At 42.0% G+C, this 63,754-nt stretch overlaps 3 protein-coding genes and 1 non-coding gene across 5 annotated transcripts; 1 reads left to right on the forward strand and 3 right to left on the reverse strand.

The window, feature by feature from the left end:
* Positions 1-28,691: 28,691 nt before the first annotated feature.
* LOC115598055 lies at positions 28,692-38,312 on the reverse strand. Its single transcript, XM_030447513.1, has 4 exons — positions 38,263-38,312; positions 36,850-37,425; positions 33,632-33,778; positions 28,692-28,788 (listed from the first exon to the last, which is right to left on the reverse strand). Exons 1-4 carry the CDS (start codon positions 38,310-38,312, stop codon positions 28,692-28,694), a joined length of 870 nt encoding a protein of 289 aa, XP_030303373.1.
* On the forward strand, positions 37,106-37,178 carry TRNAT-UGU. The gene has a single exon. It is a non-coding gene; the product is annotated as a tRNA-Thr (tRNA).
* Positions 38,313-38,611: 299 nt separating the features above from the next.
* HHIPL2 (HHIP like 2) lies at positions 38,612-47,064 on the reverse strand. Its single transcript, XM_030447515.1, is given in 9 exon segments — positions 38,612-38,973; positions 40,188-40,270; positions 42,227-42,308; positions 43,128-43,147; positions 43,149-43,265; positions 44,984-45,042; positions 45,906-45,927; positions 45,929-46,089; positions 47,017-47,064. Coding segments are annotated over 9 exon segments (954 nt in total).
* Positions 46,854-59,530, reverse strand: TAF1A (TATA-box binding protein associated factor, RNA polymerase I subunit A). Of its 2 annotated transcripts, none has more exons than XM_030448475.1 (10): positions 59,206-59,530; positions 57,910-58,079; positions 56,716-56,829; positions 55,277-55,475; positions 54,113-54,243; positions 52,285-52,443; positions 51,164-51,230; positions 49,813-49,933; positions 48,293-48,453; positions 46,854-47,420 (listed from the first exon to the last, which is right to left on the reverse strand). In XM_030448475.1, exons 1-10 carry the CDS (start codon positions 59,318-59,320, stop codon positions 47,278-47,280), a joined length of 1,380 nt encoding a protein of 459 aa, XP_030304335.1. In that variant the 5' UTR covers positions 59,321-59,530; the 3' UTR covers positions 46,854-47,277. The 2 variants fall into 2 exon arrangements, with proteins under 2 accessions (XP_030304335.1, XP_008495093.1); XM_008496871.2 differs by lacking the exon at positions 59,206-59,530 and adding an exon at positions 58,924-59,193 and having other exon boundaries at positions 47,226-47,420.
* Positions 59,531-63,754: the final 4,224 nt, after the last annotated feature.

Consider the following 63,754-nt stretch of genomic DNA (forward strand, 5'->3'; position numbering starts at 1 on the left):
TGACCCTTTAATTACACTACTAAGATGGCTTAGAGTTCTGACATCTACAAGTAGAGTTTCATCAGGCAATTTAATTAACACAGTCTGGTTTTTATGCAAAGGTTAGTAATAGAAGGGACAAACAAGATGAGAAATAAACTAGTAATTGATTAACTCCTCCAACAGACTACAGCTAAAGTGATGTTTCTCTTTGAAGTGCCAAATTTTGTGTCACATTCTTCACCCAAGTGCTTGCCCACTTCAGAGATTTTTCTATTTCTCTTTCCCTTATCCAGGTTCTCTATATCAGTTTGTAGAGAGGAATCAAATCAACTGCTCCCTTGAAAACCCTCTGGATTAGTGCTCCTTTATTTCTTTCACCTAGAAAGCAAATGATCAGGTTTACAGCAAAGAAACAGAAACATCTAAAATGTCTTTTAAAAGCTATTGTGAGTTTGGTCTTGACAGAAAAACCTACTTGCTGCAGAACAGGCTAGAGCCAGCAGGTTAGGACACCACTGAGAATCATAGAATCATCAGGGCTGGAAAGGACCTTCAAGATCATCAAGTCCAGCTGTCAGTCCTACACCACCTTAACCACTAAATCACCTCCTGAAGTGCTATATCTACCCATTTTTATAATACCTCCAGGGATGGCAACTCCACCTCCTTGGGCAACCTGTTTCAGTGCTTCACCACTCTTTCAGTGAATAAATTTTTTCTAATATCTAATCTGAACTTCCCCTGGCACAACGTGATCCTATTTGCTCTTGTCCTATCTCTAGTCACTAGGGAGAAGAGGAGACCAACACCCACCTCAGTGCAGCCTCCTTTCAGGTAGTTGTAGAAGCAATAAACATCCATTTCTCCAGGCTGAACAGCCACAGTTCCTTCAGCCTCTCCTCATAAGATCTGCTCTCCAGACCCCCAATCAGCTTTGTTTCCCTTCTCTGCACCCTTTCCAGCACCTCAAAGTTTTTCCTATACTGTGGTGCCCAAAACTGCACACAGTACTCGAGGTGCAGTCTCACCAAGGCTGAGTACAGGGGTAAGATCACTTCCCTGGTCCTGCTGGTCATACTGTTCCTGATGCAGGCCAGGAGGCCTTTTGGCTTCTTGGCCACCTGAGCACACTGCCAGCTCATGTTCATCCAGCTGTCAATCAGGACCCCCAGGTCCCTCTCTGCTGGGCAGATCTCCAACCACTCCTCCCTAAGCCTGTAGCATTGCTGGGGGGTTTTGTGGCCCAAGTGCAGGACCCAACACTTGGCTTGTGGAAACTCATACAATTGCCCTTGTCCCATCGATCAAGCCTGTCTGCATCCCTTTGCAGATGGACACTTCTACCCAGGTTAGTGTTGTCTGCAAACTTACAGAGAGTGCTCCCTATCCACTCATCCAAACCATCGGTAAAGATATTAAACAGGAGCAGCCCCAGCATGGAGCCCTGGGGGACACAAGAACATTTGTCCATTTCATCTACACTGCATAGCAGCTATTTGGGCAGAAAATAGGGGTGTTCCAGGCAAGACATGGGGCATAGAGGTAGCTGTATCACTGGCAGAATTACAGCACTGAGATTCAAGCACAGCCATATCTGAGCCAGCTGCAGATCCCAGAACGGCTCAGAGAGAAGCAGTAATTACAGAAGATGAGATCTGAGAGATGTCTGAAGAAGATCTCATCAAAAAGGGGATATAAAAATAAGGGTTTTGGTTTGAATGCAGAAATGTGGGCAACCCAGTGAACTTCTCCATCTCCCTTCTTCAGTTTGTAGTGTGGGGGGAAACATGTAGTATATCCACTTCAGTAAAGATTTTGAAATCTACAGATTAATGTGCTGCAAGGAATTTTTAAGCAATATTAATTTTCTGCAATAGCAACCTATTCCACTGTGACCTTCAACAAAGGCCAAAACCTCTGAGGGACTGTTGCCAGCAGTAAGTTACACTGCAGTATTCCATCTTGCACAGGATCCAAGAGGGGATTTCATCTGCATCTGAACGCAAATTAGCTGCTCACTTAAAGCTGCATTTGATAACTTTATTCCAACTTTAAATATCAGTCTTTAATACTTTCCCCAGTGTGTTACTGTCTAAAATACACAGCTATAGTTGAAGACTTTCTTGAAAAACACGATTCCATTAAAATCTACCACCTGCAAGAAACACTCCACTACAATACGGGCTATGACACATCAAACCTGGTTGAAGCCAAGCCAAGGGAGCAGTAAACTGCCAACACTATTCCCTGCTTCCCAGTGGTCCCACTGATTTGTGTACAGTGTACTTAATGAATACTGGTCTTCTGATCAGTTCCAGTACAGCTCAGCTGGGCCCTGGCTTCAGCCCTCAATAATGAGCTACTCCAACACCTTTCCAGGGATGGATGTGAGGCTCACTGGTCTGTAGTTGCCTGGGTCTTCCTTTTTCCCTTTCTGAAGATTGACAGATGAGCAATAATGAATGGTGCTCTGATAGATCTGATGGTCCCATGTTTGTCTCATTCTGAGAAGAAAGGCCTTCATTACAAGGAACACTGTGTCAGTTGAAATCTTGTAAGAGTCCTAACAGAAAGTAAACCCCATAAAGTTAAGAGTCCTAACAGAAAGTAAACTCCATAAAGTTTGTTAGGCTTTCACTGAGACATAACTACAATGATATCTACCTAAAAAACAGAGGCTGTTCCCCTTCAGACTGTCAATTATGTTGCCCAGATATTAAAAAACTGCATTCATTTATTTCTTAAAAAGATCACAATGACAAGAAAATATGCCAAGCCTGGATGGTGACTGTCCTTAGTTCTTACTCAGTGAGAGAGGATCCCTTTTTTTCCCCACTACAGATGTAGTATAGCAGACTGTCCCAGACAACACAGAGTAAATAAAAGCAGAAGAGGGGAATACTGGGGATTAATGAAGCAACAAAGACATCAGAGCTTTTACCCTGCCTGTTTATCTCAGATGCATTCACTTGCTCTCCTATAAGCTTTATGGATTGACTAAGTCATGACTGCCCTTCCCCAGAGGATGATCATTGCTAGCATGAGAAAGTTCTTACAGTTCTTGCTGTCCAGCTGTTTGCAGTCACCAGCCTCAGGTATGACTTGCCAAGGTCCCTACATATCCACAAGCATTTGTCTCCACGCAGTTCTCTGATCTCCAGGATCTAGCCCAACTTCCAAGATATGTATTTCACCAGGATCTTCACTACATTCTTTCCAGCTCTCCTGATTTTCCCAAGAATCATAACATATGATAACCCTCCTCATTGCTGGCTCTTTCTCAGGCCTGTTTATTAATTAGAGGGCTTGGGACACAAACTGGAGGATTTGCAATATGTGACTATTCTTTAGTCCACATGTTACCAAAATTTACAACTGGCCCAGACCAATTGCAGCTAGCAAGTAGCAGGCTTCTGCTTTAGTGTTCCAAAGTTCAGTTTCAGATACTCAGACACACATCCAATTATCTGCCAGCTGTGTGTGCGCACAGTTCAAGCTATTTTTTCACCTAAGACACAGATATGTTAGCTATAATGACACAAACTGAAATCTCCAGATCATTTCCACATAGGAGCCATCTCTCTCAAGAGACCAGCATGGTAACCAGATTAGGTAATGTGTCATCCCCTGGTATCAGTTAACTCCCTTCACTGGAATCAGTTCAAGAGAAAGCAAATTGCCTGCATCCAAAATAGGCTGAGGGCTGGGGATGTATTTCTCCTCTGAGAGCAACTGGATCTGACTCCAGTTTTGGGCTGTCATACTGCTTCTGCTTTTTTCCAGCCTTCTCAATGTGCAGCCACAGCAAAGTATTGGCAAGGCAGCACAAAACCATGAGCCCCAATTAATCTTGATTTTTCAGTAGGAAAGAAGCAATTTAAAATATCATAAGAACATTCCCAAGAGGAGATTTTAAAGTTTTGAGCCTGGCTAAATGTTCTCTTTCAAAGCTGACAATGGTTAATAGCTCAGGGTTGAAAGATTTAATGGCTTATGTAAGACCAAATGACACATTCAGAAAAACCAAAAAAGCTTTAGGCCCGCTACAGGATCTATTTTGTTCCAGCTAGATCAGCAAATCTAATAAAACTTTATCTGCCTCATATCCTTAGGCTATCAAAGCTACAAGAACACTATATTCTTAATAACTTAGTATCTGACCAGCACTGAGAATCTGACTTTATGAACATGCTTTCTTTTAGGAAAGAGACAAAAACAGGGAGAACCAAGGTCTGGAAGACTTAACATGCCACTTCTACTTCAGGAAAGGTATTATCTTTCCATGGGAACTCAGGGCTACCCCGTGGTATTTTTTATGAGACACATGTAATTTTAAAGTTCTCAAATACGACAATAAATAATATAGCTGGTTTAACTGTATTTTCCCAATAGATTAAAAGTGTCAATCTGTTGAGTTTATCAGTGGCAGAAACTTTTGTTAGCATACAAATAACAGTATATTGTGTGTACAGTCAGAGAAGAGGCTACTTTACCCTGCATCTACCATCTGTCAAGCTGCCATCCCAGCACTACAATAGCCAAGCAGCTCAGAAACTAGAATAGAATTATTATACAATAATATATAATTTACCTCCTTGAAACTGAGGCTATGTCATCATTCCTTGTTTTCAGGTAAGGTGTTTAGGCAGAGAGATAATTGATCAACATAAAGACACCTGAGGTTTATGTAACTGCTGTAATTTGCACTTCATTCAGCTGTGTTCCAAGCTGACAGTGCTCCATACTGAACAGTTTCTCCTGCAGGATGGGATTTTGGCAGGGCCTGTCACTACAGTGGTGACAGAGCTATTATCCACCACATTACCAGTCCTCTCTTCTTTATGAACTGAAGAAGCAGTCTTCAGAGCTAAAAATACACAAACATAGCTACAGACACCATGGACAGTCACAGCTAATGGCCTTAACTCCCAGACGAATAAAACACTATATTAACAACATGGAAACAAGCAAACAAAAAATATCCTCAGTTCAGCAATGCACTGCTGTCTCCTTTTTTAAATACCACAGCCCTGTCTCTTTAATTACAGCAGGCTGGATGTGGACAGATGCTTACTGCACCCAGCAGTCCAATGATTCAGGCAAACTTTTAGCTATTAGCAAATCCTTTAGGTAGGTGATTCAGGCAAACAAGCTGTGCAGATCCCCCCAAGTGATTAACCACTGGGTTGCACAAGCTTGGCTCGTAGACCACAGCTGTTGTAGATACAAATGCCCTCAGCTGACATCCCTGTTCTCAGTTTCATCATCATTCTGGGCTGGAAAAAAATGTCAGCATTCAGTGACATCTTGTCTGGAGTTGGGATAAAATAACACAGATAAGTTGGTGAGGAATTCCTGTGTGAAATGAATCACAAGTTGAAATTACTAAATAATGAAAAAGAAAAGCAGAGAACAAGATATAGGCTATAGTGATAACCAGCCTGCAGTTCTCTAGATAAATGCTGTGGATTAATATACTGTTTACAGACATCTCAGTTATGAGGCCTGGCTCTGTAACCACCTCCCAAGGAAACAAAACCCACCCAGATTTTCAATTATATACAGAGTGTGAAGTAAATCTTTTAATAATCAATCCTAAGACCTCAGCAGTTCCTGCTGTTGTGTCCATTTCTAGCTTCTACAGGCACTTTATTAGTCTTCACTGCCACAGCTGATGTCACACAGCACATCCACTGGCTATTGCTTTAAAAACACCTCCAGTTTCACAACTTCTAGAAAAAAGACCCTCCAGAAATCCTATGCTACAACATGCAGGTGCCTTGTGACAGCCTCAGGCACAGTTCTAGAAAACCAGATCTGATCTTGTAATGCTTCATCTCCCATCACATCTGTCTCTGTACCTGCCACATCTTTTACCCTGTCTTTTCCTTCTACAGGCTTTCTCTTATCTCTTATCCATAGGAAAAACCCACTCTTTGGTAAATACGAGGCTTTCATAATCTGCTTGATGATTGCCACCGTTTAAACAGGAGGAACTAAAGCAGGAGGGCTTTCAGACCCTGAGAGGGACTGAACGCAAAGGGAGGGATCTATTCTCTCCCAGTTCCTGCCATACTCTATAGAAGATCAGGAAGTCAGCAGCTTTTCCCTCTTTTTCCTTCCACTTCCTGATGCTTGTGCTGCTGTTCATTACCACCAGCTCGCCACGTGCTATCGGGTTGTATATATATATATATATTTGTATATATTTGTATTCTTTGTTACTTTATCCCTTATATTACCTTTCCCTTAAATCATTTTCAGTTTCCAACTTAAAGTCTCCTGTCTTTGTTCCCCTTTTATCTTCCCTTTGGGGGGGTGGGGGGGGGGAGGGGTTGGTAGGGTGAGGAGGGTAGGGGGAGGGAATAGAGAGGAATTCTGTCCTTAGCTCTGTCATCCACCCAAACTGCTAAGCCATGACAATGATGAAGTAAAACAAAACTGGAAGTAACCACATATGCCTTTTTCCTTACTTACTTACTTTTAACCAAACAAGCACTGATGTTTAGCGTGGAGATGGTGAAAGAAGTCGTATTAGCTATCAAAACTCACATTCTCCAGAGTTTTACAATTTTTTTAAGTATCACAGCTAATTATATCCAAGGCCCAGACTTCCACAGACAACCATAAAAATGTATTAACAGATGTCACAGTTTAACTATCTTGGTTCTTAAAATTTCATTCACTTTCAACTTCATGAGTCCAAATTGTAGATGAAGATTCCCCACCAAAAAGTAGCTACCAGTTCTTCATTAGTAGTAGTAGCCTGGAAGGTTCTGAGCATCTTTGAACACTTCAGTTATTTGGGAGCAGTCAGTACGAGATGGGGAACACAACCTGCAGGATAGGGCCCTGAAAACAAGAGCACAATGTAGAGTGCCAGACTGAAAGGTTATCCAACACAGAAAGTTTCTTCCAGTAAGTATAGTAAATAGGCTTTAGATCAGATTGAGGCAATAAGGAGTGTAGAAACCCTTTCTCTCAAAAAGTGTACTTGCCAGCCAACATTTTCCTTAAAATGTCATTCGAAATTCTGTTGCTGTGGAGTAAAAAGTTACATGGCCTTAAAGGCATTTTCGAGTCACTTAAGATAAAGAGTCCATGTAGCCCAGTTGCTTGGAGGACAAACATTTGCCCTTGATGAAAAGGAAGAAAAGGGCAGAAGGGGAAGTGGGAAGTAAACCTTTCTTATGGGACAGTCATTCTGGATTAGTGATGGGACCAAAACAGAAAACTGTATTGCTAGTCAGCCTCCCTCTGGAGAAAAGAAAAATCTATATTGTCATCTTGAATATGCAAATGCAGAGCCTGGCAGTGACTTTTCAGATGAGCAGATTGTAGCATCATTATACCCTGTTATCAATTAGCCTCCAAATTTCCCAGATCCAAGGAAACAAGAGAACAGAGTTATCACCAGTGCTCAGCACTATTACAACATTTCAGCACTCTGAATATTTAACAAGAGAAATTACATCTATTATCACAATAAGAATTCTACAGCTAGCCTTGCTAAAATAACCAGTACTATATGCTATCCTTTTACAATACAAAGACTTTGAATTTTGTGGTTTATTCTGATGCCATTTTCCCTCTTGGTCAGGTTGAAAGAGGGGAAAAGAATCATCTTTAAGATGCTAAATCTACAGGTGCTGAAGGTGCTTAGCATTCCACAGGGTGCAAATGAATTACAATATGGACCCAAGGAAAAAATTGAAGTAGCTATTCAGTCCTTATGCAGACAGTCTTACTGGTAGCCCTTGGATTTTCACCACAGAAAGGCTAAGCAAATGTGTAAAAGAATTTGCTCTTGAAAAGTCCCAGAGTATGACCAGTAGGTCGAGGAAGGTCATCTTCCCTCTCTATTCTGCCCTAGTGAGGCCACATCTGGAATTCCGTGGTCAATTCTGGGCTCCCCAGTTTGAGAGAGACAGGGAACTACAGAAGAAAGTCCAGAGGAAGGCAGTGAGGATGACTGGGGGACTGGAGGATCTCTCTTATGAGGAAAGGTTGAGAGAGCTGGGACTGCTTAGCCTGGAGAGGAGAAGACTGAGAGGAGACCTTGTTAATGTCTATAAATATCAGCTGGGTAAGTGTAAGGACAATGGACCCAGACAATAGGGCACAGCAACAAGACAAGGGGCAATTGGCAACATGTGGATTTCAGGCAGTTCAATTTAAACATGAGGAAAAACTTCTTTACTGAGAGAGTGACAAAGCACTGAAACAAGCTTCCAAGGGAAGTTGTGGAGTATCCTTCTCTGAAGACATTCAAAACCTGCCTGGATGCAGTCCTGTGTAATGTGCTTTAGGTGATCCTGCTTTAACAGGGGGGTTGGACTAGATGATCCCTAGAGATTCCCTCCAGCTCCAATGACTCTGTGATTCTGTGAAAATGTAAATGGAAAAAAGAAAGAAAAAAATTGCAAAAGTATGTAGTAACCAAGAAATGGGGAGCTGTGTGGCTGGGGAGGACTGTGCTGGAGTATGATCGTGAGCATGAGATGCTTGAAACTGCATTTATTCATTAACATTTAATTCAGTAAATGTCAAGACTTCTTTTTCTCCATGGCATATCAGCCCAAAACATCTGTACACAAGTTCAGATACAAATTCACTCCTCAAATTTAATTATCTTCTTTAGTTTCTTATACTCTTCCAAAGAACTAGCTATGGAGGTAACAGAATGCAACTCTGTAATTTTTTGGGGTCTTATGCTGTACTCGCACATATAATGTCACAGTACCATAGAGCAGTGCACTGAATACTAGTATGATGGTTATTACCATGTGTTGTATTTTCCCTCTTGCACTTCCTGGAGGAAAAGATCATGCAGAGCAAACTGCATGGCTTGGGGGAGATGTCTTCAAAGTGGGAGACACTTTTGTTTGCAAATTGACTGATGCAGAATAATGTGCATTTATTTAATAGCAGGTTCTTACACTAGTAATAGAATCACAAAAATGTGCTGTGGAGAAAGAGTTCAGATGACCATAAAATCCACTTCCTGCTCCAAGGAAGAATCAGCTGTCTAATAAGCCTTTATTGTCTTCCAATGGCCCTCACTGCCTCTTATATCTGTTTGCTTCATTTTCCTGGTTATCTACGACTTGTCCTAAATATTTCTTATTGCAGATTAAGACCACTGATTTAGAAAAGAGATTGTTCCCTTCTTCTTTTGAGAATGTCAGTATTTCCTCATTATATGGATGGTTCATATTCTGCCTTCATCCTTTTCACAGCAGATATCTGGATAGCTCCAATTCCCTCAAAATCCCCCACCACCAACCATGTGCTTCAGAGGATTTTCCTCATAGTTCAAAAACCCACACAAGTCTTCATCTCTCTGATCTGTCAATGGTGAACTGTAGGTCCTCATCACAAAGTTGTCCATATCCATGAGTCTGACTGTGTTCTTATTTTGCATATCAAAGCAAGCATACACAGCGTTGATAAAAGAGGAAAACCATCCTCTTTCATCACATCTCACTTCTCTGAGCAAGTGATGTCCCCTTTTATTCCAATTGAAATATAGTTCTCCCAAGAGGTCTCAAATAGGCAGGTAAATCATACTGTTTACCACACATCAAAACTTCCAGTTCCTTTTATTTATTCCCTCACTTCTGTATAGTCTTCACCTAGGACACCATTTGTCCTGGGCTTTATTCCTAGGATGCGTCATACAGATGGAAAATTTCTTCAAACTTCTATCTTTTAAAGAGCTTTAATTGTATGTGATTTGGTTCAGAGAAGGACAAAGGTTTAAAACTTCTGCTTTGGTAAAACATGCTTACCTCCAGTCCATCCTGCATAAGCAGTAAGTTATAAAAAGCCTAATTTACAATGTACACACACTATTTTTTTCTTTCTGTTCAATGTCATTATAACATTAACACTGCTGTTGGAAGGAAGGTGTTGCCAGAAATGGGCTAAGTGGAAACATTAATATGACAGTTTATTAATCAATTTCACCTCACAAACCCTAATGTAACAAAAAGAAGCATAAATAAATGTCTCATCTGTTAAGGTAATATATGGCCTTCACACTGAAACACAGATCTACTTTACATTTCTTGGCAGTTTTAGTTCAGGCTGTTAAAACTCTGGAGGATAATATACTTGCTAAATGCATTAATGGTCTAAGCTGGGTTTCTGTTTGCATTTAATTTCAGTGAAGGTCATTACTGTTGAAAGATGCTGGATCAATAGTGCTGGTTTTGACCATATTTATATTGAACTTTCCCCCATGGTCTTTCCAGCCCTCAGCTCTGAAACAGGATTCAGCTTATCTGGTATTTAGTTAGCACTTGCTGGTTTCTCAGCTTCTGAGAACCAAATTTTAATTAAAAAATAATGGGGAAGATACTAGGCATGGGATAGTCTATTGACTACAGCAAAAGCTCAGAAGTAATCTCTGAGCTTTAAGCTGGCAATATTTATAGCTCTGTGGCCCCTTCCCTTGCACTGACACAAGAGGCTGTGCCTGCACATGGAGAACCAGAGAGAACTGGGTTAAACAAACCCATTCGTTTTGCAGTGCTATGATGCAGGGGTCTGCATGGGAAGGAATGATGGGGAAGAGTCCCTCTGTTCCTTTCAGTAGCTGTGCCGGCTTCCTCCCTAGTGAAAACACTTGTGGAACCCCAACATGCATTTACTGCCTAAAATTAGACAAGATGAATCCACATCTCCCTCATTTTTTCTCTCGTGTACATACGCAGCCTGAAAAGGAACCATACCCTTCAGTTTGGCCATTTTTGTATGGGGTGAAAGAGAATGGAGCAAGATAAAGCCTGCCACATTCCTTGTCATAATTGTGTACAGATGTTCCACATTAAAAACTAATATTTACTGAAATACTTTCAAAGTTGCATCAGAGCTTCTCCGAGTGTGTTAAAAACAAGCACATGCAGAATATTACATTTTGCTAGGATCCAGATTCCTTCACCAAAACTGCAGACAACTGTTTCTTTGCTAATACGATGAGCCAAATCAATCCCTTTCATATGAACACCTGGACTGGCTTTATCTGAATCTGTATTTGCCCAAATTATTGTTACCCTCCAGTGACCACATGCAAGAAGTTTATTGCATGATCAGCTTATTATATGAAGAAATGCAGTAAGCTGTGATTTAAAATTTGTAGGCTCCCAACAAATTTGCCTGTTTGTTTGACAGAATGAACTCTCAACCTCCACTCATTTACAGAGATCCAAGATTCCTCCACTACACACGCCAAATGGCCTCTGGAATTAGTTAATAATTGTTTCCCCTAATAAAGATAAGTAACAATAATAGTAATAAAACAGCACATGTGGTTCTGATAAGAATGAGATAAATAGGATGATGGCCTTAAATTCCTATCTGATTAAGAGACCATCATATGACAAATCCAGCAAAACCAAGTATCTGCCTAAAAACCAGGGAAAGGGCTTGATTTACAGCTCTAAGTCGATGTCTGCCATGATTTTTGCACACTCAGCTATCTTGGCTGACCTCTCCCAGACTTATTTTCTGCACACCAACAGATTTCACATGTTTTTTAATACGGTGATAACCAGGAATTCGTAAATAATATAACTCCACTGAAATAAAACTGCCATGCCTGAGCAGCTTCAGACCCAAGCTTGATCAGCAGCAAAAGCCTCAGCAAAAGCTTCAGTTTATAAGCAGCTCTCCACATCCTGCAGCTACGCTGTGTATTGCACTTTGTACTCAGCTGCCCAGATGTAGACAGCTCAATCTAGCGGTACCTAAATAGAAGTATGAAACATTGAGTCTTGACAAATTTAGTTGGTAAAACTGCAGAAAAATGCCCATCAGATAAAGTGTGTACATTAACTGATTGTTTCAAAAGCCAAATACAAACTTGTAAAATTTGTGTTTGTTTTGTCAGTAATGTTGTCAGTGTCATTCATGCCCATCACAGAGGAATGTCAAATCACATTCATGGACTGAAATATCACTTCATTCCTGGAACCCAGGCCATGGCCCCCACACTCAGTACTTCAGAGAAAGCAAAGCACAGAGAATATCACCTTCAAAGGGGCTATTAAATTTCTGTTTTGGTGCAAAATATAAAAGTCTCTATTCTTTTTTGCCTCTGAAATTGTCTGAACTGCTGTCCTATGAAAAATAGCATTCAGTCTAGGGCCCAAACTTGCAATTTTAGCCTTCAGTACGAAAAAGAAGCAATAATGAACATATAGGGGAATTTACACAGAGTCAATAGATTGATAATTTATACTAATAGATATTTTAGTCTTTTCATCATCTAAAATAATTTACTTTTGTTTTTCTTCTATTTTTTTTCTGTGTTGAGCATCTACACTAAAGACACTGTGTGCTGCTTGGGGCACCTCAAAAGGTCTATCCTTATCTGTAGTAACCAGTCACAGACTGACTGATGCTAAAAAAACTCTTCCTCTGCCTCCCTCCTGTTTCTCCTCACCCCTGAAATCATCAGAAGCCACCAAGTTCTGCCTGATTGCACAACCCAGAATTGGGTCCAAATAGCCACTCAGACTGTTTTTATTTAAGTGATTTTTAATGATAAGAAGCAACTGCTAAAACGATGTAATACAAAAGCTGCTCATATTCACTAACGTTGTGTCACAGCCAAACTCAGCTCCAGCTTTGGACTCCAAACAAGCCAAAGTTTAGATATAGTCAATGTTGTTTTTTCTATTAATTCTAATTTAATGACATTATTTCTAACTTCTATTCAATTTCTGGCTTCTGATGGGAGCTGGAAGAAGAAATCCCCAAATAGGCATATGCTGTATCATCCATTTATACACTTCACCTGGAAGGGAAAATATTAATCTGCAAAGTGCAACAGGACTGAGTCAGAACTGCAACTCTAACCTGAATTTTGTACTTCTGGACCTTTAGGTATTTTAAAACCTTCAGGCTTAATATTGAGTTGGCAAGAGATTTTGCATTTCTAATATAAAACAAGTGCTCATTACTCAAACACAACTCTATTTTCAGGAGCTGTGCAAGGAAGCAAAAGCTTTCCTGTAGCCTTGCTACTACTGCCTGTCCAGATTTGTTCTGAGGGCAGCTAAGTAAGAGACATCTGACCAGTGGAGCATCCATGCATTGCAAAATGGAGAGAGCAGATGAGAGGCAAGAAAATGAGGCTTCAGGTTTTTCTTCTAATGCAATAAATCCATGAAAGTCTGTCTCTCCTGCCTTTCCTTTTCCCACTCCTCCACCTTTTCTTTGCTTTTGGACAGTGAACCAAAAGGCCCTCTTCTCCTCAGGAGGCCTGGATCAGCCTTCTCATGAAATAAAAGCCATCTTTTGCATAGGGGCACCACAGCCATGCCTATGCCTGTCCATGGACCCCAACAGTACCCTGCAGCCTTGATTTCCCAGGTTGACCTTGTACATGCCTTTCCACTGTAGACATGCCTGTCAATCACTGCATGGTGTCTGACTCCAGTTGCTGTCCTGACCTGATCCTGGCCCTGACTTTCTGACTGATTCATCTGATTCATCAGAGCTTAATCCACAGAGCTACCTCAACACTGTGCTCAGCCACCAGCCCGGTCTCTTGCCTGAGCTGGGCTGCCAGCAGTGGGCCTCTCAGACTGCATGGCCCCGGTGTTGGAGGGCTACACCCTTTCATGGTACAGACCCTTCACTGTACCAGCCTTGTTACTGCCTCCCCTGCCTCTGATGCTCCATGGCACCGTTGCTCATGTGCTTGCACAGCAGACCCATGGCTTTCCACCAGAGCTCTGACCCCAAGTAATTCCATACAGTGTGCAAGATCTACCATGATCTTGCTTTAACACCAGTGTGGCTTAAGGGTTGTCTCTTCATCCATTGCTGTTTTCCCAGGGATTCATTTTCTCTCCATATAATGAGAATGGAGAAAGAATGCAGCTATTGCAAGCAAGATTGTCAAATCCTGTATTCAGCTATATTATCAGTACACTGAGATCTAGAGCTGAAAATCTCCCCACTGCTGTCTAGAATAGTGCATCTTAACATCTCTTTTCTGCTGCTATTGCTTAATAGGTTCTCTTAATGAGCAAACAAACTATAAGCACAGATGATTAAAAACACATTCAGCAAGAACACCTCATTCCACTTCCCTCTCCCTGTTGGCACTAAGACAACCATATACTCTCCGTTTTGAGGGGGGGGAAATCAATAAACACAAGCAAATTAATTTTGCATTTCATTTGCATAACAGATTGTTTTTCAACAAGATCATGTTTGTAGCCCATTAGGATCCATATTAAGTGTCACAATTTAGGCCCCGCTGTTACCAGCCAGGCCTTCACTCACTCACACCCCACTCCCACTGTGTCACTGGGAGGAGAAAATCCACCTTAAGGCTCATGAATTGAGACCAGGATAGGGAGGTCTGCATTCCCCAATTACAAGTATGGGCAAAAACCAGAAAGGTTCAACTTGAAAAGGGAAAAAAACTAATTTAATCTACAAGGAAAAAGAGAAAACATGGCCAGATCTTATGATCTTTCCCCACCCCTCCCTTCTTCCCAGGACAAAATTGCCTCATTCCTGCCTTCTCAGCAGCACAGGGGACAGGCAGTGGGGCCTTAGGGTCAGTTCACCAAATGCTCTTTCTGCCACTCCCTTTTCAGAGGGAGGACTCCTCACAGTTTTCCCCTGCGGCAACGTGGGGTCCCTTTCATGGGAGAGAGTCCTTCATGAACCCCTCCAACATGGGTCCAGCTTCCCATATCTGCTCGGCCTTGGGCAGAGTTGGGGCCAGCATTGGAACCAGGGGAACTTCCAGTACCTTCCTTCTCACAGGAGCCACCCCTTTTGGCCCCAGCACTTCCAAAACACCACTGCACTGACCCAAGACATTAAGACACAGGGAGGACACGCTACAAAACAAAAGAGGAAACACTCTCACTTTTGAAAGATCTGTCTCTCACTAGATCCCAGCCTACACTACACAACGGTAAAAGAGGCATGAGCAAAGAGTCAGAAGGCCAAGGCAAACAAGTCTCTCATGACATGAGCAGACACTCATCTCCCTTTGCTGAGATCCTTCACATCCACCAAAATTGTGTTTAGGTGACAGGGACTGGCAAGAGGCAAGAATGGCCTAAAGACCAAGGATTGGTGCAAAACTCCAGACTTTACATGTAGGACCTGCCTTTTGAGGTATCTGATGGCATGCTGAAACACAGCTTAGTTGTAAGGACCTGGCAGTGTTCATGGTGCTACACAAGTTGTAGAAAGATATTAACAAACTGATACACATCAGCATGAAAGTGCTGCTGACTCATATTGGCTGAAAATTGGTCTCAAAGGTTACCTAGACAACCAGAGGAAGCTAATTCTTCTACAGCCATAGCAACCAGCAAGATTGAGCTCTTTTCAAAGTCTCTTCTGGATCAACATTTTCAGTGTTTGGTATATGAATTATTTGTGCCTCTCCACAATAAGCTGAATTACGTCTGCTTTAATCCTTCTTTTCTGACAAATCCTCCAGGCTTGCTAAGCAAAACAAGTCATTTGCTGCTATAAGCAGGTACAAACACCCCCATGGCTAAAGTGCTATCAACATCAGTCTATATCAGACTTCTCAGTGTTTTTTCAGACATAGCTGATGAGACATCTGCCTAAGCCCAGTCTGCAGTTGGGACTTGTAAAGATTTGACTCTAGAGTTCTGAATTGCTCTGTTCTGCTGCAACGGAGAAAGCGGGAACTGGATTCCTCTAACTGGCTATACTCACGGATGTTATATCAATACTGCTCAGGGATGCCTACCCCACAGATTGGGCTGCCAGAACTAAAAGATGAGTCTGTAGCTGTTATTTCTCTGTTCTGTAATACTAACCAATTCAGGAGGCAATTTTGAGCATACAACAGCACTAAAATTTAACTACATAAACAGGATACTTTTCAACGTCTGCATTGCATGAGAGAGGAGCAAAAGGCAGGGGGAGGCAGAACAGGCCAAATCTTGGCTTTGTAAGATACACATGGGATTCTTGAAGTTCATAACACTCCTCGTTCAAAGACTCACCACTCATTCTTCCACAAAGTCAATTGTTCAACTGACTTTCCAGGATTTATGCTTTCAGAAACTAGAATGGCCTCCCCTGAACTTCTGTGTGTTCACAGAAAACACATATCTGCAGACAGCAATAGAAAAGACTGGGTAGATTCATCCCTTATCATTATCTGACTTAAATGCACGTCATTGTAAGGCACCACCACTGGCTTAGGCAGGACCTGAGCAGAACAGCTCAGCAATGGGTCCAAAACTCACATTATCCTCATGATGGGTACAAGACACCTGAGGGTCCTGTGGTATCCACATGAAAGTTTTGAAAAGAAATTCCCCATTTCAGCTAGGAGCGACATACTCCTGCTATCTTAGACAAAGAATAGGGGAAAAAATATTGCTAAATGATTGCTTGCTCAGTCCCTTGCATGATCATTTCTGTGGCAGAGACTTAGGTCAGCAAGCCATGTCCTTCCACTTTCACATGAGACAATGTGAAGTATTATAAGTATTACAACAATTTCCTCATGAGCTTAAAAACTACAAAATTCATTATTTGGAAGAAAAATGTAGGAAAATACTAGAAAAAAATGTGGAAAATTAGAAGTTTTTATCCTTCTAGTATGGCAAAATATCTGCTTACTGTACTTATACAAAAAATGTATAAAAAATCATAGAATCATAGAATCATTTAGGCTGGAAAAAGCTTTCAAGATCATCAAGTCCAATTGTAATCCATCTACCACAACCACTAAACCATATCCTGAAGCACTACATCTAAACACTTCTTGAGCACCTCCGGGAATGGCAACTCCACCACTTCTCTGGGCAGTCCATTCCAATGACTCAGCAATCTTTCAGTAAAGAAACTTTTCTTAATATCTAACCTAAACCTCCCCTGGTACAACTTAAACCCATTTCCTCTCATCCTACTGCTAGTTACTTGGGAGAAGAGACCAACACCAGCCTCCCTTCAGGTGGCTGTAGAGAGCAGTAAGATCTCCCCTGAGCCTTCTCTTCTTCAGAAAAAATAACCCCAGTTCCCTAAGTAACTCCTTGTTTGGCGTGCTGTCCAAACCCCACACCAGCCTTGTAGCTGTTCTCTGTACACACTCCAGGACCTCAACACCTTTCTTACACTGTGGTGCCCAGAACCCAACACAATACTCAAGCTGTGGCCTCACTAGGGCTGAGTACAAGGGCACGATCACTTCTGTACTCCTGCTGGATGCTGGTTTTGATACAGGCCAGGATCCACTGGCCTTCTTGGCCACCTGGGCACACTGCTGCTTCCTATTCAGACAGCTGTTCACCAGTACTCCCAGATCCTTCTCCACTGGGCTGCTTTCCAGCCCTTCTTCCCCAAGCCTGCAGCATTGCACGGGACTATTGCAACTGAAGTGCAGGACCTGGCACTTGGTCTTGTTAAACCTCATACTGCTGATACAGCCTGTCCAGATCTCTCCTTCCTACCTTTGGAAGTGCCTTCCTACCTTTGAGCAGATCAACGCTCCCTCTTAATTTAGTGTCGCCTGCAAACTTGCTGAGAGTGCACTCGATCCCCTCATCTAAATTGTTGATAAAAAAAATGAAACAGAACTGACCCCAATACCAAGCCCTGGTGAACATCACTTACAAAAGGGAGGCTATCAGCATAGCACAGTAGCTGCTGGAAAACTGTTTCAAGCAGTGGATATCCTTTGCTATAGTGTTTACACCTTGGAAACTAGGGAGAAGGATGTGGCTTGCAGGCCACAGAAGGGAGACCTCAGTCTTTAGCCTGCTGAGGAAGGTCTGTGCTATCACGTCGGGCAAAGGGAGGCATTGCTATCAACCTTCATTGAAAAAGAAAAATGCCTACTCAGGTATGGCAAATACATGCCTCACTGAAGCAGTGAGGCTATTAAAAAAACAAACATCTAGAACATCAGCTCCTCTTGTGGGCTGCCCTTGTAGTCCACCAGAAAGCCTGGAGTAACCTTGATGTGTCTTTACATGATACCCCTCAGCAACGGGATTGCAACAGATTGCTGTAAACTCCCTTAAATCTGTGACCCACAGCAGACAATTAGGCCTATATAATGAGATAGGGTTCAACACACCACTTTGGCATAGGCTAGTGCTGATACTTTCTGTTCAGACAGGATTTTGTCCTCGGAGACCCACACCACATGTCATCAAATGCAGAACCCTGTTACATGCCTCTGTAATGGAAAATTCCTTTTATCATGCACAACTATATGGGCTTGAGTGAAGTAAAACCCAGCTATAAATAATTCACCCAAACAATGAAATAATCTTAAGACCCAAGTAGAATGCTTCATGAGTAGTCCTTTCATGAGAAGTGGTCTCTTTTTATTTTCTTTGAAACTCAGAGACTTTTTTTTTAATGCAATACCATATTTTTTGTCAAAATGCCACCAAAAATTATTGGCAGCCAGGTTCTTTTCTTAACCAAAAAAAAAAAAGATACATTTTTTGAAGGAAATGGTCCACATAAACAGAATCTTTGGCTGACCTTCCTGAAAACCTTTGAAGAACCTCTTTATTCTCTAGCTCGTCCATTTGAGGAATGGGTGGCCAGCTCAGCAATTTATCCTTTGCTTCCTCTCTCCAGCTTCCCACCACTGGTGTTGCTGTACTGGGACACACAGGGAAGCCTTGGTTATATGCTGTACTGGACAAAATCACAGGAAATACAAGTGTAGCTGAAAAGCTTCCACCCTGCTTTTTGCCACGACTGAACAGACAGCAAAACTTGCCCCCGAGACATTTGACTTCTATAACACTGAAGTTCCTAGTCTCCAACTCTTGCAATGCACCAATGAAATAACAGAAGTATTTTAGAGAACTGAGACCCACTTCATCCTTCACACACTGCTCCAGCAACGCAGCATCAGCTACAGAGGAGCACAGGTCCTTTGTAGTCACCATCTGTCCTTGGCAGAGGGGAAATGTCAGGGATGGGAGAGTGATGAGGCATTCTGTGCTCCTGAAACAGAAGCAGCTGGGAAAAACATCTGCAAGAGCACCCACAGGGTGCTCTAATTTAAACTGACCCCTGAGAAGCTGAGGAATAGAAGAAGAGATGGCCTCAAGCCACTGTTGTATTCTCTTCCTGAAACAGCACCTTCTGAACCACAGCAGAAAATAATGGCAGAGTGTAAGAAAGACAGAAATTAAGCTGGCAGAGCAAAGTCTCCTTCTTCACTCAGCAAAGTCTCTTTTACCCAGAGACCAAAAACGCCTCAAAATTGCAGCCCTAGCATTGACTGATGTATCACCTAAATAAGGATGAGAAAGAGGGAAATGGCTCAGCTTTTTATCATGTTTATCCCCTAGCATTGACTGATGTATCACCTAAATAAGGATGAGAAAGAGGGAAATGGCTCAGCTTTTTATCATGTTTATCCTAGATGTAGTAGTGCATAATGTCATCTCACTTCCACAGCATTGCTTTTGAATGTCTCTTAGGAAACCAGGAGTTTTGTTCTTGGGATCACCTGGGACAGTCAGAGCAGTCACTCTGGGACTCTTCCTAATCAGAGGAAGAGAGTTAAAGGGGTAACAAGTGAAGAACTCTGCGGTGCCTTACAATTAAAAAATCTTACTCAAGAACAGTGCACTGACAGCAGGATCACCCATGAGTGATAGATTAGATTGATCACACAGATGAAACTCTCATCCCTAATACTATATGCTCTCAGTGGGAAGAATTAAGAAACAGGTGAGAGGGGAAGCAAATGGGAAGGAAAAAAGCAAATAATCTGTCCCATAACATAGTGAACGTACAGAAGCTGAAGCAGGAAGCTGGAAAGTCTCCCATGTCCCACAGAAGCTAGAAGACACTCTCCTGGACACTCAGCCCTGCCAGTGAAAGACTTTGGCAAAGCAGCAAGGAGAAAAGCATTCCTTTCTGTCACAGCTGACAGTGGGGCACAAGTTCTAAGAGTTCATTTCTCATTTGGATTAAATTATTTCACATCTTAGAATGGGATGGCCTCCAGGTAGATCTGCAGATACCATTCAGATTTGAGGACATGGAGAGTTCAGGACATTATTTCAAACCAAATCAAATTTAGGCTTCTTCAGTAAACTTGAGTGATTCTCTGGAGATTCAGGTCTGTAGAGCTTTCTGTGATCCACGGCATTTCTGGGATATAACATGTATTCTTGGAACAGATTACTGACAGCTTCAGGCACACAAATAGATCTCTAGTCTCCAAATATTTTAAATAGAAATGCTTGGTTTATTGGCCCAAAATAATCTTGTAAACTGAGTCTGCCATGGCTGCAGTGTGTCACTGAAGGCATTTCTCCAACTGCATCTCTTCCCCTTCTCTGTTGGTCACCCTGCCTCTCTCTGCTCTGCACAGCACAGGGCACAGCAACCACATGATGAGAGGGCATTAATTAAGCTCCCCATTGAAAGAGGAGCTTTCCTGAGCCCACCACATGCCACGTGTGCACACTTGTCCTGGAAACAAGAGGAGCCTCACGGCACCTGATCTCCCCCCAGGAATCTCTTAGGTAGCTATTTACAGAGTTTCTCTGCATCAGGAAAAAGATTGAGCACACATGAACCAACAAGCATGAAGCCAGTAGTAAAGTGTCTTTAATGCTGCTGGTGTAGTCCTCAGTGAGAGTCACCTTCTTTTACATGAGGTTATTTCTCTATACATCCTCCTGTTGCTACCATGAGGGAAACCATACTCCTAACCTCAAATGGGTGCTAAAAGAAGATGTGCATCAAAGCTTGTAAGTGCTGTGTTAATCAAGTAAATAAGTCTTAGCTACCTAAAAGACAACAAGAATTTTTTTTAAAGCAGAGTGGGCTTTGTAGATTTATAATAACAAATAAAAAGCTATTAAAATAACAATGCCAATTTTATGCTTTGGACTTTGGGAGGGGTAACTAGTCATTTTGTAAAGACAAGAAAGGCAAAGGAGCTGTATTTTTAGCCTGATTAATCAAAACTAATGAGCCCCTAAAGCCGTACGTTTGTCTCACTCAGCATACTATCAGCAGTGACATTATACTAGCCTTTCTCCATCAAAGAGCAGCCAAGGGGTCATCTAATGACACTCCAGTGTGAGTGACTCAGAGCTTCTCTATAAAGTAAAGATTGCCTAAATTTTCAGACCAGATGGCTGAACTGTGAGAAAATCAGTCAGATGGCTCTGAAGTATTTAATGTAGTTAAGAATATGCAATCTGGAAATGCCCTGGGCTCAGACACAGATTTTTGTAAAGCTCTCAGAAACAAATCTGCACAGTCGTCTTCTGAACAAGCTTAATGATTTCTTAGCCAACAGCAAGGGAATCAGCCATTAAGGGAAGCAAACTGAACCCCCTACTAATGTCTTCTCATCCCTGTAATGGGCAAGATAGCAAAGGAAGAACAGAACATCAAGTGTTGACAAACACCAAGAAATAGGATCAATTTCTCAAGAGCATACACTTTGTGTACATAGTGCTTTTCATCTAAGCAACAGAAGCATTTAATTCTCTCCACGCTCCTCAAAGAGCAGCAATCACACCTACTGTGCAGGTAGGAAAAATCATGCACAATGCTACATAGCTTGTCTCCATCCAGGAGATGGAGGGGGACAGCCTATATTGGGTCTTCCTGCCTATTCATCACTCACCCTCATCTGCCTTTGCTTTCCATCTGCATCACTATCAGATTAAGAAAGCAGCTCCCAAACTTTTAACAATTTCCCAAGCTCAGGAAGACAGCTTGCCTTTGACATCAGGAGAGACAGAGGACTCCCACTGGAGAGGACAAACTCAGGCTTCTTGCTTCAAAACAGCAGAGCTGAGTGACTGAGCAGAACCACACCAAAATGCATTCCTAACTACTCTTTGTCAACTATCACCCCAACAAGTGATACACCTCCCAAGTCGTGTCACCTCTCTCATTTTGCCTACTCTGGAGTGAAGGGAGGGACTCACTGACCATAATATATGCCCACAGAAACAAGAGGAAAGGAAGTGGATGGAGAGCATCTAAAAAGATCCTCCTCCTTTAGGGAGGAACGGACAAGATAGACGCCAGAATTGACCAAACAGAGTATTTTGTGTTCCTCTCCTCACTCTCAATGGAATGACTGGGGAGATTAAAACAAACAAATAAATCCAAAAAACCACCACAAAAATAAACCAAGTACAACAAGAAATGAGGCTTTCTTTAGAGAGCAAGATGTTACATCTCTCAAATGAAGACATACTAGAAGGCAAAGAAAAGGACTGTGGACTGGTACAAGCCACATATTTCAGCAGTCTTCTGAATACCATTGGATGTTATGTTATCGGTGAAATATTTTGTTGATCTGAAACCTAAAAAGGCTCAGACTCATATATGCCAACTCCTAGTGGAATCATAGAATAATCTGGCTTGTAAGGGACCTTTGAAGGTCATCTAGACCAATCCTCACGCTGCAATAAGCCAGGACATCTTCAGATTGGTCGGGTTGCCTTCTTCCAGTCCCACTGGATGTGCAAATTCTGTATTTACCAATATAGCATATTGTCTGATTTGATAATTTATTTCATAGAATCGTAGAATCACTGAATATGCCAAGTTGGAAGGGACCAGCAAGTGCAACTCCTGACCCTGTGTAGGGCACCCCCAGAATCACAGCATGTGCCTGACAGTGTCATCCAAATGCTTCTTGAACTCAGGCAGGCTTGGTGCTGTGATCACTGCCCTGGGGAGCTTGTTCCATTGCTCAGCTACCCTCTGGATGAAAAACCTTTTCCCAGTATCTAACCTAAACCTCCCCTGATTTAGCTTCCTACCATTTCCCCAATTCCTGTCTTTGGTCACGGGAGTGAAGCAATCAGCACCAGTTCCACCTCTTCCCTCGTGAGGAAGCCCTATACTGTGATGAGGTCACTCCTCAGCCTCCTCTTCTCCAAACTGAACAATCCAAGTGACCTCAGACACTCCTCATAATTCATCCCCTCCTGACCCTTCACCATCCTTGTTGCTCTCCTTTGGATGCTCTCCAACAGCTCAATGTCTTTTCTATCCTGTGGTGCCCAAAACTGCACACAGGACTCAAGGTGAGGCCATACCAGTGCAGAGCAGAGTGGGACAATCACCTCCCTTGCCCAGCTGTCACAGATGGCCCTCCTGGCAGCCAGGGCACACTGCTGGCTCTTACTCAGTTTGCCATCAACCAGGACCCCCTGTTTGGCAGAAGTGCCTCTGCATCCTGACCCTGATGGTTTTCTGCTTCTGACTAGACAGAAATACTGACCCAGTATTTCCACAGGTGTTGAATCAGTTCCACTTCACATTGCAAAAATAGTGGGACTGATAAGTCCACTGTCCTTCAACCCGTCCTGGCTGGAGGTTACAAATAAATCACATAGATCAATAGCAAAGTAAGTTGCAATGAGCATTTCTCAATACACTAAAAGCATGTTACCTAAGTGAATTAAGGTGCTTAAGATATCTCCTCTACCCTATGGCAGGTTGAAGCATACTTCAATTAAATTTTGATTAGCAGAAGAATTAGTAGGCATGTATAAGCTTTGAAAGAGATCTGTCTTGTATGAAGAGCAGCTGCTGCTATTTATCCCTACACAGAGGCTCACTTGGACTTTGATTACAATAGTCTAGCGTTCTGATTTGTGAATTACACTCAAGAGTAATTTATCCCCTCATGCAGATGCAATCTACCCTCATTGGTCCCGTTTGACATTCTCAATGCTGCTTTTAAAGCTTTTGGGCACATTTGATCATGGAGTCAGCTTGACTGTTCTGCTTGAGGGGATTTGTGAAAGCCATTAGAGTGCAGATTGAATGCCAGTATCTGAAGGATGTACAATGACCTGCATTAGACTTTATCAGCTGACAGGACCTTAGAGGTACTATTATAGTTATATAATAGTCACTAATATATAGTGACGTATTTTAAAAGAGACAAGTCTCAAACCAAAAGCTTTACACAAAGCTTAATCCAAATCCTCAAGACTCAAAACATTTTAAGTCATTCTCTTCCCATTCATGTGATTCTGTGATTCTTTGATTTTCAGCTCTACATGATGTGGTAAATTTGGGAAAGCCAAGCTTACTCAAAAGAAGGGAGGTTCAATGGTCTGCAGACAGTTTAGTCCTTCAGAAGCAAAAGAACGATTTTGAAACATCCAATTACTCACCATTTTGAAAACCTGACAATACTTTGTCAGCAAAAGCATACTCTGAAACAGTAACACCAGCCTAAAAACTGAAGCAGTCAAGATTTTTCCATGCTCAGGGGACAGGGTAATGGAAAAGGTGTCACAAGAGGATCTGAAGGACCTGACCACTCAAAAGCTGGCCTTCAAACCTTTCTAGATGTGGTTCAGGAATGCTTTACAGGAGCAGCTTTGGGAGGTGGTACTCCTACCTTTTAGTAGAGTAAGACTGGAAACAGAATGACTGCTTCCCAGCATTCAGGACCATCAGTGACTTCTGAGGTTGTTTTCTGGCTCATTTCTAATGGAAAACAGATCTGAGGAAAGGATATTTGGCCGGTTTACTATTCTAAAACAAAGCCATTGTTAGATATTATGCAGTGGGGCTGAAGAATACTAGTTGCTATTTTCATTCACCTCATAAACTGTAGACACTAATAACTTTCCAGACTGTTCCTCAGCAGCTTGATAGCTGCAGACAACAAAATCAGAGTACAGGGAACTGCAGCCACATGCACAACCTGTGTTCAAACCCCTGACCAGCAATGACAACCAAGGGACTGGACTGCAGAGGAGGAATTCAATACAGCACAATAATTCCCAAGTGGAAAAGTATACTCAAACCTTTCATCCAATGTTTTTTTTCATTTGAGCTTGTTCTGTGGCATATGTTGGCCCAGTCCAATCACTTTTGTGCTGGTTTTGGCTGGGATAGAGTTAATTTTCTTCATAGTAGCTAGTAGGAGGCTGTTTTGGATGTAGTATAACAAACTTGGTAACACACTGAAGGTTTAGTTGTTGCTAAGTAGTGCATACACTAGTCAAGGGATATGCTATACCATATCATGTCATGCTCAACATATAAAGCTGGAGAAAGAAGGAGGAGGGGCCACACATTAAGAGTTATGGCTTTTTGTCTTCCCAAGTAACTATTACATGTGACTGAACCCTCTTGTTCTGGAGACGGCTGGACACCTGCCTGCCAATGGGAAGGAGAGAATTTACTCCCTGTTTTTTCTTGCTTGTACGCATGGCTGTTGCTTGGCCTATTAAACTGTATTTATCTCAGCCCTTGAGTTTTCTCACATTTACTCTTCCTATTCACTCCCCCCATCCCGATGGGGGACAGTGAGCAAGTGGCTGTGTGGGGCTTAGTTGCCAGCTGGGGTTAAACCATGACAAGCTGGGATGTATTGTCCTGGGAGAGAAGAGCAGAGCTTCTGAGCAACACATTTCATCCACAGAACAACTGATGTATATAGACAGCACTACACTAGTCCATCCAGCCTAATTCCAAATACGCACAAGGGAATCTGTAAATTCCCATTCCCATTTGGTTCCCAGGGGTCACCAACCCTACCCAAGGGCTGTGGCACCTTGTCCCAGTTAAAGCATGTTTCTGGTTTACCAGAAATGTCCTGGACTGTCCATCCCAGTAAAGTGGTGACAGGTCTTCAAATACCTGGAGCATGACTCTCCCCAGACACACGAGGGACACACAAAGGGATAGGATACTCTGAACTAATTGCACAGAAAAAAACCACACTGCCAGTTTTGTGACTCTAACACACAGACTGTTGTCTCTAGCAGCAATCAGCTACTATATACAGCAAAATCAGAAGCAGAGCTAAGAACAAAACTGTATTTTAATTTCATTTTGTTCTCCCAGGAGGACAAAATACAAATTACCTAGTTCTAGTTATCATGTCCAGCACTTAAGAAGCAGTTAGCTTTTCACAACCTATGTACTGCTTATTATACATGCATCTTTCCTCCACCTACCTCAAGAGCTCCAGAGCAAATAACAGTTTGATCCTTGTTAGCATAGAGACTGTCTTTGAGACTCAGATGTCTTTCACAGGAAAGGGAATGTGAGCACTTGAGGAAGGTGCCTGATAGTTGTGATAGGTTTTATTGTTTTGCCTATCCTAGTAACTGAAACCCAGAGTGGTCCCACACATTTGTGTCTCACTTGGGTAGCTGCATCCTTGGTTGAGCCAGATATTCAAACCTCTGCAAACAGGCCATGGCTGGGACAACAGCCTCTAATCTACAGCAGTGCAAGCCACACTGGGACACATTTGCGTTTCCCTACCTCCCAGTGAGTTGCAACAGGAACTATACCTTAGGAACAGGTACTTATAGCCTTACGGCTCCTTGGAAGAAACCATCACAAAAAGTTTATTTAAAACAAATATTCTGATACTTATTAAGAAGCTTTGCCACCTGTGCCTAAAAACAACAGAAAAATGAACCTGCTTATATTTTTTTTCAGAGACAGGGAGTTTTGGGCAATCCTGTTACATTTTTTATTCAATTACAGCCCACTTGAAATATTCTGACTCTATTTCTACACCAATAATAATAATATCTTGCATTTACAGAATATGCAACAAATAAATGCATCCACAATCCCTTTGGAAGGTTGGGAGTGAAGTCCTGGCTAGCTATGTAAACAGGGCACACAGTTAAGTATCGAAGTCCATATCAGAGTAAAGATGGGGACTCCGAGATCTTCTGGGTCCTCTGCCTCACACCCATTCCAGAACTGTCTGTTTTCTAAAGAATTTTAAAGGCTTGTTTGGAAAAATGTGACCAGTGCAGCTTTAGGTTTTTTTTTCCTTGGAAAAAAGTTTCATATAACCATACTGGTTGCCAACCTCACTCCTAAGGAACTTTCAAGTTTGCTAACAGATTTCAGCCAAATTGAGAGGACTAAAGGCTTCAAAGAAAGTCCTATATTCCTTTACTTTTTGGAAAACAACAATTTAGCAGAGGCCTTCAGGCTTTCTCCCTCTTCAGACATGAAGAACACAGCTGCTCTACACTCTGCTTGGCATCACATACATAATAGACATAAACATATGTGTTTATATAGGCATGTTATATATATGTAGATATACAGTTTAGTGACAGATCAATCAGCACATGCACAGCTATGGGTCAGCTTGTCATGGTCCATAACTATTATTTTTTTATATTTTGTTTAGGAGGAAATATTAGCTGCTGCACATACTCATCCCACAAATTGTAAAAGTAACCAATTTTAAGATTTAAATTAACTAAAAGGTTCATTTAAGGGAAAAGAACACCATGCTGGTAATGGGTCTCTGGAAGGGGTTAATAGTGGGAGAAAAATACAGGAACAGAGATTTTTTAAACACATGAATCACCCAAGAAAGAGATAGCTTTTAAGAAAAGGAAAAAAAGTGAAAGAGAACAGATTTTTCATTTTTCACCCTCCAGGTGAACCCTCCCCAGAGAATTGCCAAGCAGTCGCTGTCTCATTGAAGCCAATGATGTTGAAGGAAGTGGGAGGGAGTAGTTCAAGCAAGTTCCTCACTTGCTAAAGCAGTGAGGAAAAAATTAGAGAGGAGAAAAAAGTTTGAGGCCAGGCTAGACATATACTTGGTGGTAATATGTTTGACTTTATTCATCAGCAGTGTTCTTGATAGTGCAGAATAAACATGGTGTTACGGTATCACAATAAGGCAGATTGTTTTAAAAGCAAGATACAATAAACAAAGACCATGGTCTTGCTAGCTACAGACGTTGCTTACAGCACTTTCCCACAATAGAACATCCTGGGTAAAGCCAAGAGTTGATAGAATACATAGTCCCTTTGTTCAGAGCAATGTCCTCCAAATTCCTTACTATCTTTTCTGGCAGCAGGCTGTGCCTCGATGCTATCTTCAGCCTTGCTTTGCAGCGTGAGATCCTGCCTCTTCACAGGCTCTCAGGTCTCTCAAATTATGCAGGCAGCCCTCCACATTTAACTGGAAGCAGAACCCCACCAGTGCCACTGAATTTTCTCCTTTTTCCTCTGATTTTACGGCTAAAAATTTCTGCCTTTCATCAGTCATTGCCAGAGACTGCAAACTGCTGGCCTTCTATTTGGTATTCAGGCATTCCAAAATTCCTTAATATTCGGCACCAATTTGCTATACCTGTCTGGCAACTTTGTATCAGGAGCATTTTATCTTGTCAGTCCTGTTAGCTCAAGGTGGCTGTTATCATATCAAAGGAGGAGTCTGTAGTTAAAAATAACAGTATCTTCTGAAGGGTGTAAACAGAGCAAATGGCGCCATCTCACGCCAGTTTGGATGTAATTTAGCTGATTCAAGAGACAATTTTTTTCGATTTACTGCCGTGTCCACGACACAGCTTTTTTCTGCTTTGTGGACCTCCTCAGGGGACACGCAAGGACAAAAAGCTGGGTGACAGCAGCACAAAATACTGTCTCTTTTGGGCAGCTGGCATAGCTGACAGGCAGTCCGTCTGCAGTGAGTGCTGGATGGGCTCAACACCGTTCAGGGGGTGAAAAGAACACCTGGCCAGAGGACAGAGCACACAGCTTCACTGCTCCAGAGCACTGTGAGATGTGGATGTTAAGCACTTTCTTCACCCATCTGCCCAAAGACAGCCAGTCCTTCTGGGAGCTCTAGGAGGGAAAGCTCTCCTGCTGCCCCAGAGAGATGAAGCACTGTGCGATTTCACTCTGTCCCTCCCCACCTGGACTCATGGAATATCTCTGTCTTCAAGGCAAAAGCCAGGCGTGGGCAAGTCCTTTTCTGTACTTTGAGGAACACTGTACTTCATCTTAGAATCAGGCCTCCTAAATGTTTTTGACAAGAAGATAATTTTGATAGTAACATAAATAGACACAATTTATCTTTAATCCAGGGCAGGAAAGAAGAAATATTCTACCTCTTTCTCAAACTACACAATTGTCATGAAAACATCTTTCACTTGCTGCCACTTCACCCTGGTTTTTCAAAGATCCCAAGGACCACAAGCTACCCTGTAAACCACAGTCATAAACACTTTTATAATAAATAGCTTCTAGATTTGGTCTGGATGAGAAATAACTGATATGATCTTCAAATAAATAACTCTGAAGCAAATAAAATCCTATTACTCCTTTCTTGTTTCAGGAAGATAAAATCATAAAGCATGGGAAGACAAAATCTCTTCTGCTTGGATCCCTCACATTAAGGAAAATACATCAGATGCATGTTATCTTAAAAAAACAAACAAAACAAAACCTGTAGCGTGTTCCACAACAGGAGAGCACAATGAGGCAGAAATAGAACCTTTATTCTGGAGTATGACTTGACAATAATGATGGCTTCTCCACAGAAGCTCAAAACTAAAAAACTAATGCTCAAACCTTGGTCATGGTCAACACAAACACCCATTACATGAGCTGGCTTATGAGCAAATAAAGATGTGTGTATTAAGACAAATTTTACATTTCCCTTGTGTGCTATGTCACCTTTCTGAAGAAAAAAGGGAACTGAATTTTCATAGGCATGTCCATCCCTAGCTCATCTTCAGAGCTGCACAAAATGTTGTTAAAAAGGCAAGAAGTTTTTTTGCACGTGATAATGAATGTTTGTCCAAAACCAAAGTACCAAAGTAAATTTGAAAGGTCATTTTATCTGCTGTATGTCTTTTCTAGGCAAAGCAGAGTTTCAGCCAAGGGGAAAGGTACACACCAGGATGCCAGCGTTCCATGCCAGGATGGAGTAGGAGTGCAAGCACTGCACAAGCTCAAACCTAGGAACAGCCTCCACAGCACTTTATCCAGCCACAGTCACAAATGGTAATTTATAAGTATAATTTATAAGAGGAAAACCATAGCAAGATATTTTTGTTGATTTTTTATCTAGATCTTGCTCATATTTTGCAATGTTTCAGGGACAAGATGATCATTCATGTATTATTTGAAGAACAATGTATTTTTAAAGGATTGACTAGGTCAAAACTGCAGAACAACAGGATATTTCCTCAGGTGTAATCAAGCAGGAGCTATTTTAAAGCTTTACATGCAGAAGAGAAGCCAGGCCTCAACCACATAATGGGATCTTTCAATTTCTAATGTGCCAAGAATCAGGCCAAAAGCCACCCAACCTCAGCAGTAAGTGTTCCCCTCATTTTAATAACATTTTACTCAAAACCCCCTTGTATTTGTACAAGACAAAGTAATCCACTTGCCAATTAAAATTAATACATTAAACTCAGGGTTTACTACATTTGGGTTACTACAGAGTTTCTTTAAGAAACATAACCAACAGTATGGAACCTGCCAAGCAGTTAAACCCTACAGAACACCCCATTTCATAAAAAGATGGGAGCTGGGATGCAAGTCCTTTGTCACAGGGGTTCACAAAGAAAGACAAGCAAGCCAGTTTTGCTGGTCAGTATTTCTGCTGAGACAATCACAGGTACACTAGGCTGTCCCCAGGACACAGAAAATCAGATGAGAGGACAGTAAAGGTAGGTAAGCCACCACAGCCTGTTAGGAGACACAACACATCTCTAGAGAAAAGGGTTGCTGCTATTTATTTCATGCTGCTGCAGCCCAAGGACAGGAGCTAGTTTGTGCAACAAAGAACTGAATCCTGCAAAAAAACAGTGAAACTGAACTCGGCAAGGAATTGGATGGCAATCTGGGAAAAAGGGCCTAGGAAAACAAATACTGTAGTATAAGAGAATTTCTAGGGATAATTCAGGAACCAGTTGTCTGAAGAGTCATTCCTTTGGTTCGCTTCTGTTAGCATTTGAATGTAAGATCATATGGAACACATGAGATTGTACTTGTATTGTACCAGCAAGTGAAAAGATTGCCCAACTCATATACTTTAGGGCTTGCCTGCCGAGAACTACCTTTGAAAGCTGGGGAGAAGGCAGTTTTGGGTCCACTGGAATGCCTCAGATATCCTGGACGCAACAATTATACCACCGGAGGCCGCTGTTGTAATGTAAATTGCACCACTGCCTAAAGACACGGCTTCTCTCACGGGGTATTCTCGATAGCGCTGCGGACATCACTGTAATTGCCTCAGCTCAGTGGGCTCCTTCCTGGCCACTGATCCAGCCTGACGCGGTGCTTGAGGGGGTGTGTGGCACTATGTTCCTTAGCCCTTCCTTAGCTCCGCGTTTGGTTCTTATCCTCAAGCGTGCCAAAGTTAACGACTGGGGCCAGGACAGGTTAGCTTCTTGGCCTAATTTTACAATTTGCAATTTGATCAGATTATTCCTCAACTTGGCAGCTTGATCGTGGGTTATACGGATTATGGAGTTGCCAATATATTCCCAGGATTTTGATGATTTGTTGAACAATTTTTGCATCATCCTGTCTGATGATATTACCACAGGGACCCCAAATCTGGTTATCAGTCCTTAGAGCTTACCTTTAATATTTGGTGAAGGGACACCAGCACAAGTCCTATGAGGAAGGGCTGAGGGAGCTGGGGGTGTTTAGTCTGGAGAAGAGAAGGCTCAGGGGAGACCTCATCACTCTCTACAACTCCCTGAAAGGAGGGTGTAGCCAGGGCGGCTTGGTCTCTTCTCCCAGGCAGCTACCAGTAAGACAAGAGGACATGGATTTAAGCTCTACCAGGGGGATATTAGGAAGAAATTCTTTACAGAGAGGGTGATCAGGCATTGAAATGGGCTGCCCAGGGAGGTGGTGGATTCTGTATCCCTGGAGGTTCTTAAGAAGAGATTAATGTGGCACTCAGTGCCATGGTCTGGTAACCACAGTGGTAGTGAATTAAGGGTTGGACTTGATGATCTCAGAGGTCTTTTGCAACCTGGCTGATTCTGTGATTTTTAGTTTCAGTGGCTACTGGTAGATCAACTACATACTGCAATACCACCCCACTTCCAGATGGGCATTCCCACTATTCCAGATCCTTGGCCAGTTTACTTCCAAAGAGTGGGGCTATCCTTAAATCCTTGGGGAAGCACAGTCTGTATGAGCTGTGTCTTCCTTCCAGACTCTGAGTTTTCCCATTCAAAGGCAAACAGTAATTGTCTATCCAGGCTTAGAGGTAAGAAAAAGAGCATGTCCTTTAGGTCCAGTATGGTAAACCAAGCAATTCAGGACTTATTTACTTAAGAGAGTATAAGGGTTGGCAACCAGTATAGATCCTCAGTAATTTTGTTAATACCTCTCAGATGCTATATTATCCTATAACTCCCATCTGGCTTTTAACTGGGAAAATAGGAGAGTTGTACTCTGACTCACATTCAGTAAGTAAAAATCTGTATATTCCTAATAATTTGCCCAATTAGAATTCAAGAGGTTTTAAAATACACCTTATCACTTTGACCAGTTTCCCATTGATGTTAGTGCTCGATTTAAAACAGAAAATGTAGCTTCTCTATCTATAGAAAATTCTACTTCTTTTTCTTGGTCTCCTAGCTTTCAGATTCACTAGGGCAGACCCCCCCATAGGTCCCCATCAATCCCCCTTCATGTGGGCCTGTAGCTTTCCTTTCCTCTTCTTTCTGGACACTCACTCTTCCAGTGCCCTCTCTGTTTACACCAAGCACATTGACTCCTTCCCAGGGCCTTCATAGGTCCCTGCTTTATCTCACAAATTTACAGCTCCAAAGCTGCATTTTCTAACCATGATAATACCATCTTATGCATACTTCTGTTCCCCTTCTTAAACTTTCTGATGCTGTAAAAGGGACATGCACATAAACAAGCTGTCTCTCCACTTTGAGTGCTTGTCTCCTCAAATCCATTTCCTCTGGTTGGCCACTCCCCTCGCAGCGGGGAGGGGGAGCTGAGGATACCCACAACTGCATAACTGTTGCTGAAGAAAGCAACAGATGATGGTCCACACCAAATTTGCATTTAGGTACTCCAAACAGAGTTGGTCCTACTTTTCTAGAACAAAATAACCACAATCCCAGTGACAACAGTTGTCATCAGTAAATTCTACAACCATGCAGTTTCTCTTTTTTGCACTGCCTCCAAAGGATCTCATAAAGTAGGTCACAACTATAATCCCCATGTAACACACACTCACTTTATTCACCTCCAAAACCACAAAAAAAATTTACAACTTTGGGCTTTGACCACTGATGGTCCCAATTACACCAAAGTTTACTTAGGGCAAGTGAAACCCAGTTGCCAGTGAAACATTTTCACGGTTTCTATTCTTCAGATCATGGATCAGACAACATTCATTCCTGGGATGGAAGGGGTAACATACATAGATTTTCACTAATTTCACACACTTTACAGTCCCTTCACCGTCTGACTGTCCTGGGGAGGGATGGAACCACAGTTAGAAGGACCCCCCCTGCAACTCGCTTTGCAACCTTACGTCTCTTTCACTCATCCTTAGTCACATAACATGAGCTCCACAGATCCACACATAAAACAAACCTTATCAGGTATCTGTTATCTAACATAAACCTTACACAATAAAACAGTACTGGACTTCTGCAACAGATGACAAAATCATAGTAATGTCACATATCACTCCTGCTGTTTCAGCTAGGAGCACCCAAAAACCAAAATCACTCTGACACCCACCGTCAGAGCTTCCCCAGGTTCTCAAGAACCACCCAGAAGGGCGAGCACCAGGGCTCTTTACCACACATGGGACATCTCCTTACAATTTATAGGTATTCCCATTCCAAATTAAAGATACCTGGTCCGCTGCTGCTGGTCCTTGTCTGTCCCTGAGGTGATCTGAATGAGCAGAGGAGTCTTCCCGAGAACTCTCAGGGGTGCCCAGAGATCCGACAGACGGGGGCTCTCCTCAGCAGGTCCCACAGCCAGACAAAGAGGGTCCCATCTGAGGTGTCAAATTGATTGAATCAGTTTGGAAAAACTACTGAGTCCGTGAATTGATACACCACACATAGTTAAAAACATATTTGCTCAGTGGGGCTGTCAAGGACAGTCAGGGAGCTAATCAGGAACAATTAAGTAACTTTTTAAAAACAGCCATGATCCAGACTGAATGCAAGATTATATCTACTCTTACACTAGCCACCCGCTTTTCTAACTTGGTATCTATCCTTGGTGTAGAGAAGGTCTAGGATGTATCTTTCAGATCTTGCTTCTTAATAGCTTTCCTCGGGAAGGACAAACTTTTCTGCATGCTGCTCCCAATAACCTTCAGCATTCCTCCCTACCGTAAGAGCTACAGAATTTTTCTATGTGAAAGAAAAAGCCAAATGTGTTATACCAGGAAGGCATTCTGCAAAGAGACAGCCTGCCTGCTTGCTTTCACTTACTGTACTAGGCAGCTATTAGCCCCCCAGATTTTATCAGCATTAATTCACTGAATCAGATTAAAAGAATGCATGCTTGGGAAAGCCCTGATGTAATAAGGGGGACACACAACACAAATTCAATCTTATTGCAAATCATCAGGAATTTTACAGTGCACAAATAAACATAGATCTTTACATGTCCAGCACATCTTCAAAGGTAGCTTGTAAAAAACAAAACAAAATACAGCGCAAGACCCTGTGTGGTAAAAATTCACTCCTTACAGCATTTTAAGTCTGTTAAAACAGTTTCTTCATTTTTTCAACACAGTACTTAAGTTCCACCTAGTGGCTTTCAGCAGCAATAAGCAGAAGCATTTTATTGCCTAAATGCTTAAGTTTCAAAATCTGTGCGTTTAGGTGCAGAAATATTCTGAACCTTCTTTAAACATACAACTTATCTTATCAGGTCCCTAAAAATTTTCTTGTTCCTCTAACAGGAATTTTGCAGCTACAATTATTCTACTTTAAACATCTAAAGCAAAAGGGCATTGTGTTAAATTAAACTAAAGTTTATTCCCGTGCAAACAACACTGAGAGGATGAGCTGGCAATGAGCATTAGCAGCTTGCAGACAGGAGCTATGCAGTGCTTCTGTGCTTGTTAAATAAAACAGCTGCTGTGACCCTTTCCAGCCGGGTCTCAGCTGTAGAATATCCTCAGTACAAAACTGCCACACCCAGCAAGATGTGTCTCAGCTGCTGACATTTTCAGAATCTACTCCCTTCACAGTCAACTGAGAAACAAACACTTATAGGCCATTCAGATGACTTATTTTAGAGGTAAACTTTCAGGTGAGATGAACTGCACCTATTAAGTGTCTCATTCCCTTATTTCCAGTACAAAGAAAAGCTACAGCTTCACAGCTCCATCACACATCTTGAATCTCACATGCACAGAATCTACCTAAGCTGTCTGCTACACAGCATTTGAAGTGTAGCCTACCCTGCAGTGAGCTCTAAGCAGGTAGCAGTAGCAGTCTGGAAGCAGGGCAACCACAGCAGTTACCAACTTTGCCTCTAAGTTAAAAAAACAATAGTGCCAGGTAGCCATAATACCACAAAAAAAAATATTTCAGCACTGTTCTATTCTCAGAATACATCTCATCCTGCTACTCAGCTCTGTTAGGCTGATGAAAGTAGGTTTGTCTTACAATAGGAAAAGTGTAAGTTCTGCTTCTATCTAGTTTAAAGGTATAAAACAAGTTATAATATCTCAGTAGCCCAAGGCATTAGTAGAACAATCACCGTAGACATTTTAGCTCTCTTTAGAAGAGCTTCACCAACTCTGAAGATTCATTATCTTCAAAGGGAAATGAAAAAAAAAAATACATCAAAGAAATGTGAAGCTTCATGAATTTATCAGCTGTCACATTAGAGGTCAAAAGCAGATATTTTAAAGTGATTCTAGTGTCTTACATAAACAAGAAGACAGAGTTCACCAGAACTGGTCTAAATTGTCTAAAGAGATCACATCTATTTAAAGAGAAGGTGAAACAAAAAAAAAAAAGGGGAGGGGGGAGGTTGACCTAGTTTGTGATTTATTGAGTGTGGGATGGATAAAAGGTCTTTAACTCCTTAATACCACTTTTTATGTCTTTTCTCATTTCAAGGAGCTTTACTTTTTTCTAGAATGTGACTAGTGTGCAGCAGAACTGGTCATTTACTACCCTATAGCAGTGTCTCTCAAGTTTCTCTCCACAGTTTACCTTTTCACATTCACCTAAACTTTCATGGAAGAGAGCTGCATGTGACAGTCCAGCTCTTTTATGCAAAGAGAAGAAAAAATTCCTTGTTTGGTAAAAATTAAAAGAAAACCTAAGGCTATACAATGCCTCTCTTGCTATTTGCATCCTTATCAACCTAGACCTGTGGTTTATTTGCAAGATAATTAAACCTGGTTTTCTCTGATGGCTATTTCACAAAACTTGAAATTCACAACACCAAGCTGATTATACTCTCTCCATTCAAACTCACTTTGCCAAGAACCGTATGTTGTATGGCCTTCCCTCCCAAAATCTTGTATCTGCTCCCACCATGGGATGCAATGGCTCCCTCCTTCACAGCATGAAGGACACACTGCCAGATGAACAGGGTACAGCAGTGGGCCCTGAAGCACCCCTCTCACAAGCCTCTATTTGGCACTGAAGTACTTCTCACTGCAATGGCAGCTTTACTCTGAATTTGCAGCAGGTGCAACCAGAGTTTGATAAAAGGCAGGAGAGCCCCTTTGTTACCCTCAGGCACTGACATACACGTGAGTGAGCTGCACCTGGAATTTTTGGATTTTCACCTGCTTCCCACCATGGGTAGCTTTTCCCATGGTACTAACGTGTGTGTGTGTGTGTTTGTTTGTTTGTGAAATGGCCGGGCCCTGGCTGTGAGCAGGAGGTGTTGCAGATGAAACGCCGTCCGACCCACAGCCTCAGGCCCAGGGCCTACCTGGCCCTCTGCTGCAGGGGGGTGAAGAAACACAGGTAAGGCTCCCACAGTTTCACCTCTGTTTGATCTAAAGCTGAGGGTAAGGCAGAGTGGCGACCAGCAGGAGGCTGGTGCCCACCACGTCGGTGCAGGGAGATGGGTTATTTTTACCTCCGAGGCCGGAAAAACAGCCCGAGGCCCAGCGGGCAGCAGGCAAACCTGTGGCTGCCGCGCGGTGCCCGACGGCGCTCGCCGGGAGCTTCCCGCTGCCTCACGCTTATACAGAGCGGCAAGAGGGCCGCTGAGCCCCGCGTCCAGGGGAGGGAGCGGCGGTCGCGATCCCCCCGCTCGCTGAAGCAGAGGCGGCGAGAGGGAAGGCGGCCCGAAGGGGAAGAGGAGCTGTCGGTAGCGGAAAATCTTCGTAGGTGGCTCCATAGCTCAGTGGTTAGAGCACTGGTCTTGTAAACCAGGGGTCGCGAGTTCGATCCTCGCTGGGGCCTGCGCGTTGACTTTTGCCTCGCGGTTTTCTTTCCCCGGGCTTCAACCGAGAGCTGAACTCCGCAGCCGCGGAGGGGCGGGGCCGGGGGCGTAAGGAGCGCGGAGTGGATCGTTCCCCGCCGACCGAGAACCCCGCTCCCGGGGTTCTCCTGCTGGCCTCCCGAAACGGCTCGTCCGGAGGGTGGCGGTAGGAGATAGCTCTGACCCCGCAGCTGCTGAATGGCGCCGTTCGCCTTGGATACCTCCTTGCTAAGGGCAGGAATCTAAGCCAGGCACTGGATCAGCCGTGCGCTTCCCTGGAAAAGAACATCAGGGGTTTTTTCCTACCCGGCTTCCACCGTGGATAACGCGGCCCCGCTGTGTCCTGCTCTTTGCAGCTCCTCGATGAAATAAATTTCACAAGCAAGACAAGAGGGCACGGTCTTAAGTTGTGCCGGGAGAGGTTTAGGTTGGACATTAGAAAGAATTTCTTTACGGAGAGGGTGATCAAGCATTGGAATGGGCTGCCCAGGGAAGTAGTGGATTCTCCATCCCTGGAGATATTTAAAAAGAGACTGGATGTGGCACTCAGTGCCATGGTCTAGTAACTGCAGCGATAGTGGACCAGGGGTTGGGCTTGATCTCTGAGGTCCCTTCCAACCCAGCTAATTCTATGATTCACAGCGCGCTCTGCCTCGGAAGGAGCTCTGCTGCCACCATTGCCCCCCTCGAGTGTGGCTCCAACCCTTCCCTGCTCCCAGGGATAAGTCCCGGCCAGGAGGAGCTGCAGCCCGTCCCTCACCCCTAGCCTACACCTGCCAGCCAAGAGGTGCACTCCGGAATGTCAGAATCTCACCCACACTGGAACTTGCAAGTGACCCATGCTTTGAAAAAAATGCTTCTTTTTCAGAATATGACATTGGGATTTTTTTTAGAGAACTACTCTGGAAATACATTTTCCACTGCATTTCAGCTAAGGGACAAAAAGAAAAAAAAACGGGTGAAATCATTGACATGTCTATTTCATACTATTGCATTAAAAAGTGCAAGCCCTGAAAGCTGGAGGCACTTGGATTTATTAAACAGTCATACCCAGGCATATCTTACCAGTTAATGTCAGTCAGCCTTTCATAACAACTTAGATCAGAAAAGGACATGATAGCAAGATTTGCAAGGAAAGTTCCTATCAGGAGGCTGGTGCTGCTTGGGTTTAATAGAACTTACATAAACAGCTAACACTGACATTAATGGAGGCACATGGCTGGGAGCAATGGCCTCATATGTCAGCTGATTCTCTTATTTCATCAATGTTCAAAACATGTGTTTCACCATCTTAGAATCATAGAATAGTTTGGGTTGGAAGGGACCTTTAAAGGCCACCTAGCGCAACTCATTTGCCACAGACAGGGACATCTTACGAGTGACTTACTTTTTCTGCACTTCAAAAGCTGCTTATTCATCTCTTCTTCCTCTTATCAATTTTTTTTTTCTTAGCTACTACTGCTTTCTATGGAAGAAGCTGCTTGGTTCTGGCTCAGTGGAAGGTCCTCTATTTCGGTAAAGGTTGCACTGGTGTAATTCTGGAAATGTGTGGAACCTTCTGTTCCTGTTTTGGCTTGTGAGGTTCAGCTTCAAATTTGTTTCACTGTTTCCTCCTACCAGATGGAGCTGGCTTCACTGTTGATGTTTTCATTTTTGTAAATGGGGTCTGGTTAGCTTTCTTAGAAAAAAACGTTGGGATGGCTGCAGTGGGGGTAGAAGAGGCTATTTTTTGAGGCTTGGTTGTTGAAGGTGCATTAAGCAGATCAAGGACAGTCTCTGAGGAAAGTAATTAACATGATTCAGCGTCCTTGCTTTTAAGGCAGAAGACTACTCAGAGATGACTGATATAAACTGTTATTAAGAGCTGCAGTTAAGAAGAATTGCTGACATTCTGAAAGCTAAAGAAGCAATAAAAGAAGCAATACACTATATAAACCTCTTCCATCAATAGAGCCTTGGATTTCTTGGAAATATTTTAACTTGTCCCAGCTTAGCAGTTTGGGCAGACCACAAACCTAAGGACAGAATTCCTCTCTATTCTCCCTCTCTCCCCCCAAAAGGAAGATAAATGGGGAATAAATACTGGAGACATTATTTGGAAACTGAAAATAACTGGATACAGATTTACTAACACAAGGGACGGGTAATAACATAAGGGATAAAGTAACAAAGATCACAAATATGTACAAATATGGGGTTTTTTTTAGCAATAGATTGCACATAACAGAGGGCAGCACAGTCAGCAGCAACTGGGAAGAGGGGGGACCTGCTGACTTTCTCTATCTTTATAAAGTATGGGAGGAAGAGGGAGGGAATACATCCCTCCCTTTGTGTTCCGCCCCTCTCAGAGTCCAAAAGCCCTCCTGCTGTAGTTTCTCCTATTCAAACAATGACATAACTTTGAAAATGGTGAATATATATTTAAGGAATACAAATTCAGACTGAAAGGAAGTTTACACACTTCATTGATAGACTTCAGGATATGATTTTTTTGTGTTACACTAATATCTGCAAATCCCAGACAAAATAATCAGAACTTGTTCAACACTGTTTCTGCTCAATACTAAGATGTAATCTCTGCCCTAGTCACATGAGACGCAGGGCAGAAAAAGTCCAAGAGAAAGGAAGAACAACTCCCATAGATTTACAGAAAGGGTGTTATTTGATTTGAGGAGCTTGTCATGGAGCCTGGGATGGACACTCAGAACTTGCCAGACCAAATCCAAAGCCTGAATCAATGACATCAGTTCCCTTGTGATGCCTTTTTGCGCTATTACTTGGCAAAGCTTAGGAAAACAATCAGAGACTGGGTTTAAGAAAAGGTATGGCATCTATCAGAAGACAGATTATCACATTTAATGTGTGCTTCTAACTTCAAGATTGCTCCTGCTCAGTGCTTTAGTTTTTAAGATTGCTAAAGATTTCAATCACATGCCCATGAGGTGATTATATGTTTTGCTTCTCAGTACAATTAAAGCCTAACAACTTCCTTGCCCATGGAACAAACAGTATCTATTTACTCTTTGTTTTCACTGGAACAGGCTTGTATTTGCATTTCCTTGGTGGAGCTCTCCTTGAAAAAGCAGAAAGCCATATGTAGCTATCTGAGAGACTGGTAAGGGTATTCAGCCCAGAGGCACACATCAATTCCCTGTTGTCATTTGCCTCTGCTGGAAGAGGCATGAAAGGACTTTAGGTACCTGAAGTGCAACATAGGTGGAAATCAAGAGTTTAACTCGGGCTGCAAGCCATAAAATCCTTGTCTGAATAGCACTAATATCTTGAAGGCTGCAGCTGCTCTACCACCCTTCTGGTCAACTTTCTGCCATCAGGTGGCATCGAATGTCTTTATCTAACATGGATATTTCAGTTGTTTGGGAGGGGATGCTGGCTAGGCCTTCATGGGCTTTTAGCCTACCACTGAATTCAAGCAAAGAAAGCAAACGAGGTGCAGCAGCAGAGGGGTGAGAAAGGAAAGGGCTAGGCAAGAAAGGAGGAAGCAACAAGTGCAAAGAAAATGTATCTGTTTTCCTCTCCTGCTGTTCTCTGACAGCTTCCCACAGTATAAAAGCACTCCCAAGAAAGCACATTTCCCCTGAGGTAAAGCTGTCACATGTTGAGTGACAGGAAGGGAGTACAAAGAAGAGCAACAGACCTGTGTTTTCTGTTCCACACCAAATGAACTGCTGTAGGGCAAAACAGAACAGTCTCTTTCAGTCTGGCATGCACAGAGCAAAGTATGACCTAAGGCATTGCATTTTTTTGTGATTAGCATTCTCTCAGACAGAAGCCAAGTGCTTCCTCCACACAGCCTGAAGCAGGGCTGTTGGCATTGCTTGTGGGGAGGGCTGGTCAATTCTGCCCCTTCCCCTCCTCTAAATTTTAAAGCACTTTCTAACACTTCCTCCCTCTGCTCCTCCTGAGGGGATTTGTTGCCAATCCAGGCAGAGGGCACCCCAGCCACCCCAAGAGTGCTGCCAGAGAGGAAAACTTAAGTGGGGACATGGAGCACTGCTGCCATCCATTTTCAGTAAGGAGGGACACAGAGACTGCAGGGTGATTGTGAAACAGAGCATGATCAAGCTCTCAATGTTTATGTTGGCTCACAAGTATTTAATTTATATTTTTTTTTAAGTTGTAAATATCACCTTTGTTGAAGCAAATGTTAATGCAGTTGAAAAGCTTCCTGGCAGACAATAAGCTCCTAAAGGCAGGAGTCTCTGCAAGTAGTCAGAGCAAGTAAAAGACTCAGGTTCCCATTTGCATTGTCTCGACACAGAGCTTGAGTTAACTATCTAGCTTTGTATTTATATTCCTATGAAAACATAACTTGTGGGTTTTTTTTCAGTTTGCTAGTGTCTGAAATCTCAGCAAAAGCACAGACACATTAGCACAGTATCTGCTTTACAGGGTGATTTGAAACTCATGTAATACTTTTTACCAAGATCCAGAAGCTTGAAAGGGAAAAAATTATATAGGCATACTTATTGTAAAAACAGACTTAAGCAGGGCTAACTGCTTAATGGGAAAAAAACACTTTGATTGGAAAAACTCAGGTTCAGGCTCCAACTGTTACTTAAACACTGCATGAACCACTGTGTTTCACTCTACTTTGTGAAGAAAACTAAATTGTCGTTTATTTATTGTTAACATGTTTATTTATATGAAGGTGCATTGTGAATATTTGATGCCATGACCCTGGAGGATATGGACTGTCATTTTTAAAACACCACTATGCTGTACTTTGGATGTGCAACTAAGGAGACATTATTTTGAACCTCACTGTTCCAGACCTTTAACCTCTATCTGTTTCTGGGTGCACAGATATGACATGTGAAGAATAAATTCACTAAAACTGACTCAAGTTGTACCAGGTGTATGGTGAGTGAACAAAAAACAAGGACTGGATGCAGAGGTCAGTGAGATTATATATCAGTATATAGTTCTTTTTACTGTGATAGCTGGAGATTGTAGTATGTATGGTGATTGTAGAAGAATTTGGCATGAAAAAACATCTTTAATTATGAACCTTGCAGGGTCAACAAACTTGTAGAGCAATCCATGTGGTGCATAGGTACTGGGATAAGAAGTAGACATAAAATAAAGCTCACCTAAATGCAAATGAAAAAAGAAAGCCATTTTCAGAATCAAGTGCTCAAGCGGAGTCCCAGTCCTCCATTTCCCTCTTTCCTGGCTCTTCACTAATTCATATAGTCAGAAAAGTCACTTCCTCACTCATGTCCTACTTCTGAGAAGTGAGCTTTGGTCTTACCCTGTCCTGTAAGGTGGGCTCCCAGGGACAGTCAGGAGACTGTACAAAAGGGAACAAAGTATGCATTGGTGCTTTCACCTTGGTGAGATACCTGGTCTTCATGACCACAATAACAGTCCTATGCACTGAGACACTTCCACTCAACTTCCTAATTAGTGGCTTTCCTTATCCCCAAATCAAAGCCTTGGTGTATCATCCACTGTGTGTAGTGCTGCTGTTGTGTAAAAAAACCTGAGGAATTTATGCTAATTAAGAGGGGGAAATTCAAATAATCTGTAAGAACTCAAGTGAGGATGAGCTAATAAATTGAAAGAACAATCTGTGTTGATATGGTCTTTTCCTTAATGAAACAGCAGAAACAAAGAACAAAGGAACAGGGAAAGGCTGAAACAAACAGCCAGTCAAACTCCTTAGAGAACCTGGATCATTCAGACGGCAAGTTCACAAAAGGATCTATCTCCCAAGCCAATCTGCACTAGCCTCACAGGGCAGATAATTCTGAACCACATATCTGTCCTGCTGAGAGAGCCACAAGCCTGTTTTGCAGTGACTGTTCTCTAGTAGCATGTGAGGGAGTAAAATAATTTTAGACATTTGCCCTACAAGACAGAACTGACAGTTCTCATTCCAGTAAACATATGGCTATTATGATACCTACCTGCTTCATCCTCAGTAAATAATAAATTTTCTATAAAAACTTATCATTCCAGGGAAAGCACAAGCTTTCATGCTACCAATGCGGATATCTTGCTTCTATTTACTAGTCTTCTCCTCTTCCTTTAATGCCATAAGCCGACTGTATGAAAATTAAAATCCTGTTTTTTATGTTTCCATTTTAAAGATTAGTTCTTATTAAAATCATGTATTACTGGAAAAATATATCAGTGAGGGCCCAGACTACTGACTGTCCAGTGAGAGGACAAGGGGCAGTTGTCCCAAACTGGAACACAGGAGGTTCAACTGAAACACAAGAAGAACTTCTTTACTGTAAGGGTAGCAGATGATGCCAGAGGTTTAAACTTTCTAACACGTCAGAACAAGAGTAAATGGCCTCAAGTTGTGGCAGGGGAGGCTTAGACTGGATACTAGTGATGGCTGTAAAACATTCTTTATTAAATTTAATGCACTATGTTATTTTATTATAGAAAGATATTGAAGTAAAACTCTGCTTTGTCCTCTTGGATGAATGACTAACCACGAAATTATCAGCCAGCATCGTGTAGACTGAGATAACAGTGGCCCAGCTCTGCTTGCCCTGGAGACTCTTTTCTGACACAAAACAATGGGATGTTGCTCGGAAGAACATGGCCAGGCAGGATACCTCTGGTTTATTGCAAGGACTAACAGGAGGTGTTGCTGGTGAGCTTAGAGAAAACCCTTAGGAGCCTAAAGAAAACCCAGACTCACAGTTCTGATTCAAATATTCAAGGCCTGAGGTTAAAAGTACTCTGTGAAGAAGACTGCTAGCCTTCCTCCACGAGACCCCTGGAGACCCCTGCCAGGGGACAAGGCGAATGTGGAGATGGGTGGAGACTTATGTTAATAGTTATTTTAGTAGCCTTGATTCTTTTATCTATATGCATGTTTCTGTACTGCTTATGTATAACTTTGGGTAATAAATAGTTGCTTGCATTTAGCTTCTGTGTGTGAGCTTGGAAAGGAGCAATCCCCCAGCAAAATGGGTCAAATTAAGTACTAAGAGAATATCCTATAAATACAAAGGGCTTAAAAAACACAACAGCCTGTTTGTTGGGCAAAACAAAAGTCTAGACATTAGAGGCCTTCTGGGCACAGGTTGCCTGAAAAGCTGCTTCTGAAATCAGAGGCCAGGTCTGTCAGTGTTGGTGAGGACACATCAATCCCCAGGCATGCTGGCTCAGCTTTTAAGACCCTGGCTGCATTCTGGGTAGTTTGTAGTCACTACCCCTGATCATCACAGAGGTATCATCTTCTTCCATCCCTTCCACATGACACCGTAAGTAAAAATTGATCCAGCAAAGCCACATCACTAAAGCAAAACCATTTAGTAGATCTTGACTGCGTGATCTTAAGAGGTCTTTTCCAACCATGATGGTTCTGTGATTGTGAGATTCTGTGATCTCTCCACCAGTAATTCAGCAGCCAAGTAATATTTGCCAGAGAACCCAATCATATTTCCATGGCTGTTGCCAACTTGAACAGGAAGAGCAATAACACAATCACAGTTTCCACCCCAAAGATTTAAACACCAGTCTTAGTCTAAAAGATTGGAAAAGAGTAAAAGTTTACTACTTTGAAAATCTGTAAGAAAATACATGGGGTGGATTAGTTTTATTTAGCTACAACATATAACAAATGCAAAATTAAATTATGCCCTGCAGAATGAAGCAATAGATGTTTTATACTGTTTTTTCTACCAGCCATGTGCAGAAAAATGTTCGTAACATCAACACTGGTGGTTCTGTGAGGACCTGAAACACAGCCCTTTCTGGTTTTCTAGTTTACCAACTGTAATATGATAAACACTGATGCTACCTTTTTTTCAGCACCAGTGCTGAAAGGGCGTATCCCCCTCCCAAGGAGGTGCCAGAATTCTGCCAGCAACCAACTAAAGTTGAAACATTTTGGTACACAGATGATATTTTAGGGCTAAGAAAATACTAAGCAGAAGAACTTAGTAGAAGACTCTCAGTAAGACTGAGTGTGTCTTTTGGCTGCTTTGTGTTTTGGCAGGCAGTAAGTGCAGCTTTGCATGACTAACAGTTGTTACAAAGGCAGATCAGCTCAGCCCTGCCCTCTAACTCCAGGGCAGGGAGAAGCTCAAGAAAGTGTCTTTGGTCTTTTCTCATTGCACAATGCCTCTTTCCATGAGCCAGATGGACAGTGGGAAGACAGCACTGATGAAAACACAGTGACTGAAGCCTCAGGACCTTGCAGCAGCTGTGTGAAACCACTGCCTATTAAATTTTGTTCTACTTTTACTTTACCAAGTACTTTGGTGTACTTTTACAGCCACACCCTTTGGAGCATCCTCAGCAGGATGACAATCAAAACACATCCTTCATGGGGTCCAGGGGCCCCAATGCTAGATCCTAGAATTTTACTAGGTCCAGCATCTAGTAGCTGCAAACAGAAAATACTGATCTGGAATTGCTCCCTTTGTTATGAGAAATTCAGCAGAGCAGCAGGGCTCCTGTCATCATCTGAATTGAGCAATGTTCTCAGAAATCATTACTGCTAGCAGAGATATTTCCAAATACAAAGTGATGCACCTTATACAAAGCACTTTGCAAAATTCATGCTGAGGTTTAGGCACCATTACTCCATCAGCCCACTTTTCCCCTGCTTCCACACCTCTTTTTACAGGAGCACAGCTGGCCATAAGAGGCTATCAGAACCACACGTGACCCCCAAGTTGGGCAGAGTAAAGGATACAGATACCATTTTTCTGCCCTACCTGACATAGGATATCTTTACATTCCACATAGTTTATGGCCCAGAGGATCAATATAACCCATAACATCCCCGTATTTTGCTGCAATGCTGTTGTGTCTCTTCTGGTCACAGCAGCCAAAATTTTCATAGGCAGAGAAGAATTTCAAGTGAAAGAGGGGCTGGAAAGGCAGCCCATAACCCAGACACTGGTGGTGAGACACTGGCACAGGCTGCCCAAGGAAGTTGTGGCTTCCCCCTCCCTGGAAGTGTTCAAGGCCAGGTTGGATGGGGCCTGGAGCAGCCTGGTCTAGTGGGAGGTGTCGCTGCCCATGAAAGGGGGTTGGAACTGGATGATCTTTAAGGTCCTTCCAACCCTAAGCATTCTATGATTCCATGATTTCAACTCAAGATTGCAAGAGCTTAGAAAAACTTCCACCAAGCGGAGAATTTTTCAGTAGTTTTGTGCCTTTGCTACAAGGCTGCAGCACAACCTTCCCTCTCTGCTCATGCAGCTACAGCAACCTTTCACTCCCTACTAGCAATGATATGAAAATAATTCCTGAGCTGAACACACAACCCAGAAGCAACACGTGCAAAAACTGCCTTTGGATGTGTTGAAGTGCATCATCTATTTGAACAAGCCACAGTAGATTTTCACAACCTAAGTCTTCTCAATATACAATGCAAAAAATGTGACGTATAGTTCTCCATTTTCCATATATTTCAGGAAATCATAGCAGCAAGCTATGTAACCCTTACACATTTTTGCACTAGGTTAAGGCACTACACCTATAGTGAACAGCACTGCTAGTCCAAAACAGATTTTGAACTACATTCCCAGTCATTTAAAATCATCTAGGAATCTGAGGATCAACCCTGTAATACTACTGATACAAAAGCTCCACACCATAGTAGTACATTTCACACAGAAATATGGTACTAGTATTGAAGAAAATTTTCAACCATATCAATTTGTATTGATTTTATTATAGAATAAATACAAACCAAGGTGTTCTTACATAAATACATTAAAAAATTCTGGTACTGAGTTGATAGGGTTCGCCTAGCAGTTTTAGAGTAGCACCAATACAGTAAGTCAAATTTCATAGAGTCTGGCATATCCAGGCACAGACCCAGTAGTTCTCCAAACTGAGACAAAGTTTATTGATCTGAGGGTCCATTTATACTCTAAGCCCTTTCCCAAGGCCTTTCCCCAAGATCCTCCCACAAAGATCTGGTGGTTTTCCACTGTTTTTTTTGTAATTTTCCACCATCCCTTTAGTAAACACGTGGGTTCATTAGCACATTTCTCTTTGTTATAGCTGATATTATCTTTGCCACTTCCCACAACAGAGAATTAAAAACACAGTAAGAACCTTAAGGACACGTTCTAATCAAGGTTGTACAGAAGAATCCGAAGGATCAGAGATTCTCAGGTACACAGGATTGTGCTTATTCACAAATTTCTTCAGTATCCGAAATCTTTTCACCTGAGCTTTGCAGCCTTGGTGTGATACATATTTAAAGTACTTGCAATCTAAGAAAATAAAAATTGAAAAGAAGTGTAACTTATACCATAATACAAGCAAATAGGAAGTGTTCTCAATGTTTAAATAACATGCAAACATCCAGGAAAATTTTCAGTAATGAAAGGTAATAAAATAATCCAATACATGCATATTAGACCCAAATGCAGCATTAAATCTATCCTCAGCTAACCCATAAAATATTCTACATATTCTACAACTGTATGCTGTGTCTTACATTTTTTTTCTCTTTTTATTTCTCAAGTCGATTAGAACGTAAAATGTCAAGACTATAACAAAGCATCAGTTTCATACAATAACTTAATGTGTTGGATAAGGAAAACAGAGGTTCACATTAACATCAATAAGCACTGAAACTTCATTGAAGAAAATCAGAGCTGGAACAATTTAATTACTCATCTGGAAATAAAAGCTAGGAGATATCTGATAAAAAAAATAGCAAGAGCAAAAAAAAGACTTTCAGTATGAGAAAATGTTTTATGAAGTCCAGAAAACAAAGCTAAAAAAAGCTGACAAGGAACAAGTTGCCTATCAGTCACAAGTCCAAGCTGGTATTTGAGCCACATCTCCACACCATGTTCTCATTCTCCATTTTGCAGGACTTTCTTGGCCTGATACCATAACTCAGTTTCAGCAGCATTTCAAAGACTGCTACCCATCTTCACCTTCTTACTCAACTGCTGATGGTTTTCACTCAAGACACCTTACCACCTCCTCCTTCCTGTACTACAACACTCCCATGGCCCTAAAGGACCATCTGCTTCCCAGTATTCCCAGATCAGCTACATCCTATCTCATTCAGGCTAGAACTAGACATTATTTCTGTTCTGTGTGGTAAAAATGAAAGAATACTTAGTATTACCCTTTCCCAGTAAGATTCCAGCCACCAGAGCTTTTTCATAGGAAAGGCTTTCACTTTCCTTCCAGTTCTGTTTTGCCAAGTAATGGGTAAAATGGAAGGCTGGCCACCAGTCCTTCCTGGAGTTCCACTCTTGCTTGATCCAGTCAACATGCTTCTCAGCACTGGAAAAAGGTAAAAGAAGTTACAGAAAACCTTAAATTAGGATGAAAAGATGCTTAAAAGGCACTAAATTTTATCAGCTACTACAAGACTCATAAATAGCTAGAACAGACACACTGACCTTAAGATAGATTAGCACTTCAATCTGCAAACAGAAATAACTTTTTTTTAAAAAACAAACCAACCCCTTTATACTACTGATTTGTTGACAAACTTGAGGAAACTTTCTTATTACTATTGACAAACTGGGACTGACAAACTTAATTTCACACCATAGTCTGTATTATTGCCAAATCTGAATAACACTTAGATTTTACCTCCTGCCTTACTAGTGTTGCCAAGGATTAAAAAAAAGAAAAAAAAGAAAAAAAGGTATGCATTACTCAATAGATACTCAAAGTCTAACTTATTCCAAATACTTATCCTAATATCTGTTATGCAATGACTACCTTAAATCAAGCATTTCAGAAATAGAAACTGCCTGCATCAGGGAAATTATATTCCCATAAAATGGCCAATATATTTCAAGATACTCTGAAGTTGAGTCTTTCCATACAAAAATGCAGGCAAAGTTAGGAGCATCATACCATTTTTACTAACTCCAGTAAAAAACACTGCTAAATTTCATCTACTAGCTTCTGGACCTTAACAGCAGATGCTGTCAGAGTGGAGGTGGCAATTAAAGAGCAAATTGGGTCAAATTAAGTACTAAGTGAATATCCTATAAATACAAAGGGCTTAAAAAACACAACAGCCTGTTTGTTGGGCAAAACAAAAGTCTAGACATTAGAGGCCTTCTGGGCACAGATTGCCTGAAAAGCTGCTTCTGAAATCAGAGGCCAGGTCTGTCAGTGTTGGCGAGGACACATCAATCCCCAGGCATGCTGGCTCAGCTTTTAAGACCCTGCCTGCATTCTCTAAGTTACAACCATGACACAACACACCAGTCTGTACAGGACCAGGCATGCCCTATTGAAGGCCAGTGATTCTTAAAGCAACTTTCAAACAATACACATAGTAACACAACAGAAGACCCAATTGTTCCCAGCTCCATCCCCAAATTAGTGATGGGGAGCAAATGCTACCTAAACATTTGAGTAACTCTTTCTGCATAAGCATGTCACTGTTGGGAAACAAAAAATCAACTTTTTTTAGGTGATTATATTAACTGGAAATTTGGAATTCCCCTCAATAATGATTTCCTCTTTCCTCCCAATGGAGGCACACAGGGTAGGCCAGATGATTCTTCTGATGATGTCTTCACCAGCAGGGAAGACAAAGGCTGCAAAGGTTCACTTTGTCAATTGCCCAAATGTGTAGAATTCACACATTTGTCATTAGCACATTGTAGAGATACATACATTGCAATTTGTTTCACCTGTCTTGCCAGACAGCTCCATGCTTTTACATTTTCCTTCCAGCCAGCATAATCCAACACTGCAAAAATAACTTCGAGCCCCAGTCGACATCTTTTTCTTTTTTCTGGAAAAAGAGTAGGCTGATTAATGAATTACTTACATTGGGCTGTACTCATTAATAAGAAACAAGTGAAATGTAGTTCTCCATCTTGCTTGCCCAAAATGGTGCTACTTTCCCTATTACTCAGGGTTTCCCCCATTTCCGTATGGCTCTTCCAAGAGATAAAGTTAAGGAATACTTCCTGGCTCTAAAGCACAATCTGTACCAGAGATAGTGTTCCTGCTCCTATCCTGCTCAAAAACTGCTGTCTCATGCTTTTTCCATGCTGCCTTGCTTTACAATAGTTGATGTTTCCAGGGTTCCCTAATGGGCTTCCCATGGGCACCACTGTTCAACACACTCTTTTCATGATAAGGGAACAGAGTGTGTCTCTGGAACACTTAATTCCTGAGATGTTATTAAAAATCAAATCTGGGATGAATAAAGCAGCAGAGTTCTCAAAACCACATTTGACCTACCACAGAAGATAAATACAGGAAAAGTTTGAGTATAAATTATAATTAAAAATCACTTTGTCCTCATTAGCTATGAAAAGTTACACAAACGTGATATGTATGAACAGAAAAAGGGATGTTTCAGCCAGGAGGTTGTTATTTCCACTCCCTAAGAGGAAATGCAGAAGAAAGAACAATCTTGATTCAAGGACTTTTCACCAGTCTGCCGACTTGCTGGAACATACCAGGTCACCAGACAACAACTTGCAATGCAATTGATCACCATGGAAAAACACAGTCCCCAAACTGGAAGACTTTCTTACCAGCTTGGAGAAAAAATTTCCCTGGAAAGGAGGAAGACTTTGTTCTTCGATCAGTAGCAATGAACTAAAGCATAAATCCATCTCAGTTCTTCCAAAAGAAAATGAAAAAATAAATAACTCAAGAGACCCCATGAAGAATTCAGTCCATGGCATTTAGAGCAGGGGACCCCCCCCTCAAAAAAAAAAAATTAAAAATAAGTTATGTTTGAAATGCTGTCTGTCTGTGCCTTACAAGAGCTTGCTTAGATCAGCCTTGACCAGCCTTTAAAACGAGAAAGGCATTTGTTTACAGAACTTTGTAAATGCCTGCTCACACGTCCAACCTGAAGACTCCTGTGATTGGAAAGCTGGGATTTGGGTTAGGTTTTTGGGTTTTTTCCTTAACTTTGAAAAGCAGAAAGAGGCTGCAGAAAAACTTCAGAATATTATTCTAGATTAACATAAAGGAAAAGAGCAAAGATATTTGAAGGACTTACTTGATTTCTGAAGCATGGTATTAAAATCTATCATTAGTTCATGAGAAGGAACAAGATCATGCAAGATCTGAAAAATAAAATAAAACCACAAAACTCAAAGATATATTATTTTTATGTGAAAACTTTTGAAGACTTCAGAAGTCTTCAAGAGAAGAAGCACAGGCTTCAGAGAGAGAATTAATATCTAGGTCCATTCTGCACATCCCTGACACTATCCTGTGACACAATAGATGAAATACTTCGATGGCTGCTGAAAAACATTGCATGTGACAAAAGTAACAGTCTCAGCAAACAGCCCAAATCCATATCCAGTGTCCCCTTTTAAGAGGGCAACATCCTGTCCTTCCTAGGCAAGTTCTAGCTCCCCTGTCTACTGCTCTGTGCACAAGGTCATGGTTTCTGGACCTACCAGACCAGTGCTTTCATTTGTCACCACATGGTAAGAGAATAGTGTATAAAACCACTGCTGAAAAGCACTGCTGGAAGTTTATACATATATGCTACCACTTAAAAGTCTAAACTTCATGAAGCTGTTCCACAACACCTGCCCTGATGCAAGCACATTAGTGCCATCAAGTGGCACAGCAGACTGCAAAACGTTGACTGCAAGAAGCTACCAAGATCAAGAAGCAAGGGCCAGGAAAAAAATAATTTAAAAGCAACTATACAAAAACTTAATACCACAAGGCCTTGACTGCCAACAGCCAACAAAAATTAACTTCTGTTTTAGCTTAAATGCAGAGCTCATTGAAAACAAGCAGAAAAACAAATTATTACACAGAAGCAATATGTGAAAGACCAGTCATCTCACTATATGTTTGAGACTGTAAAGACTGCTGGTACAGATTTCTGCAAGCATGTAAACATGAATTCTGAGCTTGTTTACCAAGTTGAAGTTATATAATGTATCAAAAGAGGCAAAGCAGAGGCTTAAATTCAAAGACAGTAAAGGATTCCATTTGCTTCAACCATTGGCACCGCTCCCACTAACTTTCTCTAGCCCTCCTCTACTTTTAACAAATAATACCTTAACTAATGTAACATGAGTTCAAATCAAGCAAGCTGTCAGAGAGCCATGCAACATTAATGATGACAGACTGCACCTACTGTAGAATATATACCTTGAGCACAGATATGAGTGATTTCTTTGATTCTCCATGTCTCTTCAGGAACTGATAGAGGTAAACATGAGCATTGGGATTAGCAGGAAACTTTGAGTTGTAGGCATATTCAGTTAATACTTGGTGGGCTTCGTTATGGTCTCCATAGAACTCCAACAACTAAAAGAATTAAGTCTGTAATTAGCTTGCCACATTTTAGTACTCATACTCTTACAACTAATTTTGGCCTGCCACAGAACTACCCAATTAGCACAATCTGTGGCTAAAAGAGCAGCATATTAGATAAACAGCACATTTTCATTTTACTGGCAACTATCTTATTGCAGATAGACAAATATCATGCACAGAAGCTGCTGCAAGAGTAAATTCCTTTACCACTTATTTAATTGTCAAAGAATTACCAGCATTTGCACACTGGTAAGAACTGAAGCAGCTTGCCATGTCAAGAGAGAATTCAATGAAAGAACTTGGCAGATACCAGCAACAAGCAAAATTCCACAAATAGGTGCTTAGAAAAGCAAGAGTTTAGCTGCATTCATAAAAAGTGAATAATTTCAAGGATACTTTAAGATTAACTTTATTTTTTAATTACAAAAGTGGGCATTTTTAAGTGAACATTTGGAAAAAAAAAAACAAAACCAAGAAACCACAACACAGAGGGACTACATAGTTGCTGTCTCTAATATTTAGCAGATGCAGAAAAATGCTGCCCTGCCAAGAAGAGAGAACTTTCTTTCAGAAATTTAAACAAAACATCTGTGCTCCAGTTTCTGCACTAGAACCAAGAAAACAAAATATGCAAGCTGTTTCTCTATATCTTTTTTCTTGGCAACGCACAGGTAAAGTCCTTACTGCACTCTGTGCAGGCTCTGCAACTCTATCAGGAGTAAACTACTCTAAATCAAAGCCAGTGAGATGCAAATACAGATGTGCTGCTTTTAAAATACTTTGTTTTCAGCTACACACATAAAAAAGCTGCAGACAGACATCTTAAAAAAAATTAGACAGTGTCCTGGTTTGGGCCAGGATAAAGGTGGTTTTCTGTTTCTGTACTTTTGCTTTTAGCTAAGTCCCTTGTAAGTAGTTGCATTTGCTGAAATTAACAGCAAGTTTCTCATGCAGTGTGTGTGCTTCTAGGATTGATAACACTTGATGTTTATAGTTACTGCTAGAGACTGGTATGCAGAGCCAAGGACACTCAGCTCTGAGGAAAACATTTTACCGTCCAGGAGGACACAGAGGCCCCACCTGAGCCCTCCTTTGGGGAGGAACAGACAAGATAGATGCCAGAATTGACCAAACAGAGTATTCCATCCCATATACGTCACACTCAGTATAATTTGAGGCATCACGTGGGCCAAGCCAGATCTTTTCCTGCTTCCCTTCCTCCCCGGCATCCTGGAAGGATCCTGTCCATTCGTTTGCCTGTGGTCCTGATCCGTGCCAGCCCATATCTGTGTGTTCCTGCCTCCGGTTCCCGACTGCTGCCGACTCCAGGAGTCCAGCCTGGACTTTCCTAGGGCTGCCCTACAGCCTCGGTGGTGACGTGAGAGTTATTGGGGGAGAGGGGGGAGGAATGTGGTTTCCATTTTCCTGTACATTTGTATATATTTAGTAATTTTACCTATTTATCATTACTGTTTCATTAAAGTTGTGTAGTTTAGTTTCCAACCCATAAGTCTCTCTCCCTTATTCTCTCTCCTTCTCTATCAAGGAGAGAGAGAGATTAATAGAGAGCGTCTGTTATTCGGTTTAATTGCCGGGCCAGTGTTAAACCGTGACAGACAGGAAAACACAAAAGGAATGTATCTGTAAAACATGCCCTTACATCCACATAGCATTTCACAAAGAGATCCCAGACACCAGGTATTTTAATAATCTCCTTTAAGTTCACTGCTGCCTTCCGAAAGTAACTGTGCATTTCCTGTTCAACAGACAAGTTTTCAAATTCATCCAGCCCTACAAAAACATAAAAGAATGCCACAAAGTTAGTTTTGCTAATTAAAAGACATCTTAAACCAGTGCTGCACCTGAGAGATGGTCACATTTTACTACACAAGGATTCCAGAGAGCTTTCAGAAAAGAAACAGAATGGTTAGGGTTGGAAGGACCTTAGAGATCATCTAGTTCCAACCTCCCTGCATGCGCAGGGACACCTTCCACCATCAGGTTATTCCAGGCCCCATCCACCTGGCCTTGATCCCAAGGAGGCAGGATCCACAACTTTCTTAGGCAACCTGTTCCAGCATCTCACCATCCTCACAGGAAAGAATTTTTTCCCAATGTCTAGCCTAAATCTCCCACCTTCAAGTTTTAAACCATTGCCTCCTGTCTTCTCACTACACACACCCTACCCAAGCTTTCTTGTAAGCCCCCTGCAGCCCAGTCTCCCACCGAGTTCTTCCTCAGTATTAGCAGAAATCTGCACTGCTCTGGGGCATGACAGGCAGTATACAAGTCAACATAGTACCAGCACAAGGTCCATAAAGCAAACTCAATACCTAGTTTTCATAAACAAGTAGAGATGCAATGTAACTTAGACACACAGCCAGCAGGTATATGCAGAATTAGAAGGAAGACTTTTTAAAACAAACTGAAATTCAAACCTAAGTTTTGGGGTCTTTTGCTAGCACTTAAAATTCTAGCAGCAGTCAAGCACTTCAATACATGTAAAGAAAGCCCTGCTAGAAGTGAGTACCTTCCTTTGATCACTGTTTTAAGTAATGCTGTTTTAAGTGATTGAGGTGGGGGAAAGGGAGAAATTTCAGAAGCACATCAGAGCAGTGCAGGTCAGTATGCCATTTTGGAACCACCATCATTCCTGGCATGAAATTATGTACTATAACATCGTATTTTGAAGTCTTTATTTCTCCCTGATGCCTTTATATGCAGATAAAGGAAAAAGAGCAGCTTGCATGGAAAAGATGTCACTGCAAACCAAGGAACTGAATTGAAGTTTACCACTTGATACAGTAACACCACCAGGACTTACCATGGTCTAACAGGATATTCTTCTGCTTAGACCAGCTATAGTAGTCCAAGAGTCCCCTGTAAGCTTGAATCAGTTTCATTTCTTTATCCTGAATGGCTGTTTGTTCTCCATACCTCCAGCTTTCTGCCAGGGACAGGTTTTGGTAAGCATCATCTATTTGTCCATTGCAAAGGAGGTGAAAGGCATGCTCTAAACAAACCTGCAATTCAAACAGTCCATACCACAGCATTTCACATCATAAATGGAGAATCTCAGCAATACAGTGAAGTTCTATACAGATGTACAGGGAAAGAAGATCCTTATTACTGGCACGCATATAAAATATTACAAAATCAAATCAGTATGGTATTTTAATTAGAAGAGAATTTTACATGTATTCTTTTAACCAAACAGTATCTTTATGAAGAATTTTGGAAAAAGAGGCAGCAGTGAGAGAATACACTGGGGAAAGGGAGATGAGCCAAGAGCCTAATTTTTTTCTGTCTGAAGATGCTGGAGAAATATTAGAAATCAGAGACACATATAATATCTAAATATATAACCTTGGAAAGGGAAAGGACTGAAGACCTTTAAATCTCTAGGGCAGAAATTCACCCACGTGGTGGCAGACAGTCAGTGCCTTATCAAGGTAGCACAAAGTTGTCTCAGAAAACTGCTGGTCATTAACAACTGCTGTGCCTATTTAAGATCATCTAGAAATGACCTGAGAAAATCCAGTTGGATTACATTTGTTGGTTTTTGATTAGGCTACTGAACTGCATAACACCTGAAAGATGGATGTCCTACCATCCTATCATGTTAATTAGTGACTGCATAGAAACCCTCTCATTGGTCTTGAGCAAGTAACATGGAACGAAAGACAGAACGACGCATCACCACAAGTGAGAAACTGTCAAGGAAACCTAAACAATTCAGGCTTGAAAGAGCCACCACAGAAAAACAACTAGGGCTGGGTGACACAGGGGTTCACAGTATAAAGCACACTATTTTATATACAGATTAGATACCTGAAAAGTGATCATATAATGATGGCAAAATTTAAGTACAACTGCTTAGTCAAAAGCACAGAGGCCAAATGAAGGATTGGGAACAAAACTTGGCAGGTGCTAGCCTGTAATTAGATGTTACTGGGGCATGCTCAAAAAAGAATTTAACTGTTTCAAATCAAAAGATTAATTAAAGGATTTAGGCAATTGTAAAAACTGACAATACATACATGTGATAAAGTATATATGCCAAATGAGATACAGTTAGATATAGAATAACCCTTAAAATACAATCCAAGAAGTACCATCTTTTTGACACTACTGTCAGCAATACATTTCAAGAAGGAGCAATTCAGAAACTAATACTTAAGTATTCAGCTAAATATAAGAATACAGTACTCGAGTGTTCAGGTTAAAGATGTAAAGAATCAGTGTACCATTAAGTATGCTCACCTTCAAATACCTTTTTACTCCAAAAGTTTTCATCTGTTCTATGAAGGAGTTGAACTCTCTCATGCTGCCATTGGAACAGTGGCACAGAATTTCAGTTCCAACTCTCCAAATAATCTATTAATGGGAAAAAGATTAAAAAGTAACCTCAGCACCAAAATGGCAACAGTCACCATATATGCTGTCTTCTAAAGACTTGCAATTAGTGTAACATAGAAGTAAAATGTACGTTTTAACACCAAATAAAAAGGAATACTAAATTTTGTCTATTGCTATAGTTACCTACACGCTCATCTAGTAGTATTTTTGCAATCATTCAGTGGGTGCTTCACAACTGCTTATTACAAAAGTAGCACTTCAAAGTTTATGAAAAGCATTTGTCAGAAGGTTTGCCCTCCTGTTAATAAAAACTTCTGTTTTCCTTTGGTGATCGCAATGAGATTCAAGGTATATATTGTAAGGTATATACAAGTATTTGCACTAGACAATATGGGTTACTTCCAATTAGTATAGCTTCCCATCTACATGCACTTGTTTTCAAGATCTGCCTACTCCATGTAACCAAACGTTCCAGCTATTTAGCCATATTCAAGTACTCTACATTTATTTAACAACTCTGATCCCTTTACTCCTGCTTCTCAGTACATAACAGGAGTTTTGTAAGTACAGGCAGATCTGGTAAAGACCTAAATAAGCCACTAATTTTCAGATTTTGACTGATGGCATGCCAATGGCAAACATATTTAGTGCTTTTCCATTGTAGAGAACTAGATCAGGATAACTGTTCATACATGTGCTCCTGATGCAACTAGCTTATACCCAGCCAAGTTTTCCTCTGTTGTGTCGAGGGCCTAAATACTAAAAAAGGCAAATCAAAACAAACCTCAGCACTTCCCCAAGAAAAGTCTGCACACCCAGAGAACTTTCTAGGAGGACCACTGAGCACTCTGATCAGGAAAAATGCCAGACACCACTGTAGCTTCTCAGCACCCCTGAAAGTGAGATCTCAGCAGAATTCAAGCTCTGGCAAGACTGGCAAACTCACAGCAGGGGCATGGCTGTGCAGCAGAGACTTTTAGTGAGTAACTGGACAGCATGCCATGCTGTCTTGAGTGCTACCAATTATGAGGTCAGATGTACTTTTTGTTTTGTTTTGTTTTTCAAAAGAACCCTGACAAGGGACACAGACCAACTTACCTCAGATGGATTCACGTATTCTTTAGAAAAGTCTTTCTCTAGAGACTCAACATAGAAAGACAGAAACTCCGCAGCCCTTTTCCACTGCTTTTGAAGCATGGCATCCTGAATGTAACTTAAACAGACTTCCTTGCTCTTCTTAAAATTTAACTTGGGTTCTTGAGAAGATGCTAAACAAACCAAAGAAAAACAGTCAATCGAGTCCACACCTTCACAACCATCACTCATATAGCAATGTGCCTACCATTTCAGCATCTCTTATATGATCTCTCTCAACCACTACAGAAAGGGATCTCAAGTTATGCAGTTTTGACATTAAATGCACTTACAAGTCTGCTAGTATGAAAGACAATAAAAAGCTGGAAATGCATGAAACAGCATTTTCCACAAGCAGCATGCAGCTGCAGACACTTGGAACAGCAAAAAGCCAATTCTTGCACATTAGTGCTTTACAGGAAATAGAAAATTGTGATGCTTTGATAATTTCGAAGTATATTTTGCTATATTTTTGGAACTATTCTCTTCCCTTACCAACCATAATGGAATTTTGTAACACCAAGATTTGCATACATACATTAAAAAAGAGACCATTCCACCAAAGGTTAATTAAGCACTTCCTATTAAAAAAATAGTATAAATAAGAGCAGGCAACAGAGCCAACCAGACACTTGAAGCAGTTTTATTACAGTTCACTCTATAAAATTACCCCTTAACAGTAATCAGTCTTGTCATCACACCTATTTCTAACCTCACAGGTTCCAAATACAAAGGAAATAAACCCCACAGTGAACACCATAATATTAAATACACCAAGTAGCATGGCTACTGGAGGCAAAGCCCTAAAAAGAAGTCATAAAGCCCTAAAAAGTTGCTTGAGAAGTCATCTGACATGGAAAGAGCTGAAACAACGTGTTTCACTATAAACACAGACCGTAACAAAAACCTTCAAAAAATATGAAAGGTTTTGAAGTCACCGGCATCCACAACAGTTTTGTTACCAGTCATCTCATTAACCTTAATTTTCTGATTAGCGTGCAGACTGCCTCCAAGCGCCGCGCCGCCAGCCGGGCAGGCAGACCGCAACGCGGGGACCGGGAGCAGCCCTGAGGACACCGGGAAGCTCAGCTGCATCCCCGCCAGGAGACCGGGAACAACAGGAAGGGGCCGACCGGCCTCCCCGGCACCAGGCGCCCCGAAGACAGACGGCGGCGTTTCTGCCTGAGAGGGAGATGGCGGAGCGCGGGCAGCAGCGACATAAGGGCCGGGGACATAAGGGAACCGCATCTCCGCCCTTACCCGGTTGGCAGAGGTGTGGTGAGAGGAAGGGCAGGTGCAGGCCAGGCAGCAGGGTGCTGCTCCTCGTGTGAGCGGCACGGTTCTTCCCCGCCTCCTCCTCCAGGAAGGTGTCCATGGCGCGGCGAGCAGTCCCTCACACCCCCTCCCCGCCCAACTGCGGTGGGCGGCGGCCAGCTTTGACCATGGGAGGGGCGACCTCGCTGAGGGTATACCAAAGCAGCCTCGTGCTGCTCCGAACTAACCCAGCCGAACCGGACCCTGGCACCCGGACATTCCCGGAGAGCCGCGGGAAGGCAGGCTAGACAAGAGCTCCGCCCCTTGACGACGAGCGGCGCCTAGTGCGCATGCGCTGCTGCTGGAAGGCGCACGATTCTGCCTCCTTAATGGAAGAGGGGTGGGAGGAGCAGACAGAGGAGGAGGAAGAGGAGGAGGAAGAGGAGGAGGAAGAGGAGGAGGAAGAGGAGGAAGAAGAGGAGGAAGAAGAGGAGGAAGAAGAGGAGGAAGAGGAGGAGGAAGAGGAGGAGGAAGAGGAGGAGGAGGAAGAGGAGGAGGAAAAGGAGGAGGAAGAGGAGGAGGAAAAGGAGGAGGAAAAGGAGGAGGAAAAGGAGGAGGAGACGCTGTTGCTCATGCGCGTGGAGGAGCCACGCAGTGCTGCTGCCATGATGGGAGAGTCAGTTTTCTACCCCTGCGCCTGCGCAGGGCATGGGTGGGGTCAGGTCAGCGGGAGGGCCTGGCGGGCGTGGCAGTCTGGAGCAAGCTGCGGGATACGCGGTCGGACTGGGTCGGCTCGGCTCTTCACGCTTGTGTTCGTCTTTTAAAGGGTGTCGTTCGTCCTGGGTGCTCAGCACCCTTTGGCTGTTGGGGCTGGGCTGGGTTGCGAGGAAATGGCGTAGGCCTTAGGGGAGGCCCTGGGGCGAGGCGCGCACCCGTCGGACTGACAGGTCGGGTGCTGCCAGGTTAGGCGGTGAACTCATGGGCTGGCAGAGCTGGGCTCGCCTCCATCTGAAATAAATTCTGCAATTAGTGCAGAGTACGGGGGTGTTTGCAAGTGTGGGCTGGAGTAAGGCTGAGGGCAACAGGGCGTTAGGATGGTGTGAGCTCCGGAGGTTCGACTGTCGCACAGCGCTGACAGTGTAGGCAGGAGCAGAGGGACTGGGAGCTTTCCGAGCCCCCGCCAAGAAAGTGCAGCAGGGTGCCTGGGAGCCGGCTCTTCCCTGCTGTTGTGGACCGGGCATGCTGGCTTTCATCCGCATGTGGAAGCGGGGAAAGAAGAGGTACTAGGAAAGAGTGGAGTGAGACGGGACGATCAGGAGGAGCATGGCAGGTTGGCTGGATGTGTTCAGTACTGTAGCAGGGAGCTGTTTAATTCTACATGTAGCACAATCAGCATTACTAGAACCATGAGTAATGCCTTAAAGTGGTAATAAGGTAAATCCTGTTGTAATTTCTGCTATTGTAAGAATTGTAATTAGTTATTTTCTGTTAGTTTATCATTTATAACATCGTGCTCTACAGAAGAAAAGGATTCCAGATGAAAATCTTGTGCATTTTAGAGCACTGCTGCAGAGTACCTGGATTCCAGAAATGTGTCTGCATCGACCACAGAATTTGGTTTGTACAAATTTGTGCTGGAACTAGTTACTGTGCATCATTTCTTGCAGCTGACTTTGCCATGGAGTGTTTTGGTACGTGTAAAGTCCACTGTTTCAAGTAAGAATTTACAGGGTTTTCAGAGCAGCTCTGCCATGTGACAGTGAGTAAATGATAAACTGGCTCAGGTTAAAGGTTTGTGTAATGCAGTATTCTGGTCCAGCTGTGATCAGTGACTGTCAAGGGACTAGTATAAGGCAGAACAGTTTGTTTGAAGCATTTAAACATTTAACCTCTGTATTACACACCTTAATATGACATTGAATACATCTGTGTGGGGATAAGAGAACTCTCCCCCTTTTTTTTTCTTTTAATCCTGTGTTCTTCTGATATATGATCAGCATTTTATCGCATAAGTATTCTGTATTATTAATTGATAAGTAATTTAGTTGATGATAAAGTGTTCTGTAATACCACTTTAACAGTTGTCCTGTATTGATTGTTCCTGGTATGAGTGTCACATAGGTCATTAGTGTTCCCCAAGTGTGGTGTCACTTCCTACAACGTTTGCGGTCTTCAGTTAAATCAGTACCCTAGTTTCACTAGGCAACTTACCCCACTTTATATCTTAAAATTTACACTTTTGCCTAAAAGCACATTTGCATTTGCCAGTTATTTTTATCTTCCTTGTCATACATGAGTGAGTCTTTGCTGATGCTTACAAAAATTGAGTCAAATGATCTCCTAAATGGGTGTTAGTTACTAATTTGGTAGATACTTTAGTGCAGCAGAAGATGAGAGAACTGCTTTATAAATGTAGACATGCATAAATGTTTGGTTCCTCATGGTAAGCAGGACTTGCTTCATAGTTGAATACATCTGTTTCCAAGATTGGGTTTGAAGAGTGAATGAAACTTTGATTAAAATATCTAAATTGAAGTAAGTGAAGTATTTTTTGTGTCACACATTGGGGAAAGCTGGGTATGTATATAAGTACTTGAAATCATAGGGAATGCTGGACAGCTGCAGTGGTAAAGTGTTTATATTTGACTGAGCTACTTGTTATTGCACAATAAAGACAAAGACTTATGCAAGAAATATGTGATCTTGTTTCTCATTACATCTCACTTTCTTGCTCTCGTTTTTATCACCACAGACACCTTTACTTTTCATTTTGGTCTTTTAATAAAGATAAGCTTGCTAACCTCATATTGACTAGGAAATCACCAAACAGCTCTGTCATCATAAGCAAACAGACCTAATAACCACGCTGGGTATTAAACCACAAGAAATTTTAAAGAGAAAAAATTACTTGTCTTTCATATGTACAGTCATTGTAAAAGGTGACTTGGATGCGTTTATTTCCATATTGTAAATTTTGATAAAATTAATGTCTAAATTTTATGAGTTAGACTTTCCTAGAGCTTTTTATCAGCCAGTATCAGCAACAGCAAGTAGGTATTGTCTCACTCGACAGGATGTGAAATGCAAAAATGTCAACAAAATTCCGGGGGGCTGTCAGCAATGCTGCAGTACTGTGCTGGGCTTGGAGAACGTGTAGGTCCTGGGTGAATGGGTCATTGTGTTCCAGTAGCATGTGGATGTTTCCTTAACCTTGGGGTGCAGCAGGCTGTAAGAAATGGCAGGATGCCCAAGGTACGTTGGGCCAGAGGTACCAAGTTGCTCTTCGTAGCACTAAGGAAGATGCCTCTTTCTGCCTTAATGCTTTTTCATGCTGTGATTAAAGTATTAAACTGCTATAGATGGAGGCTGAAAATGAAACCCGTATTTTTCAGTTACTACATAACAGTAACTAAGTTTGTATCTCAGGCCCTTTACAGTGGGGCTGTGGAAATGAGTGTGGAGCAAAAATCAGTAGTCACGAGGGTATGATAAGAACAAATGCTTCTAGTGCTACAAAGATGATTAAGGGAGTGGAACATTTCCTTTATGAGGAAAGGCTGAGGGAGCTGGGGCTCTTCAGCTTGGAGGAGACTCCTCATTAACATTTATAAATATATAAAGGGTGTCAGAAGGATGGAGCCAGGCTCTTCTCAGTTATGTCCAATGGTAGGACAAGGGGTAATGGATGCAAGGTGGAGCATAGGAGGTTCTGTGTAAATATAAAAAAAGCTTTTTTCACTGTGAGGGTGACAGAACACTGGAACAGGCTCCCAGTGAGGTCGTAGAATCACCTTCACTGGAGATACACAAAACCTTCCTGGACACATTCCTGTGTGACCTATTTTCAGTGGTCCTGTCCTGGCAGGGGGTGGCCTCAATGATCTTTTCAGGTCCCTTCCAACCCCTAACATTCTGTGATTCTGTGTAATGCACTTAGCAACAGTGACTGCTAACTCTTGTGATGGGAGATGATGGTAATCGGAGAAATAGGGTCAACTTATAGTTGCAGAACAAGCTCCAAGTGGCTGAAGTTGAGTGCTTACAAATATACCCTATATTTTATATATAAATTATATAATTTAAAAGGGCTCTCTAAAAGCACCTCAGCTGTTGAGAGTTGTCCTTTGACGTGCACAAAAAAAGTAGAATCCTTCACCTTTACCATCAGTTTTGCCAATTAATTTTGGAAGCAACTTCAGAATTTGCGCCTTAGAAAGTTTTTATTATTTTTTATTATTATTATTATTATTATTATTATTATTGGCCATTTGATAAACCAGCAAGAAGATTCTGTTACATTACCTATCCCTTTTTGACTGCATCTTGTATTCATTCCCTTAGCTTAGTCAGGGGCTGTGCTACAAAAATCACACAGCTCTGAAAAGAAGAGTGAGACAAAAATCCTTTCTCTTCTGTATGTGACTATTGTGACTTCTGCTGTTATTCTGCCATTTTAGATCTTTAAAGCAATTTAAATGTGATGGGTAGGAAGAAGAGGTTCTCTTACGTGTCAGCAAGAGAGCACATCTTTTGGTTAACCAACATTCATAGTTAA

Source organism: Calypte anna, chromosome 3 (assembly GCF_003957555.1).
Source record: "Calypte anna isolate BGI_N300 chromosome 3, bCalAnn1_v1.p, whole genome shotgun sequence".
NCBI lineage: Eukaryota > Metazoa > Chordata > Aves > Apodiformes > Trochilidae > Calypte > Calypte anna.

Excerpts from the sequence above, each read along its gene's own strand:
- LOC115598055 (XM_030447513.1), bottom strand. The coding sequence starts at position 38,312 with ATGTCCTTTTCTGATCTAAGTTGTTATGAAAGGCTGACTGACATTAAC. Across the intron at positions 37,426-38,262 it reads AGGCTGACTGACATTAACTG|CAAGGAGGTATCCAAGGCGA; the intron begins GTAAGATATGCC and ends TCCTGCCCTTAG. Across the intron at positions 28,789-33,631 it reads GACCAGCAGCAGCGGACCAG|GAGGCCTGATTCTAAGATGA; the intron begins GTATCTTTAATT and ends AAAAACATTTAG.
- TAF1A (XM_030448475.1), bottom strand. The coding sequence starts at position 59,320 with ATGGACACCTTCCTGGAGGAGGAGGCGGGGAAGAACCGTGCCGCTCAC. Across the intron at positions 54,244-55,276 it reads GAATATCCTGTTAGACCATG|GGCTGGATGAATTTGAAAAC; the intron begins GTAAGTCCTGGT and ends ATGTTTTTGTAG. Across the intron at positions 47,421-48,292 it reads TGGAATCTTACTGGGAAAGG|ATTGCAAGTACTTTAAATAT; the intron begins GTAATACTAAGT and ends TTATTTTCTTAG.